This window comes from Lolium rigidum, chromosome 6 (assembly GCF_022539505.1).
Source record: "Lolium rigidum isolate FL_2022 chromosome 6, APGP_CSIRO_Lrig_0.1, whole genome shotgun sequence".
NCBI classification, from domain to species: domain Eukaryota; kingdom Viridiplantae; phylum Streptophyta; class Magnoliopsida; order Poales; family Poaceae; genus Lolium; species Lolium rigidum.
Genome location: NC_061513.1, coordinates 145,341,743 through 145,404,143, shown reverse-complemented (window position 1 = coordinate 145,404,143; position 62,401 = coordinate 145,341,743). Strand labels below are relative to the sequence as shown.

At 45.9% G+C, this 62,401-nt stretch overlaps 3 protein-coding genes and 1 long non-coding RNA gene across 4 annotated transcripts; 3 read left to right on the top strand and 1 right to left on the bottom strand.

Annotated features, from left to right (window-relative positions):
- Positions 1–7,063: 7,063 nt before the first annotated feature.
- LOC124666250 (protein VACUOLELESS1) lies at positions 7,064–24,474 on the top strand. Its single transcript, XM_047203597.1, has 14 exons — positions 7,064–7,951; positions 8,118–8,408; positions 11,455–11,594; positions 20,326–20,431; positions 20,516–20,608; positions 21,020–21,109; positions 21,220–21,333; positions 22,237–22,359; positions 22,572–22,645; positions 22,726–22,780; positions 23,289–23,467; positions 23,887–24,016; positions 24,100–24,202; positions 24,371–24,474. Exons 1-14 carry the CDS (start codon positions 7,088–7,090, stop codon positions 24,472–24,474), a joined length of 2,466 nt encoding a protein of 821 aa, XP_047059553.1. The 5' UTR covers positions 7,064–7,087.
- Positions 11,601–19,483, top strand: LOC124666252. Its single transcript, XR_006990840.1, has 2 exons — positions 11,601–12,154; positions 18,803–19,483. It is a non-coding gene; the product is annotated as an uncharacterized LOC124666252 (long non-coding RNA).
- A 2,081-nt stretch (positions 24,475–26,555) lies between the features above and the next one.
- On the top strand, positions 26,556–27,542 carry LOC124663383 (putative cyclin-dependent kinase F-2). Its single transcript, XM_047201091.1, has one exon. The coding sequence runs from the start codon at positions 26,556–26,558 to the stop codon at positions 27,540–27,542; it is 987 nt and encodes a 328-aa protein (XP_047057047.1).
- A 653-nt stretch (positions 27,543–28,195) lies between these two features.
- On the bottom strand, positions 28,196–29,656 carry LOC124666251 (BTB/POZ and MATH domain-containing protein 2-like). Its single transcript, XM_047203598.1, has one exon. It carries the CDS (start codon positions 29,499–29,501, stop codon positions 28,335–28,337), a length of 1,167 nt encoding a protein of 388 aa, XP_047059554.1. The 5' UTR covers positions 29,502–29,656; the 3' UTR covers positions 28,196–28,334.
- Positions 29,657–62,401: the final 32,745 nt, after the last annotated feature.

The window sequence follows — 62,401 nt, the reverse complement described above, 5'->3', positions numbered from 1 at the left end:
ACACATAGATCTAAATGTGGCGGATCCGTTGACTAAAGCTCTCCCTAGAGCAAAACATGACCTACACCAGAATGCCATGGGTGTTAGGTACCTTACCATGTAATCTAGATTATTGACTCTAGTGCAAGTGGGAGACTGTTGGAGATATGCCCAAGAGGCAATAATAAAGTGGTTATTATTATATTTGTGTTTATGATAAATGTTTGCATCCCATGCTATAATTGTATTAACCAGAAACATTAATACTTGTGTGTTATGTAAACAGAAAAGAGCCCCCAGCAAGCCTCTTGTTAAACTAGCTTGTTGATTAATAGATGATCATGGTTTCCTGATCATGAACATTGGATGTTGTTAATAACAATGTTATGTCATTGGGTGAATGATATAATGGACACACACCCATAATAAGCGTAGCATAAGATCAAGTCATTAAGTTCATCTTGCTATAAGCTTTCGATACATAGTAACCTAGTGCTTCGACCATGAGATAATGTAAATCACTTGCACTGTATGGGTACTTTGATTACATCAAATTCCACTGCGTAAATGGGTGGTTATAAAGATGGGATTGAGTATTCGGAAAGTATGAGTTGAGGCATGTGGATCAAGAGTGGGATTTGTCCATCCCGATGACGGATAGATATACTCTGGACCCTCTCGGTGGAATGTCGTCTAATTAGCTTGCAAGCATGTTACAAGGTCACAAGAGATGACATACCACGGTACGAGTAAAGAGTACTTGTCGGTAACAAGGTTGAACTAGGTATGGAGATACCGATGATCAAACCTCGGACAAGTAAAGTATCGCGCGACAAAGGGAATCAACATCGTATCTTAATGGTTCAATTGATCACTAAGTTATCGCTGAATGTGTGGGAGCCATTATGGATCTCCAGGTCCCGTTGGTTATTGATCGGAGAGGAGTCGATCATGTCCGCATAGTTCACGAATCGTAGGGTGACGCGCTTATGGTTCGATGTCGTATAAGTAGATTCGGAATATAAGATGGAGACCGAATGTTTTTTGGAGTCTCGGATGGGATCCAGGACATCACGAGGAGGTCTGGAATGGTCCGGAGAATAAGATTCATATAAGGGAAGTTAATTTCTAGGGTTCGGAAAAGTTTGGGATTTTTCCGGTGGAAGACGGAGAAGGTTCTAGAATGTTCCGGAGGGTCCACCAGTGGGCCCACGACCCCTATGAGGGGCCACATGGGCCGAGGGGGTGCTGCCTAGCCCTAATGGGCCAGGCGCACAAGCCCCTCAAGGCCCAGGGCGGCCACCCCTTTAGGATTTCCCCAAAACCCTAAGAGGGGAAGACTTGGGGGGAAGAAATCTCCCCCCTCTTTGGCCGCCGGACCTAGGCTTGGAGGAGGCGCCAAGGCAAACTCTGGCCGGCCTTCCCCCAATATAAAGAGGGGAGATGGCAGGGGCGCATCCCTCCTTCATCCCCAACCCTAGCCGCCCTCTCGTCCTCCACCATACCTCCTGCTCCGGCTTAGGCGAAGCCCTGCAAGAATTCTCCTCCACCACCACCACCACGCCGTCGTGCTGCTGGGATTCCGATGAGATCTAACACACCTCCGATGCCCGCTGGAACGGGGAGAGGAAGGACTTCATCAACACCGTACGCACGACCGAGTACGGAAGTGCTGCCGGATTGCAGCACCGGAACGATTGACTACATCAACCACAGGATCTGATCTCGTAAGGCTTTGGATCTTCGAGGGTTAGTCTCTCATCTCTCTCACTGCTCCGATCTTCATAGATTAGATCTTGGCTCTTGGTTTTGTTCTTGTTCACGGTAGATTTTTTTTGTTTTCCATGCAACGAATCCATCAATAAGTATTTCAAGCACGAAGGCTATCACAAGGAAGTAAACTTGGGTATAGAGATAACCAAGACACACAGAGATGGACATGTATTCCCGGGTTCCCTCACACGAAGTGAGGCAAGTCACGTTGGAGAGATGCGGGTAACCACAAAGGTATCTGGAACGCCACAAAGTCTCAACTTCTTCTCCAAGACAATTCCATGAAGGAAAATAGACCATTTCCTTATGGCTAGCTTTTACTCCACTTCGGAGATGGCAATATCCACAAAGGAGAAGCCCGAGACTCTTCACAATCTTCCACGAAGAGGTCACTTAGAGCACCATCCGCCAAGCCAACTAGGGGGTCACCTCCAAGAGTAAAAAGCTCACTGTTTCGCACTCAGACAAATTGTAATGGAGAGTTTAACATTACGCAAGGATGCGAAGCAAGAAAACCAAAGGTGTTCAGATCCTTCACACTTAAATTCCACCAAAGAAACATGTGCTACAGAGGAATTAGAGAGGAAGAACAATATTGGAGGTCAACCAAAGATCTAGATCCCAAGGATTCCCCTCACTTAGAGGAGAAATGCATTGATGGAGGTTGTAGATCTAGATCTTCTCTTTCAAAGCCCTCAACAAGATGAAAGAATCATAGGAGGAAAGGGAGAGGAAGCAAGATCAAGGTGTTCAAAAGTGGTGGTAAAAAACATACTCAGGAACCCTAGATAAACAATGTAGAATAAAACCCTATTATAGGAAAAGAACATATGATCATGTGGCCAAAAACCAGGCAGTCCAGTCAAGATTGGTCAAAATTCCGGTAGCCGGTTTCCATGATGGAACGATTGGCGTACAAATCGGCGGTGTTGGTTTCCATGTCGGGATGTCCAGGGAGACACCGATCTAGAGCCAAAATGCCTTATTGTATAGTTCTTCGTGTATATTGGAATAAACCGGCAACCAGGAGTGCACGGCGGTTCCGGTTTGCACTCCCGTTTCGCTGAGGCTAACAAAAACTATGATAACTTTTGCATCCGAACTCTAACTTTTGCAAAGTTGCGATTTTTGAAAAGCTAAGAACAATATATATCTAATAGAGGCTATTAGACCCAAGAAAGATCAAGAGGTACAATATAGAATAAGGAGAGGTATGAAACCTCCCTCAAAGTAGAAATGGTAAAACCTTCAAACTCGAAAACGCAAAGAACGATGCATACAAATTTCGTTTTTGATGAATTGTTGAACAGATAGCAACAAGCTCAAGAACCTCACATAGAGAAACACCAAGAAGCAACAAGAATAAGTGGATGCAAAGTATGCAAAGGATTGAAATCCCTAAGACGATGTGATCAAGTTACCCAACCAAAATCCCCTCTTGATAGTGCATATATCTATCATATAACCTGCTCTCCCAACAACCACCATGAGACCGGTTAAAAGACAACCTAGCAAGGCCATACATTTTCCTTGCGCATCCCGCTTGAGCTTGACGATGACGCTTCATGCTTCATTCAATACGAAATGCTTCACTTGATCATTGTTGCTTCGTGGAGACCCATAGTTTGCTCCCCCATTCACCATTTTGGGATAGCTTCATTAAGGCACATCTTCACGTGTCCATTATCACCAAATGGAAGGCAATATTCAAGCATGGTATTCTTGATATGCTCATCTTGAGCTTGCCCTTCTCAGCCTTGATGACGATCACCACTTGCTGCTATCCTCGCATGGGCTATATGAGATATTGCTTTTATGCATGCACATGGAAAGATATCTAACCCGCATAGAGAACACAAATACACATATATGATGGGTTAGTTCACAAAGCATAATTGATAAGGCTTACCATACCTCAAGATCGCATAATCTCATGTGGTACATTCTTTATGCTTCATGTGTTGACCAACTTGAATTAAATTTTTACTCTTAGTCTTAATAAACCCTGTATATCACCATGCTCTATCATAATATCTTGAGGCATATAATGAACACTTCATTTGATTGCATGCTCTAAATTTTGGTCAACCATATCTCAACTGATGAGTCTATCATGATGTCGACTTAGAGTCATATCTTGAATTCTACTCTTGAAATCAAAATCTCAAGATCTTGATCATCCATTGCTTAACACATAAGCTAGAGCATGACTAAATTTAGTTCCACATAAAAACCCCATCTTCATTTTTTCTTCTTGATCATATCATTGGTTTTCTTCAGATCGATGAGTTTGATGCCAAGACTCAAGGTATATCTTTATCTTCATGGCATCCACACTTGAATCCAACACATGGACTACAAGAATTACCTATAGGGTATCCCTTCATATAAACTCAACAAAATATTACTCCATGGGAATTATCATTAGTTACCAAAAACACATATAGGGACAATGTACACTTACATTTAGTGGACCTCTCCGATTCGAAATCCTTAGTCCACCACTGTGTACAACGAGTAATGGTATCAATTGCTCCATAAATGGATAGACTTAAATGACGTAAACTATATAGTGATCAATATTTTACCAAACAAATACAACCAATAATATGGGAAATTAGCTAATTATTGCTCAAGTGCATATCTCATCTCAAAATTTAATTAGTATGTATATGCTATTGTATGGGTTTCCTTATAAGCATATCATATTTGTGAGACACATTATATTAAAATGGAAGCCATTAATAAAGTATATGTGAGTGTATGATTTATATCGACTAGATGCCACATCCTCAGTGGCAGAGACATGTGTCCAGCACCCCCCAACACCATTGTACTGCCTCCACCGGTCCACCCCAGATCCCCCGTATCTATAAAAAGGCTACACTGTAGAACCCAAGATCTGTGCCGCCTCCCCCTTACTCTTTGCCCCTCGCCTCAATGTAACTAAATGAGAACCCATAACTAAATAAGAGTTGTTAGAATTTAAATCTAATTTTCTCTCTGTTTTTGCAATGTAATTAACTTTCATCTCCTCACTGAGGTGTTGTTTAATCATGCGGTCACAGAGTTGTTGTTCAATCATGCGACATTGCACAATGGTGGTGGTGCTACTGCTCTGCGCGGCCACCAGCGAGTTGGGGAGTGGAGAATGCTGAAGCCAGAGCACCGATGCAGTAGGAACATGACCTCAAGGCAACATGACAGGAGCAAAACGAGGCGTGTTTGGCTGGCTGACATCATGCGGGCGCAGCGTAGGAGGGGGTGTGCAATATGGAGGGTGCATATTGCTGCAGCGGCCTTCACTTCAAAACTCTATCCATCAGCCTTTGCAGCTCCCGCGTTCACCCTTGTTGCAAAAGCCGATCATCGCTGCTACAAGGGTGATTGGAACTACAACGAGTTTCCTCGGCAACAACAGTCGCAACTCTGATGACCGGTTGTCGTGACTACGTCTGGCAGTTTGGCCCCGCCATCAAGGCATGTGGGATGTGTTCCTAGGAAGGGGAGGGGGCATGTGATTTATTTCACATTTTTTTAGCAACAAGCGTTCTCGTGAGGGAAACATGGTGAAACACACAAGGGAATTAGATGATCACAAACGTTTAATCGAAGTGTAATTGAACGATGTGGAATATGAAGGATTGATGTTTCTGATCCTCTGGGGCGCTCAATGCGCCCCTGTTTGCAACTAGTATTGCCTATTTGTCGCCTTATCGTCCAATTATTCATGTTGCCCCCCCTAGAATTTTAGTTGAGCATAACATTTCCAATCCTGATGAACCTACAATATAAGAACATAACATATCGTTCCCACCTCCACTCTAGTAAATCATGTATCTGGATGGGGCTATGTTATGAGAGATATCAATTGTGCTTTGACTGAACGAGGTGCATTCGACGTAACTCTGTTGAGGACCCTTTTGTTCATGAGCTTTGAGCATGCAGGGGATTTGAGATGGCTTGGATGCATCAAAACGTCAACTGTCATATGTTATTCGGCAAACGGATTGCAGTTCCGAGTCACAATAGATAATTGAATCAAAATAGTTCAACCCTGGCAAAATGCTGGTAAAAGATAAGCATGGTAATATGCCTAATGAAGTGGAATATACTTTGTTAGCCTTTTTTTAACCTAGAGCAAAGTTATCAATGCAGCAATAAGCCGGATGCAATTATCTCACAATACATAGATGTGAAGAAAGCAAAAGTGAGTAAAGTTTATACCCAACATCAGAGAATACGATGACAAAAACGACGAACTTTACTAGAACTAAAGGGAAACCAGCCACAACCGAGCTGAATCGGGTTATTCATGTCTTCTAGAGGCAAATCCACGTGGTCTACCTCATCTCCCTGCAACCTTCTCCTTTTCTCCTTCCCTTTTTTTGCGGGGACAAGGATATCTTGTGTGAGAGAGGGATATGGAGGGAGACAGAGAGAGATACAACACGCAAAGACTCATCCCAGCAGCCCGCGCTCCTCCCGATGGCCACCAGCCGCTCCTCCTCCGACGGTACGTCGTGAGGAGCCTCATCCTAGCGACCTGGACTGCTCCTACCAGCCCCCAGACGCTCCTCTGGCAATGACACAAGCTACGCTTCTTGGGGGGGGGGCACGATGCGAGGATGACGATGGATGTGCCATGGTGAGAGATGAGAAGGCGCACAGAGGAGAGAGGGTGTAAGAGAAGGACGTTGCTAGATGTGGTGGCGGCGACGCGAGGAGGAAGCAAATTGGGGGATTGGAGGAGCCGCAACAAGAAAGGCCATTGGAGGCTGGTAGCTAGAGTTTCAGCGCGGGAGCTGTGTAAAAAAATAAACGGTTGAATGGAGTCTCTAGATTCAACATCTAGCAAGATCCAGCGGACGCGAGGCTCAAATAACTATGAGAGCTCCATGATAGTGCATCAATTACTCCTTGGATGACATGCTATTTTTTGTTCGTCCAAACATCGCAAACTTCCCACAATATTGGTTATTTTGTGTGCTGAAGTTCTTAGTTCAAGGTCAGTTTCGTAAATTTGGCAGGAGCAGAACTTTTTTTTTTTGTTTTGGAGAAGGCGGATCATAAAAATGGCCAGTGGATTCTAAAAATAGCCCATGTGCTGTGTTTGTCACCATCCTGTTTTCCTGGACCGAGCTCTGGGAAAAAGAAAGCCCATGGCCTGTGTGTCCCGTGCACGAGCCGAATCACGGGAAGTCCGAACGAAGAAGATGAAGCCTGGCTGGGTCCTCACATGTCAGCGGCCAATCCGTCCTAACCCGGACAGTTGAGCTCCAACCCCCTTCCTCCCCGCCTCGCGCGCGATCCGACCTCGCCGCCGGCGCCGGGGATGTCCTCCTCCGTCTCCGTCGCGGCGGAGTGGGACCTCCTCTCCGACCGCTTCTACCGCCGCATCACCATCTACTCCCCCCTCCCCTGGTCCTCCCCGCCCACCACCACCGCCTCCTCCTCCTCCGCTGCCGCCACTGCCGGCACCGGCCGCCTCGACCTCTCCACCCACATCGTCGCCGCCGCGCCCTTCGGCGGCCCGATCGCCGCCGTCCGCGACGACTCCAAGATCGTGCAGCTCCACTCCGAGCCCTCGCGCCGCCGCCTCCTCCTCTTCTCCTCCTCGGGCCACCCGCTCGCCTCCTCCCCCTGGACGCCCCACCTGCCCCGCCTCCACTCGCTCGCCTTCTCCAGCTCCCTCAACCTCCTCGCCCTCCTATCCGACGGTTCCCTCCTCCGCTTCCGCCTCCCCGATCTGAAACCAATCCCTACCTCCACCCCCGCGCCCCTGCTCCCGCCCGCCTCCGGTGGCGTCGCCGACGCCGTCTTCTGGGGAGGCGGCGTGGCCATCCTCACAGAGGACAACCGGGTCGTGGTCACCGCCGACATCGAGGCAGACGACCCGCACCCGCGGGAGCTCGCCGACCCGGGCGTCGGCGAGGACGAGCAGGTGCTGTGCATGGCCGTGGTGGAGCCGCAGTTCGTCATGTCCGGGAGCCCCGAGGTTCTGCTTGCAGTGGGCGATCGGGTAGTGGCAGTTGACGAGGATGGCGTGCAGCTTCTAGGGGAGGCCCTGGAGATCGGACCCGTGCAGAAAATGGCGGTCTCACCCAACGGGAAGCTGCTTGCGGCGTTTGCACATGATGGCCGCCTGCTTGTAATCCCCACGGATTTCTCCAGGATCATTTTCGAGTACGAGTGCGATGTAAGCGTCTCTGCTCTAGTACACCATTTATTTAGTCTGTAAAATCTGTATCTGGTTCTACTAGCATACATTGGTGCTTTCGACCATTGTCTATGCATATCAAATTGGCAGTAGCACTCTTGTGCACAAATATTCACTATTATTATTTATTTTTGAAATATTGTAGTCTGCATTACCACCGGATCAAATAGCTTGGTGCGGGTTGGATAGCGTGCTCCTTTACTGGCCTGAAGTGCTTTTGATGGTCGGCCCCAATGGAGATCCGGTGCAGTACAATTATGATGAACCCATAATGCTCATTCCAGAGTGTGATGGCGTAAGAATCCTCTCTAATTCAAGCATGGAATTTCTACACCGAGTTCCAGATTGTACTACATCAATTTTTGGCATTGGAAGCATGTCTCCAGCAGCATTACTCTATGATGCTAGAGACCACTACGACAAGCAAAGTGCTAAGGTACCCCGTTTAATTCCCTTTCTTATGTACATAACCTGTGCCATTAATGGTATAGCACATGTGTCTTTTACTGCTGCCATCCTCTTGTTGCTAGCTTAGTGCTTATGCGTAGCGTAGTCGCTTTGAGATGATGTGAACAGTCCTTGATTCACACCTTGATAACTACTCCCTCCGTTCCATAGTAGTTGTCGGTGATTCAGTATAACTACGTGAGATATAGTAAATAGCGGATATAATTATTTCTTCTTGCTTGGTGGCTGTACTAAGATACTAGGACCCTTCAAAGGGTTAGCGACTAGGACTCCAAGTAAACCCAAATACTTATTAAATCTGACCCAAGCTCTCTCCTACTTCCGATAATTAGTATCCTCTAGTGTTTTACCCTTAGTGGACTAACCTCCTGTCTTACTCTTCCAAGACTGGATGCATACCACAATACTGTCCTGAACTTTGAACAAATGCTACCACACAAAGGTAAAAACTGGCAAGTCTAGTCTAGGTATAGTTAGAAACTTCGACAGAGTCTGCCTTTTTTTTTTATAAAGACATCGGCAACAACCAAATAAGAATGTATCTGTCCACATGCTTATAGTGTTCAGTATAACTCAGATTAAGCATTATACCAATAAAACTCCGTATGAACTAACTATAGTGCTAAGTAACATATGACAAGTCTCAGCGGTGTAGAATAATAAGCATCTAGCAACTTATAATGGGCAAGATTAAAGTACAGTACATGATGTGTACTAAGTCTACATATGTGTGAGAGTAGTGTGTATCCAGCCATGTTGAGGTGCTGCTCCCAGTCCCATGCGTGCCACTATGACTTGTTACCTGAAAACCAAATAGAACACAAGACAAAAGTGACAAAGCATACTCGGCAAGTATAATTATGAGACATACAAACAATAAGCAGTATTTGACAATAAACTCAGGTCAGCTCTTGCAAAACTACATCACTTTAAATTGCTGGAACACATGCATGCGGACCTGTATTGTTGGATGAACATGTGTGTGCATTTCCTGGCTGACCTGGATTCTTGAACAAACACATGCATGATAGGCTTGATGGACTCCTGCCGCTGCATGAACTGTATGCACTTGCTTTAGTTACTGTACATACTATGCTAGGTCATTGTGCTGCTGGCATTGTCCCTTGTATGTACACATTAGGTGAGCTAGATCATGGTCCAGTGCTGAGTTCTGGAATGTATGTGCACAGGTTGAGAAAGTGTCACCTGTGTACTAACATGGTGATAAGTTGTGGACTCTTTGGAGGGGGTACCCAGTGCTGAAAGCTCCCACACATTTTGGGGTCTGTGGAAGGGTATTTCTAGGCAGCCTTTCCCTTGCTTTTTACTGTGCAAGGAGGCTGATTCGAATCCAGGACACAAGTGGAGATACTCTACCACTGCGCCAGGCCCGCCCTTCTGGTTTAGGCTGTATACCAGCTCATTTAGTTGATGAGTCCTCATACTATCCTGATTACATAGCAGTATTAGATAAGTCCACTCCATGTAATCTTGTTTTTTCGCGAAAACGCAAAAGCCTTGCGTTTCGATGCATTGATAGATAAAGAAGAGTTTATGTACAAGTCCGAGGACGGACACAACACGCCGTACAACTCAACCCAAGAAAAAGAAAAACTAATCTAGGGGAGCAGCTGGTGCACACCCCGGGCTCCCGCGTCCGCCCATTCCCGCGCCTCGGCCATGATGTCGTTGAACAAGGATGCCACCGAAGGCCGCGTGTTGTCAAAGACTGCCGCATTCCGGTGCTTCCAAATCCACCATGCCGTAAGCATGATCACCGACGAAGTGCCCTTGCGTTGCTGGCGAGGGGTGGTCCGCACCACCAGCGACCACCACTCCGCGAAGTCACCCTCAGCCATGGGAGGGCCTGCGGTGGATCGAATCCACGACAGAACCTCAAACCAAACCGTCCTGGAGAAGGAGCATCCTGTGAGTAGGTGGCTCATGGTCTCGACAGATTGGTCGCAGAGCGGGCACCTAGGCGCATGCGGAAGGCCGCGCCGTGCCAGTCTCTCCCCCGTCCAGCATCTGTCGAGGCAGGCCAACCAGATAAAGAACTTCACCCTTGGCGGCGCCCAGGATTTCCAGTTAAGCTTCCATGAACTCCATGTAATCTTGTTGAAACAATAAGAATGTATTCAGAAGATTATATGGGTCTCTTGCAGCGGATGGGGACAAGCTCCATCGGCAAGCAGATCGGTTATTCGCCTCCACATTACTATTTGCTCTCCAACCGTAGCTCTAAAGACCATCTTCTGCATTCGGCCCCTCTCATACTCCCGCAAGTTAAGCCATTAATTAATTTACAAAGATAAGAGTTACATGGTCCATGTGTGGTTTACTCAGTGCAATACTCTCTTGCAAACTAATTCATTTTGCCACACAGAGTATTAGTGTGTCAATTAGGGTTCTGAATGATGTGCATTCTTTTTGTTGTGGTGCCTACCTCACTACTACCTCCATTCCAATGTTGGTGTTGTTTCAAATAGTTGGTTTGGTTGGAATACTTGTCATTTGTTTTTTGGAGGCAACATTTTCCATCAAGTACTCCTGTTTATTGCTTATTGAGTTATTGGTGATGGTGATGCTAGAGAGATGACTATTCGGTTAATAGTGGAGAATTATACCAAAATTAAAACTTAAATTTCGTCCTTTTTTGTATGTGTTAGGAGCTATAGCTACAAGTAAATTTTGACTAGAGGGAGTACCATGCAACATATACTACTTATAGTTAACCATACCACCCCTCATTTTTATGTGCAATATTACAGATGCATGGCAAGATACCGCATCTTGGGCTCTTTGCTTATTTCACACTTTATTGACATTTTGTAATTGGCATTATTTAGAGTGCACTTTATGGCATTCACCATGTGCAACTTTTGAATTATATCAGCACTGTTTGATGTCTAAATTTTAATAATTTCAGAAATTGTTCTTACGTCATCTCATAAATAGGCCCCCTTTCCCGTGAAAACCAAAGATGGGGCATTAACAATGATCTACACTTGCAGGCTTACGATAACTATCAGCTAATATCGTCTTCCTTGCCCGAGGCGATTGAGGCTTGTATTGATGCTGCTGGATATGAGTTCGATGTTTCACGCCAACATGCATTACTTAATGCCGCTACTTATGGCTTACCGTTCTGCAGGTTTTATTTTTTGCATGTCTTTGGGATGCTGGTTTTTTACATAATTTTTTTCCGTTATTGCAAGAAATCACATGCTTATCTTTCAACCTTATTGTCGTGGAACCAGTACATATTAGTTATCAGTTTATTACCTACTGTGTGTGCCCTGCAAAACGAAAAATCCTGCTCAAATTGAAATGTCTTGCAAAATGTAAAGGTGGGAGTCTATAATAATGTTGTATATCAATATTTTTTTATGGGAATGAGGTCCATTGGTTGTTTTGCACTCAATTTGTACTTTTTCATGTCTAATATAAGCCCTTAAGCTGTAGTGCATTTTTAAAAAGATATTCCCCTGTGAAACGCTCAGATGGATTGTTCCCTAGTTTCCAGCCAGTGCCTCGATAGTATGTGTGACATCATTTTTCCTCCAGAAAATTCTTCTTTACCCTGCTGCATACAGATGAACACAGCCAACTAAATATGTGCACGATGTTGGATTGCTTAGAGTGCTGATCATTGACCAAACTGATCAACAGAGCTAATATGCTTAGATCTGCCATAATAACAGCATACTGAAGGTAAACTGTAGATTTTTTTCTCGAACGCATGCCAAAGCATGCGTCATAATATATTAGAAGAAAACCGTCGAGAAGACGGGAGCATACAGGGAGTAGCAGAGCTACAAAGGAATTTCAGAGAAAAAGAAAAGAAGAAAGAAATAAAACTGTACAGGGCTAACTTTGTTAGTCCTAGGGACTTTAAGGGGGTTCTGCATCGGGAGGTCTAGCGTGTAAGGGGAGCCGGCGCAGGGCTTTTGCGCCGGCTATCATCCACAACTTAGCTTCCTCCAGGATCGAGACGACCAGGTCCTGCCTGTTAGGTGCAGTGTTTTTGAAGACTGCATCATTCCGAGTTTTCCAGAGTCTCCATATGATTAGGATAATAATCGACTTGGCACCCTTCCGAACTGAGCTCTGTGCATTCATCGTGGCGGTCTGAAACCAGGTGCTGAACTCGCTGTTGCAGTCTGGTATGCATGTCTGGAGGTTTAGCCTGCTACATACGTCAAACCAGATTTGTTGCGAAAAGGAGCACCTTAACAGGAGATGTGTTATGGACTCGGAGTCTTGATCACAGAGCGCACAAGTGTCGCTGTTGGTCAGGCCGTGGCGTAGGCGTCGCTCATTGGTCCAGCATCGATCTAGGGAGGCAAGCCAGGCAAAGACTTTGCACTTAAGAGGCGCCCAACACTCCCAAATAGCGTTGTGGTGAGGTGAAGTCACAGTCCCTGCGAAGAGGGCTCTGTAGGCAGATTGGGAGGAGTATTCACCAGAGGCCGATAGGTGCCAAATGATCTCATCTTCGGCTTCAGGGTTTGTCTGTTGTGTATCAAGGATCTCGACCAAGTTGAGGAATTGGACAATACCATCCATAGATAGAGCAGCAGTGATGTCTTGTATCCAGGCATTTCCAGGGAGAGCTGTAGCCACTTTCTGGGTTCTGGAAGTGCGGGCACTGACAGCGGAGAAGACCTGTGGTGCCAAGTCAGAGATGCTCTGCCCCTGGATCCAACGATCAGTCCAGAACAGAGCTTTGCTGCCATTGCCAAGTTTGACGACGGTTGCAGCATGGAGCAGAGAGGTGATGTTTTTGTTGATCTTGATAGGGAAATTGGCCCAAGGTCTTGTGTTATCTGTACGACCCAGCCAAGGCCATCTAGCCCGAAGTGCCCAGCTCATCCGTTTGATGTCAAGGACGCCCAGTCCACCAAGATCAGTTGGGCGGCAGACGTTCTTCCAAGCAACAGCGCAACTACGACCGCCGTCGTCCCGCCCATTGGCCCAGAAGAAGTTCCTCTGGCATTTGATAATGGCATCCTTGATGAGCTTGGGAATATCGGTGGCGAGCATGATATGGATGGGGGTTGCAGCAAGCACAGATTTGACAAGCACTAGTCTATCTCCTTTGGACAACAAGCCAGCACGCCAGCCAGAGAGTTTGTTGTGGAGATTGTCGATTAGCGGCTGCAAGTCCTGCACACGAAGTTTCCAGATAGATAAGGGGACCCCTAGATAGGGAATAGGGAAATCCTTGACTGGGCAGAGCAAGTGTTGGGCGATGATTCCTCGCTCTTCTTCACTGCAACGAATCGGGGTGGCGGAGCTTTTGAGGATGTTGGTGTGTAAGCCACTGGCCACCCCAAACAGCTGAAGCAAATCCTTGAGAGTTTCGCAGTCAGAGATGGTAGGCTTGATGAAAACGACTGTGTCGTCGGCGTAGAGGGAAGTACGACATGCCCCACGGCTCCCAGGCAAGACAGCCAGCAGACCCAGGCGGGCGGCAAAGTCGATGAGGAGGTGGAATACTTCCATGGCCAGGACAAAAAGCATCGGTGACAGGGGGTCGCCTTGTCGCACGCCACGATGGTGAAATATTTCGTCCCCAGGGACACTGTTAACAAGGATGCGAGTCGATGCCGTGGATAGCAGTAAGCAGACGATGTTGATCCAAATATGGCCAAAACCCAAATGTTGGAGCAGCTCAATGATGAAGGGCCAGGAGACAGTGTCGAAAGCACGGGCAATGTCAAGCTTGAGTAGCACTGTAGGTGTGTTGGCGTTGTGAAAGGACTTAGCCATTTGCTGTACTAGCATGAAGTTGTCATGGATTGCCCTTCCTTTGATGAAAGCTGACTGATTTGGGGAGACCAGAGTTGGGAGGACGGGTGCTAAGCGCAGAGACATGACTTTGGCGATAAGCTTGGCAATGCAGTGTACCAGGCTGATTGGACGGTAGTCTCGGACCGTGGATGCATCTTGTTTCTTAGGCAGTAAGGTGATCAGCGCCTTGTTGAGCTTAGCAAACCCGTGTGTGCGACCAAGGTAGACAGCTTGGAAAACTGCCATGATATCTCCCTTGATTGTTTGCCAGCAGGCCCTTAAGAATGTGCCAGTGAATCCGTCAGGCCCGGGGGATCTATCCCCGGGAGTGTCTTTGACTGCAGCCCAAACTTCCTCCTCGGTGAATTCTGTGTCTAGGAGAGTAAGGTTGTGTCGTGGAACCCCGATAGCATCAAGGTCAATACTGAAGTCACGGTCAGGAGGGGTACTGAATAATTGCTCGTAGTGCTCAGCAAAAGCATCCTCAATCTGGGTTTGCTCCACCAGAATGGTGTCATTGTGAGTGATTTGGGGTATGTAGTTTTTGCGACGACGATGGCTGGTGTGAATGTGGAAGTATTTTGTGTTGGCCTCTCCCTGCCGGAGCCAGTTGATGCGGGATCGCTGCCGAGCGATGGTGCGTTGTAGCGAGCACAGCCCCAGATATTTCCTCTTCAGCTCCCGTCTGAGCCATGCTTCCAATGGGCTCAATTGCCTGTCTTCCTGGGCTACATCAAGACGGAGAATGAGTTCCTTGGCCCATTCAATCTGGAGCCTTATGTTGCCGACTCTTTTGTCACTCCAGGACTTCAGCCGTCTACTAAGCGTCCTGAGCTTTCGATCAAGGACGGTAATAGGATTGCCAAAGGCAGGTTCAGCCCAGGCTGCCTGGACTGTTTCCTGGAAACCCGGGATCTGCGGCCAGAAGGATTCAAAGTGAAACCGTCGGTGCTGCGGAGACGAGAGCTCCGTATGTAGCAGCAAGGGGCAGTGATCACTCATAAGTGTGGCCACACGGAGTCGGGAAGCGATTAGGATGTCCAGCCTCCCAATCAACCGAGCAAAAGATGCGGTCTAGACGTTCTAGAGTTGGGGTTTCGCGCTCATTCGACCAAGTATAGCGACGACCATGCAGCGGGAGCTCCCGGAGCTCAAGATCATCGATGGCTCGACGGAAGCGTCCCATAGATCTGCGGGAGACATTGGGGTTGTTCTTATCGCACGCCTGATAAATCATGTTGAAGTCGCCCATGACGATCCAGCCCCCATTGTGAGTCGCTCGAATGTCACGCAGCTCGTTGAGGAATTCCACCTGTTCATCATCAGTGTGGGGGCCATAGACAGTAGTTAGCCACCAAGAGTTGGCGCCATGGGCGAAGCGTGTAGTGACCGAGAAACGACGGATGTCATGGTCCGAGCCAGTGATATAATCGGGCTTCCAAGCAACAAGGATACCACCACGGGTGCCATTAGCCGACAGGTAAGCAAAATCCAAAAATTCATTTCCAAGGGTTTGCATTACAATTGTAAGGGAAATGTGAGCTAGCTTGGTCTCCCGGAGGCATACGATTGATGCACCAGAGGATTGAACCATGTTTCGAACACCAGAGCGACGACCAGGGGCGTTTAGTCCCCTCGGGTTCCAGTTGACGACCATGATTGGCTGGGCTACCATCTAATTATGTGGACGACCTGTAACGACCAAGGGTGTGTCAGCAGCTGCAGCATGAGATTGCAACTCCTCGTCAGACGGCACCTCCCATCCGTAGAGGGAAGCAAGGGCAACAATCTGGTTGCGCCCTATCACTTTCCTGAACATACGCTCATAGCGCTCCATGGCGGCAGGGGTGGGCGCCTCGCGATCATCCTCATCAACGCAGATCCCAAGCTTCTTGAGGATGGCCTTGGTGCAGTCGCGTGTTGGGCCTCCAGAGCGTCCTCCACCACGAGCTTGTACCCTTTTACTTCGGCGAGGGACGAAGTTTTCAGGAATAACTTTCCTTCGTGGTTTCTGAACTGCAGGGCGTGGCAGGAGATGCCTGGCTGGGGATGCCAGGGCCTTGAGAGGTCTAGGTGATGGTGGATCAGGGAGTGAGACCGCTTTGGGCCGACGACTATAGACGGCCCAGGAGCTGCCCTCGAAGTCCAGGTGGCGCCTGGTGTTTGTTGGTGCAGGGGTGGGAGGATTCCTCTCTATTGGTTGAGCAGGAGACTGCTGTTGGAGGGAGTCAGCAACTGGTGGTGGTGGTGGTGGGGTTAGAGGATCAGGGGTAGACAGGACCAAGTCCAAGATTGGGCTGTGGCCAGTCAAGGTTTCTGGAGAGGTGTCCCAGAGAGGACAAGGGAGCAAATCTGCAGTAGCTTCCATAGTGGGCCCTTCAGGTGCAGAAAGCAGGAAGCTGCCAACCATGAATTGTAGCGGCGGAGCAATGGTGTCGTGGACCATTGGGAGAGCATTGCTGGGTGGAGGTGGGGCTGCTTCGTCGTTGCTTTGCAGGGGCACGGTCCGGGCCAGGATGGCATCGTCGACGTGGCCCAACGGCGTCGCCTCATATGAAATCGGAGCAGCTTCCTTGCATGCAAGTGTGGCAGGCGCGGTCAGGAAAGTCCCCTTGACCACCCATCTTTGCAGAGGCTTGTCCGGTGGTGGGCAGGTTGGTGCTGTCGGTGTCGTGCCTGCGTCGGGGTTTCGGCCGCGTCTACCACGGCGGCGCCGCCGCGCAGCATATGCCGGAGCAGTGGAGGCTGTAGAACTTGGCGGTGATGGCGACGTGGGACTTGACAGCGATGAGGAGGATGAGACGTCGATGACCTCGAGATGGCGTTGTCGGTCATGAACCCGATCTGGAGGAGCGCCACCATTGGCGTGAGGGCCAGAGCGACCAGAACGACCATAGTTATCTGAACGACCATGGAACTCGCGATCCTCGCGAGGTAGATGACGGTCCTCACGGCGTGGGTGTGAGCGGTCTCTATCCCCATAGCCATCAAAGGGCGGTGGGTGGCGGCGGGGGTGGCGGTGGCGGTGGCGGGCCATCAACCCGGGTAACCTGGCGGACCTTGACAGAGATGTTGTAACTGAGCATGTGGAGCTGGGTGTCGTCGCCGGCGGCGTTGTCAGAGGGCTCCTCAACGAACAGGACGCTGGAGAAGGGGATGGTCGTCGGATCTAGCGTCCAGGCCGTGACGCGGAATTTGGACCTGTCCGACCGGTCGGTGAGGACACGCTCGAAGACGGAGCACGGCGCCAGGATGGAGCTCGCCGTGCCGAGGCAGGAGGCATTGGCAGGAATGCCGAAGATATCGATGGTGACTCTGTAGTGGCAGGTGCTGGCTCTGGCATGGGCTTGGCGGGTCCAAGGCTTGATGGTGCATTTGAAGGAAGGCGCAGATAGGATGCCGGGGGCGGCAAGGGCACGGTTCCGATCGGCATTGCTGGAGAAGTGCACGAGGAAATCTTCCGGGGCAAAGTCGTAGACGTCGAACGAATCCGGGTCAAGGCCGAACCTGGCGGTGAAGAATGTGGCGAGTTGCACGCGAGTTACCGGTGGCCTGGATCCGACGATCATGACGGTCACCGCATCCGCCAGGGCAGCCTCGGCTTCGGTGATGGTCGGCGAGCGCCGGACATAGCACAGAGTGCGGTCAGGCCTGTGCTGCATCAGTTCTTCAAGGCTGGGTGGCGCGTGCTGCACAGCAACGTTCATGTCGGAGAAGGAGACGACCTGGTCGGCGGCGCTGCGCAGGTCTGGTATCGTCCATGGCTGGTGGGGATCGGCCACGCAAGCACACAGCAACATCTGCCGCGCGATGATCTTCTCCGTGGCATCGTAGACATCGACTGGGATACCAGCAATCAATCGCCTTGTGGCCTGGACGGCAGCAGTTGAAGCAGAGTCCCCAGAGATCTGCCGGGACAGGCCTGGCCGGGGGAGCGGGAGGCGGCGGCGGCGACGGTGGGGTGGTGGAGCGTCGGCTGCGACGACGATAGTAACGACCATGGGGCTCCTCGAAGCCATCGGCGTCCACGCGGGAAGCGGCCCCGGAGGTGGGGGCGGCGGGAGTGGGTGCAGGAGCCGGGCGGCGTGTCGGCGCTTGCCTTGAGGATCCAGGGGCGTCGACGGCGGTTGCAGAAGGGCTCGGAAACCGCACCTGGGAGGCGGCGGCGGGGCGGCGACGACGGGGCGACGACGGCGGTGATGGAGGCCCTGGGTAGCGGACGGGAGATGCGACGAAGCGGCGGCGGCGCCGTTGTCGAGGTCGAGGCGCCGCCGCGGCGGCAGGTGGCGCGCCGGTGCGCGCACGCTCGATGGCGTCGGCGAAGGAGCCCTCGGAGGAGGAGAGCGGGCTTTCCAGGTCCCCAAGCCAGCGCCTTTCCTCCGTTCCTTGGGTCTGAGGTGTGCCGGCCGGCGTGGCGGAGACGTGGGAGGGGGTTGGGGAGGCCATCGGAGAGAGGGGAGGATTTACCGGAGCACGGCGGCGCTGGGCTAGTCTAGAGGTTGGTGGGGAGGTGGGAGCGGAGCGGGGGAGCGGGGTGGAGCCATGGGCGGAGCGGAGCGGGGGAAGGTAAACTGTAGATTGTATGAGTTTTTATGCACCAACCAGTAGAACCAAAAGTCAGAACTGATGGAGAAGGTTGGGCAATCCACATATACTCCACCAACACACCTCTCACGTGTGGATCGATAAGGCCTAAACATGGACAAAAAGAGGGCAAACATTTTCTTTTACTTAAGTTAACAAAGTCTCACGGGAAACATAAGGACATTCGCCGAAGAGATCAACAGCGACCGGGGGAGCCCGGACAGTCGAGGCGACAGAGTAGTGGGAAGGCAGAGGAGACAGTGGCCAGGTGGAGGAGCTGTGAGGCGGCGCTGGTTGCGGCAGGTGTTTGCCTCAATCTTGCGGCAACTCGTGGATCCCTTCAAGATAGCAGGAGAAGAAACCCTCAGCCCGGCGCAGCGGGAATCTTGACGATGCTGATGAATAAGTCATTGTATTCTGGTGTTTGTGGAGTTGCTGCTGCACATGGTTCTTGTGAAGGACTGCAGCACACACATGGTCCTTTGTGAAGGACAGGTGGTTAGGATAGGATAGCATCCCTGATCTTTGACTGCTTTTAGAGGCATGAAGGACTGGTAGTTAGCAACTTTAGACTAGCATCTTAGACTAGCAGCATATTCTGGCTGGCTAGCAGCTATAAATCTGTAGCCCCGTGCCCTCAGTTTGGCATGGCATTGTGTGAGATGTGTGAGAAATAAACCAACGAAAATTGCCCCAACTCTCCTAGTGTCATCCTCTTCTTCATGAAAGTGAGGCTAGAGATACTATCAGATGCCACGTGAGCTTGGAAGCGCGGGCTCTGGGTTGAGCAGCTTCCGAACATGGTGTTGTGGAAGGAGCGCCCGATTCCGCCGGTGGAGGTGTCCCGATCTGGTGGTTTAGGTCCCTTGCGGCGGCAGAACTTTCTGGCGAATGGTGTTATCATTGCTAAAACTTCTGGACTAACTTGACTAATATCGATAACATTTCCAGTTCTAAACCATGGACAAGGTGCTGGGCTAGGAGTTCTTAGACACACTGATGCTCAATGATTTTTCTTTTCTACTTTCCATTATTCTAGTCGAAGAACTCATATGTTTGATTTGAGCCAAGCTCCTTGCTTTTCCACTACAATTAAAGCTTAAGGTTTTTTAGGAGGCTGCCCAAAAGTTTTCTTAGTTTCTCCAAATTGTCAACCAAAAGCATCTTTGGAAAATTAGGCCAAATATGTTGCTTATTGTATGACTTCCTTTGATAACACTTGCGGACAACACCACATGCTATGCCTTATGTTTTAACTTTTTTTTTTTTTGCCTTATGTTTTAACTTGGGCAATAGTATATGACCCACTGCTGCTACTGTCACATTTTGAAGATTGTAATGTTATTGTTTGCTATTTTTGTTATACAACACTTAGAACATTTTATTAAAATCGGCATATGATCATTACTTTATTTCTAACACTTTTGGGTACCAGCATTTCTTTGTATAGAATAATTTATTGCTGATATTTGAAATTGGTATTGATACCCAGTTGGCTTTGGCAGTCAATTTCCACAAGGACGCATTCAAGAAATGTGCAAAATGTTGCGGGTTCTAAATGCTGTTCGTGACCCGGAGATTGGAATGCCACTTACCATTCAGCAGTACAAGGTTTGTATTGCTTTCAGATTCTGTATTGAACATTTCCTTTATCTTTGTTAGCTTATTATCGTATTTTTTTTTCCTGTTCTGTAGCTGCTTACTGCAACTGTGCTCGTTGGACGTCTAATTAATGCTAATCAGCATCTTTTGGCACTTCGCATCTCTGAGTACCTTAGCCTGAATCCGGTAACTACCTTCTTCTTCTCCTTCCCTTTTTCCCTGTCGTAAGTTTGTTTGATATGCGTAAATATTGTGTTAACCGTTACATAATCTTGTTCTTAATAACTCACCATATGCACAATGAAGTTCCCTTCACAATTCAATTTTAATTTTTTTGGACGAAGATAATACCAAACACTGAACTTATTCTTTTATTACTTGTTGGAGTTTTAATAGTCATTAGTAGAACATCATAGTTTTGAACTATAGGCTGGTCTGAACTAGCTATTTTGCAAAGTAAGTGGTAATCGTGGGTGGTCTTAATCGTACCACCCTTGCACTAAGTACAATAAATCTTTTCTTATTTTTTTTAAGAAGTACAATAAATCTTTTTGGTTAAGTAATACCAGTTTCATTTGTGCCTTAAATATTTTATAGGAGGTTGTGATCATGCATTGGGCATGTGAGAAGATAGCAGCCTCAACTGCAATTCCAGATATAGTCCTTCTTGAAGGTTTGCTTGACAAGGTCTGTGCTTCTTATAGTCAGAGTGTCAGACTCGATGCTTGATGATATTACCTGTCAATGCTTATTTAAGTGTATTTTTTCCTCTGCTTTACATTTCCTTCCTATTGCAGCTCAGGTTATGTAAAGGTATATCATATGCTGCAGTGGCAGCTCATGCAGATAACAGTGGCCGGCGAAAGTTGGCTGCCATGCTCGTTGACCATGAGTCCCAATCCTCGAAGCAGGCAAGTTTTCTTTTGGCTTGTGAGCAAGATGGAAATCTTTTTTGGGGGGCTTGTGAGTAACGTGGATAGATGTAACTTAGCCTTTCAGTACTTTCTTGGGCTTTGCACATTTTAGGGAACAGCTTTGATGGTTCATGTAACATGTCTTCATTATCATATTTTGCACCAACCTTCCTCTCTTCCTAAATATGATAATATAGCTTTTGTAATGTTTCTAAAATCATTGTTCAGCTCAACATTAACATCTTAGCTTGAATGAGTAATGTTTCAAGAGCCATATACTAATGTCTCAATAAGTAAGTGTCTCAACTTTTTCTAAATACGAATGTATCTAGAACTAAAGTGTGTCTAGATACATCCGTATGTAGACAAAACTAAAACACTTATTTTTGGACAGAGGTAGTAGGTGGTACAGGGATAAGAATCTTATTATTTATTACACATCATGATTTTCAGTATATATGAATCAGATTAAGAACATGAACATGGCAGCTTCCTAGAAGCATACAGGAAAAAAAAGAATGTCCAAAGAACATAGGGAACAAAGTAAACTCTACCCTATAATTTTAGGCTGTCAGGGCTCAAGGCTTCAGGTATGCTAAATGTGATATTGTGTATAACCAAATAAATTGGTTGCTTAGACTAACTTTTGAACAGAAGTAGAGGAGGTGGGTTGGATATAATAACTGCATCAAGAGTTTTGCTGATAAAATGTGTACATTTTTGGTGCAATCAATATCCATTTTAGATGATAGTTTCATTATGTGGGCTGCCCTAGGGCTGCAGCTGGTCCTGTACCTTACAAGCTGCTAATATGCTGTAAGAATGTGTATGAAATAGGAGAGATTTGTAAGTAACTGAGCATTACATGCCATCCTCTGAATTGTTTCTTTACCTTTGCAGATTCCTCTGTTGCTAAGTATCGATGAACAAGACAAGGCATTACAGAAGTCAATTGAGAGCGGTGATACTGATCTTGTGTACCTTGTGCTTTTCCATATCTGGCAGAAGGTAGCTGTAGAAAAGGTAAATTAAATCTCCCTCACTCTGAGAATGGTACGCCGGAATAAGGCACTACTGCTGGGAATCGATAGGAGCCAACTATGAGCATGATGTAGTTATGGACTTATGGGCATTGCCACCTTTGATCTTCTTACTAGTTTTTAAGAAATGGAACGAAAGTGGCTTCCACTCATAAATTCTTGGTGATTTTCGTTGACGTAATTTCTATTTTACAGAACGCTCCGTTGGATTTTTTTGGTATAATCAACGCAAGGCCCTTGGCTAGAGATTTGTTTATGACCTATGCAAGGTGATGCATTTATCCTGTTTCTGGTTCTTGTGTTAAATGTGTAGCTTTCTTGACCATTCAATGTCTAATTATGCACACAGACACTCTAAGCATGAAGCTTTGAAGGACTTCTTTTTATCAACAGGGAGACTCCAAGTAGGTTGCATGTGTTAACGTGTTGATTACTGTCTATTGTTCTAATGTGTCATACATACTATCTTCCACATTAGTTCAGTTGAATAACTTTTTACTAAGCTCAGTGAATATTTTGCTTTCCATAACTAAGCAATCAGCTCATCTATATACTACCTCCGGTCGGAATTAATCGACGTGGGACCAAGGATTAAGAGTCGCTCGACTAGTCTATGAGTTGGTACTTGTTCCAACCAAAAACATGGACTAGTCATGAATAGTTGTGACTAGTCCACATTGGTACCCTAGCGGACTTGGCTCGACTCATCGACTCGTAATCCTTGCACGGGACACTACCAGGCTCTGTGCACTTCATGCATGAGTCCGTGTCAATTTATTCCGAACGGAGGGAGTAGTTAGTACGATATGCTGGAAAGGATGCACGGTTAATTTAACATGCTTCAGTCAGCAGTATCATGACTTGTATTTACATTGTAAATCTCCTTCCCTTAACTATTGAGAGCAATTGCAGGATGCTGCCTTTCTTTTGTTGAAAGAGTCGAGAGAATTGGAGAGGAATCCAGTGGCAAGCAAGGGTTCTATCCATGTTCCACAAGTGAGGCTCATTGACCAGGCCTACAGGCTTTTTGCTGAGACCAAGGAACATCTTTTTGAATCCAAATCTTCTGAAGAGCATGCCAAATTGCTAAGGTATACGATGATTTGTCAGAATATCTTGTGATTTGAGGATGCTAGCACATCATTATTAGGACAAAGTTATGGCAATTTGGTCATTAGCATCATGTGATATCCAGAAATGAGCCCTAGACTCTGCTTGGCGCCCAGTTTGTGTGAAAAGATTCATCAAATGAATTAAAGCTTTGGGACAGCAAGGAAAACAAGGCATAACCGCATAACTAAATCGGCTATTTTACCTTTAGAGGTACTTACATATCACGTATCCAGTCAAGCATCATGAAACCACTATTTGCTTCCCAGCTTGTAGGATAGGTTCACACTTCACACGTCTTTTAGCTCACAAACCTCCATCTGCTTCCTGCTTCCATGATGTTACCAATTAACTCTGGTTCTACTTTGACCATTTCTGATTCTTTTTCCTTAACTCTCAGAGTGCAACATAACCTAGAAGTTTCCACAAAGCAAGCAATATTTCTGGGCTCTAGTGTCAGTGATACAATAAAAACTTGTATTGCAATGGGAAATGAGCGAGCTGCAGTGAAAGTAAAATCAGAGTTCAAGGTATTGAAAATCGTCTTTAACCATTTTTCTTTCGCTGATGATTATTCTAATGCTGACTTTGTAATGCCCATGATGCTGCTTAGGTTCCTGATAAAAGGTGGTACTGGCTGAAAGCGTGTGCTTTAGCAACAGTTGGTAATTGGGATGCTTTGGAAGCTTTCTCAAAAGAGAAGAAACCACCTGGAGGTAGGTTTATGTATCTGATTTGCATCTTCATGAGGAAAGTTCTTGTTTCTTGTTTCTTTCATGTAAAATATACTTTTCATTATAAAAATATTGGTTCCCTGTAATAATGCTTCATGGTCATATTATATCTTTGAATATGTTATTATTGTTCTTATATTTTTTTTTCAGGCTATAAACCTTTCGTGGAAGCATGTATTGATGCTGGCCAAAAAATTGAAGCTGCCAAATATATCCTGAAATTAACAAATAGTGTTGAAAAATCTGAGGTATGATTATGTATAGCCAAAATCAACAGGTCTTCTAAGAAATGAGGGAGCATATTAGTAAGCTTCATGCATATCAGAGAAACGCTTGTCCTTTTCAATTAGAGCACATTCCACTTTATACCTCATGTTTGTACATTTGCGATAGGTTTTACCCCATTTAATTTTTTTTTGGCACATTTTACCCTCTAGTTGTTACATCGTGTCAAATTTTACTGCGTTTACCACCTTTTCTGATTATGACCGGATGGGTCCACATGTCAGGTCCATGGCTCGTGACTGAATGCCAAACGGGAAGTGTAAAATTCCTCGGGCAAGACCACAAAACTAATGCATCAGACCCACTCTCGCTCGTGCTCGCCGTCGCTCTAGCCCGAGCATGCAAGCATGATAGGAGAGACAAGTTTGGGGCAATTTAGACATGCCTAGAGATTTTAGCGTTTTCCATTTGGCATCCATTCACAAGCCAGGTGGACCTCACATAGTCAACATGTGGGGTCAGCCGGTTGAAATCGAGGAAACATGTTAAATGGGTAAAAAGTGACACAACGTGACAACTAGAGGATAAAATGTCGAAGAAAATCTTAAATTGGGTAAAACCTGTACATATGTCCAAACAGTGTAAAAACTGGAATTCACTCTTTCAGTTACTTCTGATTCATTTAGCTTGGCAGATCAAGGTTTTAGTTACTGGTAAAGAGGATTTTGTTTTTGAACTGAAACATTTGGAAGATATAGCTTGTTGAGGATGCAAATAGATAAGGTGAAACATGGGTAAAACATATACTCCATATCAACCCTGGTTTTTACATGATTGACTGCTAGAACTCCTTGGTAGTTTGTATGTTTATAGCAATATCACATCCGTTTTAATATAGCATTGCATCAGCATAACATATACGAGACGGCAGTTGGCAGAACATTGAACAGTTCAGGTTTAAAGTTTGTACAAGAAGAAAATCGAAGGAAACACTGTGCATAGTCACTTCTTTGTTTTTCTCCTATGTGAACGCACACCTAATGATCTTGCTATCATTCTCCAGGCATATGAACGTATCGGTATGCACGAAGAGGCTAAAGCAGCAGCATTACAGGCCGATAACAATGGCGATGAGCTATTTAGCCGTCTAAAGTTTACTCTGGGACAGAATGCTCTTATCGATACATTACGGGATCGATTTTCATCTCAAGGAACATACTGAGATATGTGCAAGCTCATGTCACCGTGCCTTCTTTTTGTGTTTGACTTTCATTGTGTGTATCAACCCCCACTCTGTGAATATCCCATCTGTAGAAATTGAGGATCACCACATCGATGGAAAATGTGTAGATGATGGTGGGACATGTTGGAAGTTTTGAAATAAAAATGAGGAATATAGAGATCCTGATTTTTTTGTGAGAGGAGATCCTGATGGTTTTTTCGTCAATTTTGTATGTATACACTGCAGTTTTGCTGGAAGCTTGACTATATTTTTCAAAAGATAGTATACCAGACTACAGAAGACTATTTCAGGGAGCGACGGTGGATTTGTACTATGGTAAGGCATAGATGGTCGTCCTTTGACAACATGAGTGCCAGATGCAGTGCGAGGTTCGATAATACCTGAATGTTGGCTCATGTGTACAATTTTTGCACAACGTCCATGTATAATGGAAGTGTTTTTTTGGAGCGAAGCCATACAACAAAACATTCATGAAACCAACTTGGCGTCGACGTACGAATCATCAGGCTTCGCTCTTGTACTTGTACGGAGTGTTGCCGGGCCTTGCAATGGACTGTCGCGAACTCGCGATGCTGCCTTCCAAAGCCGAAGCAACCAACACCGTGTCTGTCTGTCTGTTGCAATCCGATGCCGCGTTTTTTCCCAATTAATTCCTTCGTTCTGGACGAGGAATCCGATAAGGGCTCCAACTCGCTTGTTTGTTCGGTATCCTTATATATACTCTGAGCGCACCCTTCGCTCCAAATATTCTCCCTGGTCGATATACAGTTCGCTCTTTCATCAATCCTACAATACTTTACTAAACCACGAGCGATCTCGGCTGCAAAGTGAACTCGTGTGTTTGGATCTCCTCTCCACCTTTTCTCGATGGCCGTCGTTGGAGTCCTACCCGCCGCCGTCGACTCCCGGTCAAGGAGCTACAACGGGAGACCCATCTGGAGCCTAGACGACTACGGCGAGACGGGCGTGCTCGGCTACGGGTCCTTCGGCACGGTCATCAAGGCGCGCTACTACGGCACGGGCGAGAGCGTGGCCATCAAGATCCTCACCTCGACCAGCAGCCAAGACGCGGCGCTACGGGAGGCCGGCCTCCTCGCGGCGTGCGGCGGCCACCGCTCCATCGTGCAGCTGCGCGCCATGTCCTTCGACCCCGCCACCGACGCGCTCTCCCTCGTGATGGAGTACGTCGGGCCGAGCCTGGGCGACGTCCTCCGCTGGCGCCACGGCCGCCCGTTCCCGGAGGCCGACGTGCGCAGCGTCATGCGGCAGCTCCTGGCCGGCGCAGAGCACATGCACCGGCGCCGCGTCGTGCACCGGGACATCAAGCCCGAGAACGTGCTCGTGGGCGGCGACCGCATGAGCGTCAAGATATGCGACCTCGGGCTCGCCATGTCCATGGCCGAGTCCCCGCCGTACGGCCGCTGCGGCACTCGCCGCTACACCGCGCCGGAGATCCTCCTGGGGAAGCCCGACTACGACGCGACGGTGGACGCCTGGTCGCTCGGCTGCGTCATGGCCGAGCTCCTACGAGGCGAGCCGATCTTCGGCGTTGCGGCGGCGGACGACGGCGACCAGCTCCTGAAGATCTTCGAGATACTTGGCGTGCCGGACAGGTGGTCCTGGCCGGCGTACGAGTCCATGCCGCTCGCCGGGGAGCTGGTGACGCTGCCGAGCATCCCTCGCTGCAACAGGCTGCGCCAGATGTTCCCTGAGCACCGCCTGTCCGGAGAAGGGTTCCAAGTGCTGAGCGGCCTCCTCTGCTGCGACGCCGACAGGAGGCTGTCGGCGACCGCCGCCCTCGGGCATCCATGGTTCACCAACAACGTGGACGACGCTCCGGAATGTTTGATCTGAAACAATCCTACTGTCTCTTCTTGTTATAGGCATACGACTGCAATATTTGTTTAGCTCTTTTGCCTGTTTTTTTGTCAGCAAGTTCATTTGTAAGCAATTGTCTGTTTATCTTCAGACAACTCTGCATAAATTAATGTTGTTGTATAATTAAATGATCTTCCACGAGTGGAAGTTGCGTGCCATGGAGCTGAATTTTGTGTCGGTTTCAGGTTACAGACATCATTTTTTAAAGTTGATATTTGATTGATAAACCATTGAGTCGTAAATGATCTATTTTGTTCAGGATGAAATGTTGATTGATTTTTCACTATACCCTTCTGCCAGCGAAGTGCTTTAACTCTCTGACATCTCTTGAAATCAAGTATCGAGAGAACATAGCAGAGCCTTTTGAGGTATGGTCATGAACTGGACCGACCTACATCCAGCATACTAATCAAATACAGTGACCAGATTTGCATGAAGAGTTTGGCATCAGACCATCATTTTTTCCCTCCTAAGATAAACACATTTGCTAATTAACATAGAAAACAAACCGGGACAGAGTTGTCTGCCAACCTATATAAATGGTGCTTACTAGTGCTCAACGCAGACGACACGATGAAACAAAAGAAAGGCACACAGACTACCATCTATCTAGAGGATCCCATCCCATATATGTATAATACTGTTACTTAAAGGCTTGGGAACCATTGCAGCCGCATTACATCCTTTGAGCTGATTTGGTTGACATTGGTATATAGTCTATGTTATACTGTTAAATAACAAGCCTTCTATTATCTATATTATTTATAGTTAATATGTGTGCTTGGGAGTCCGCTTCCTCTTCTCGTCCATCTTCTGATTGGACGACACAAGCTTGGCAAGGAGCTCGTTCAAAACAGAGGGATGTGTCGAAATTATATGCTCCCAGCCATCAGTCGCCATTACTTCATCCAAACACTTGGGAGATTGGACTTGGATAAACTTGAAGCACGCCTCCTTCAGTCTGTGGCAGTGGTGCTTCTCAGCTAGAGCAAGAGTCGGCGCCACCAAGCTCACATTTATGTGCTCAGACAACTGCTTTTCACATAAGAACTTGAGTCGCCGGATGTCGTATTTGTCTGCTGCCACAAGCAAGTCTTGCAGCCACATTACATCCTCATCTTGTCCTTCTTCCTCATCTTCTCCATCCTCCTCCATGTTGTTGTCCTTTTCCATCTCAGGGAATGAATCTGTGTAGATGAACCTAAGCAAAGCCGCAAACACTTTTGCTTCCATGTCTTTGATCTGTATGACACTGGATGTAGTGCCCTCCGTCATGGGGCCAAAGAGCTGCGCCATGAAGACTTTTGATCGGGCAGCAAGCACACACCGGTGTGCAGCAAACGTCTCGCCGCAGACTTCAAATGTCACATCAGCACCCACCTTATTCTGAAGGAGATAGTCGAAATGCTCGTTTATCTTAGACAGGGTGCCATCGGCATCGTGGGTGTTGCAAACCATAATGTCACACCGGATGGTGAAACAATCACCCTTGAGATTAGCTGATCGCTCAAGGGCATCCCTTCTCACAAACTTGCTGCTTCCCCCAAAAGGATCTTTGTTGGGAAAGTTGGATGTTTCAGTTAGACGAATGTGCATCGACTTTCGATACTCGACCTGGTCGATGAAACTAAACTGGAACATCACCTTCACAACCTCTTCCATATCGTCATCGTCGTCATCACGGCACAGGTAGAGAGAGATGAAGTCAGCACAAGTTGGGTCGTCGCCGTTAGGATAAAACCAGATCTCCCAGTTATGGCCTCCTACCATGAAAGACCCAGATCTGATTACCTCTTCGTTGGGCACCTCTTGTATGATACAAGAGTAGTTTTTCACCACAAGCAGGTGGTACCCGCTGTCCGTGTCGACGTCGATAGCCGATGTGGTGCAGTGCTCTCCGTTGGTGATGACTGATACACCGGCGAATGACGACATGACAAAATCTGCAATTCAATCCAAAATATACCCAGTCACTGTGCGAAGGGGGCAAACCAGGTCACCTCCCGCTACTTGAGTGATGCACCGCTCGCTGTGCTGCACACGCCGGTGTCACTACTCTCGGGAAATAGAGTGTGTGGCGGCAGCAACTCGTTGGTCGTTCGGCCTGCGCATTTCGCTGAGAGTTAGGGTTCGGTTCTCTATAAAAATGCATGTCAATTTTGTTTGTAATAGTTGCTCTCGTAAGAAAATTCTATCAACATTTCTTTGTAATTGGATGATCTGATTTTGAGAGAATGGTCTAATTTACTGAAAATAAAGTTGTTCCAACCCGGATTCTAACTTACTGTTAAACTTGTGAAACTATAAGTTCCTATACTAGGTTTTAAGTTTAAACTATCGGTCCATGTCCATGACCATCATTATTCATTAGTGCTGCCTCTTGAGTTTTGGCAACTCGATTCAGGGCTGCTTTTAGATGGTGCTATGGGAAATTACAAATAAACGAGTTTAAGCATGCAGTTATTTGCATCTATGAACTCATGCTTGATACTAATAACTTTGATAAAATGCTAAACATAAACTCAGCTGGAAAACAAGTTTCAGGTAACAGAGTTGCATTTGTTTCAGTTAAGAATCACCTGTCATACTACCACTGGCTAGCTTCTACTGTTCTACAGGTAGACAGGTAGAAAGACTGAAGTGGATACATAGAAGAAAACAAACACGCAATTTGGGAGGTGAGCAGCTCACTGATGGAAAGCGGCGAGCTCGGGCTACAGGAGGCGCTCGGGGTGGACAAGCTCGTCGCGCGGTAGGAAGTGCTTGGGCTGGAGGCGGAGCTCGCTGCCGACGATTCAGGCTTGGAGGCGGCGGCGTCGGAGTAGTGCAGAGGGGCGGCGGCGGGCGCAGGGGAATCCGGCTGGAGCTGGAGGAGGCGGAGCTCGGTCCAGGCGGCGAGGATCTTGCGGGTAGCTAGGGATCGATGTGGGGTACCTCTTTGATGATTTGCCCCATCTTTCTTTGACATTTTGAATAGAGTACTTTTTTTTATTTCTTCATATTACATTTAGGCCTAGTTCCGTTAATTCCACCAAAGTGGATGATATGTTTTGGAGAGTATTAGGAAAATTTTAACTTAATTGGATCTGGTATCTCTCAATACACTTCAAACCGGGTGGATTTGCCTGAAACCGAACAAGGTCTTAGGCAAAATCCAAAGACCAAAGTACCCTTTGCTATTGCATCTGATCGAAGCTAACTCCTTACGGCGGTATGTACATCATTGTACAAACCTAAAATTTAGAATTGTATGACCGGTTTGGCAATTCAAAATTTAGGAAGACTCCTGGAAATGCTAAAAGTCCGGCATTCGTTTTTTTGGAAAATGATTCATTCTAACGCGTTGGCTGCCTCCGTGTCGCGCGACATCTGTTTGAGTCCATGTTTGGTCCTGGTGAAGCCACGTTACTTTCGGTTGGCCGATGGACATCGTGGCTAGGGCCCATAACCACCGTTCCCTACTCTCCATGTGTCTTCTTTACACCAAATCCACATGGGAGCTCGACCCAGAAATCGCTGCCGGCCCTAACTCCCTCTCCCCCGCGGCGACTACTGGCTCCGCCGTTTTCCCCGACTTCTTCCTACCTGGGCATCCATTCATGCCGCCAGTGTGTGATTTCTCTGGCCCGCCTCTTCTATGAAAGTCGTCGGCCGAGCTCCGGCATGCACAAGGAAAGGTGAGGGCTTTGCTGGAAGGAATTTCTTCACCAGCGGTGTTTCATCGCGGTGCTGGAAATATCTACCGCGGGAGATGCATGCACGGCGTAATTGCAATCGGCCATAGCCCATGCTACAATTCTCGTGGCGGTGTGCCGCTGGAGTTGCAAAGGTGTTTCACCAAAGCTGCAAAAGTGCTCCGCCGGAGCTACAAAGGTGTGTCGTTGGGGTTGCAATGGTCATTAATATAATTTAGTTGCTTCAGTGTAGTTCTACTTTAGTATAATATTTTTGCTACGAAGTCTCCAGCGAGATCTCCGGCAATGTATTCGACGAGGTTAATTTTTTTGCTACAATAGCATGAATGTTGAGATGCTACAATAGTGTATTGTTTTTGCTACAATTGGTTGCATGTTTTGCTACTTTAGTACAAAAAATTGCTGCTAGGTCTCCAATGAGGTACGGTTCTCCGGCGATGGTCTCCGGTGAGGTACGGTGCTCTGGCGAGGTCTCCGGCGAAGTACGATGCTCCGACGAGTCTTCGGCAAGGTCCGCGTCTAATGGGTCTATTTCTTTTTGTTTTTAATCAAACAGTGTTTTTTTGCTTCGATGAAGCAAAGCGGAGACTTTTTTCCTACGACAAAGGGAAAGGAGGAGGCTGGAAAATTTTGTGCCTTCGAAGGATCCCTAGCACTGCCTCTTTTTCTTTCTAACATCGGCTAATATGTTACTAATAACAAAGTGACTTCAGTTGTTGCAACAAAATCCGGTATAAACAAAGGTGTTGCAACTAAAACATGGATGATACTAGCTACATCCACATCTGCCTCAAGTCAAGTCAACAGTAAGAGCAACATCATCCAAATTAAATAAATCATCATGTGTCGATCTGCCTATTCTTAGCTGACGCTGCCCTCATCTCCTCGAGGACCTTGGCTGGCGACACGAACTCCTTGACCATTGGCAGATCGTACAATTCGTCGAACGTCAACCACATAACGACGGGTCGGTCCCTGATGTTAGCGACGGGCTTGGGAGGTGCGACGCGCCGGCAGTAGTCCATAACGCATTCCCAGACGTCCGGACCTGTGTAGCGGTAGAAGTCTTCCTTGCTGATGCCCATCTCCTCCCTGAACTTGTCCTTGTTCCGCAGCCACCAGTAGAAGTCGTCCCGATCCTCGACCTCTGGCTCGTCCGGCGGCGAGCTCTCCTCGACGACGACGACAGGCTCCTCTTGCTTGGCAGCCTTGGCGTGGTGGTGGTCTTCTTTCGACGTCTTTCGGCGGCGGCATTGGTGCGCCGTGGCCGGATAAGCGTCCGCCTTCCTCTTGGCCGCGGCGGCGGGTTTCTTGTGGTTCCTGGCGGCGGCGCGCGGGCTGTAGTACACCTTGCAGAGGGTCATCTCGTCCTGCCCGTCCTCGCGCAGGCCGAGCTCCGCCATGAGCCACCCCGACCGGACGCGCGCGCCGTCCTCCTTGGTGACGAACGAGAAGGTCTGGCGATAGCCTAGGCCGTGCTGGTGCGCGGAGTCCACGGGCTTGGACCCGGCCTCGGAGTGCCAGCAGCCCTCCCCCGAGTCCACCGTGCGCGACTTGCGGCCGCCGCCTCTGGCTCGCACGGCCGTGAAGAAGTACCACGCCTCGTCGCCGTTGCTCGAGACGGCCGGGGCGTAGTCCCGGGTGAGGTCGGCGGGGTGGGCGGCGTAGACGTCGCCCTCGTGGATGAACTTGCTGGACCTGTCGCCGGAGACGACGCGCGGGCTGAGGTAGGACACGATGAGCTCCTGCTCGGAAGGGTGGGCGTCCAGCGCGAAGTCCATGGCGCGCGCGCGGGAGATTGGTGGAATTCCTCGCTCAATGGGAGGAGGTTACGACGGAATTGCTGTGGATTCTGAATTCAGCTCGCGTACGCTGTGATTAATGGACCGCTACGGAGATATATAGCGAGTTTGGACTTTGGAGACGGAGTTCGTGTCGGAGCGAAATCGAACCCTTGAGTTCCAAGTTTCCATATTTGAGTTCCAAGTTTCCATATTTGAGCTCCAGGTTTCTAAATTTCAGAAAACTACGCGGTTTTCAGTTTTTCACTTTCCTTGCGGAGTTCGTAGTCAATATGGAAAGTTCAGTAAGGCAGTAACCAGTAGACTCAACTAGCGCTCCCAAGAGCCAAACTGAATTTCCTTTTTTTTTTTTTGCGAATAACCAAACCAAACTGAATTTCCACGGCGTCCGTCCTTGCAGAAAAAGAGAACTACTCCGTAGTAGACTACGCTGCTCTCCCTCGTTACGTGAGCTGCAATGGTCCGGCTCACCAAGTCTCAAAGCTTAAATTTAAACAAGGAAAGTGCTGAGGATCCTCCGGAGGCTGCAAACCCCCCAGCCTCCGGGTCTTCCACCGTTGGATCAAATCAATTTGAACCGTTAGATCAACTTCTGTGTTCAGTTTTGTCTCAAAATTCCGCTTTTGCTTCATTGAAGCAAAAATAGCCCCGCTTTTGCTTCATTGAAGCAAAAAAACGGTTCGACTAAAAAATAGAAGAAGAGCTCAGTTTTGTCTCAAAATCCCACTTTTGCTTCATTGAAGCAAAAAAAGCCCCGCTTTTGCTTAATTGAAGCAAAAAACGGTTCGACTAAAATAGAAGAAGAACTGCGATGATTCTTCAGACTTTATTTTGTCGAAGCAAAAAAGTCCCGCTTTTGCTTCATTGAAGCAAAAAAATGGTTCATCTAGAAATAAATAAAATGGTTCATCTAGCAAAAGAACTCGTCGGAGACGCGTCAACTCCGGCCGGCAGCACCACCGCAGCATCAACGCCCTCTCCTTGCAATACCGCCTCCACCCGATGGTAGGGCCGTCACCTGCGGTCTGCCGACCCTGTCGCTATGCGCTAGCGACGGCGTCCAGCTCCGGCGGTGCTCCTTTGCTGGTCCGCCGACGCGGGTTGCAGCAGCGCTGCCGCCGGTCAACGGTCCTTTGCAGCTCCCATCGATGTCGATTGCAGGTCAGCCGGAGCCCGTTTGCAGCTTCGGTGGAGGCCGTTTGCAGCTCCGGTGCGGCGGCCGCTTACAACCCGGGCGGAGGCCGTCTGCAGCTCCCGTCAATGCCTATTGAAGCTCCGGCGGACGCCAGTTGCAGCTCGGGCAAAGTCCATTTGCAGCTCCCGGCCATGCCGATTGCAGCCCGGTCGGAGGCCGTTTGCAGCTCCGGTGGTGGCCGCTTGCAGCCCGGGCGGAGGCTGTTTGCAGCTCCCATCGATGCCTATTGAAGCTCCAGCGGAGGCCAGTTGCAGCTCCTGGCCATGCCGAAGGCAGCTCACCCGGATGCCATTTGCAGCTCCTGGGCGCGCTGCGCTTGCGCGTGCCCTCCGACTGGTTAAACTTCCGCCGTTCCGCCTCAGTGTGGAACACGGGGGGGCGCGGCGGCGAGTTCCCGCCACCCAAACCTATGCCACCCCGTGCAGAGCTATCACGCGAAGCCATGGGGTCGCGGAGCTGGGGCGAAGCAGCGCTTCAGCGTGGTGGATTCCTCGTCAGAGAGGTGGGTGGTGGCGGCGGAGTGGGTGGCAGCGGCAGAGGGGAGAAGGGTTTGGAAACCGAATGCCCCTTTGCGGCCCGTTTTAATACGGGGCAGCCGTCGAGTTTCTAGGGCCCCAAACTCTGTTTACGGACCAGGCCGCGAATTCGGGCTCCGTTCTGGGCCTCTTTCAGCCCGAACACGAAATAATACGGTTCCGACTCGTTTATCAGTTATTGTTAGAGTTGCTCTAACTCTAAGACCCTCCCGCATCACGGGCAGCATCTCAAAACCTTAACTCTACATTCATACGCCATGCCTCTCCTTGGCCACGGCAAGAGGGGAGGGGAGGCGAGGAGTTGCTCGCCATCGTCGTTGACTGGATGATTAGCAGAGCACTCGTCACTCACACCAGGAGCCAAGCTTCACATGCCTGATATTTGCAGCGATAAGAGCATTTCAAACCGATCCCCAATACGGCAGTAGAGAAGAAAATTTGCCCTGCTAGAGGTCGAAGCTGACTCTAACCAAAGCCCAAAAACGGTTAGAGGAGAAAAATAAGAGAGTGGCCCCTACAAAGAGAGGCGTCTCTCCCATATTTCCTCCACCCAACTCGTTCAAAAAAACTTGAGCTCCCGCCCAAATTCGTCACCCATCGTCGCTGGTGCACCAATCTCCCCCTCCCTCCCCCCTCCGGCCAAGGAGTCGCCGACATCCCCGACGACCACATCTTCTCCTTCGGCCCTGGCCGTGGCGCAGCCCACCCCCCGAGTCGCCGCCCGCGACATGGTCGACGAAATGCCCGAGTATCAAGCAACATTTTGCTTTGTTTGTGGCCACAAACCTTTTGCTTTGTTTCATTTCTACAAGGAACTAGAGGGCAATGAGAAGTTTCTTAGAAGAAACTATGAGACTACACCAAAGAGAGCAAGAATCACCACGACCATTGATGTTGATGATGACGAAAAAGACCTCAACAAGAGGCCCGGAGGTGCCAAGATAGCACTAGATGAAGAAAGAATGGTGAAGGAGAACATAGAAGAGCAAAGGCTTGCATTTGAGGCGGAGAAGTTGACCAAGGAGAGGGAGGATGCCGATCGCACCATCATGTTCGTGTTGAATTGGGTCCATATATAGTGGCCCAAATTAGATTTCAGATTTTCATATAAATCTCAAAGCCCACATTGTGGCAGCCCATGTGAATTTGGCCCAAGTTGGTGGCAGCTCGCTAGGGAGTGGCAAGAGGTGGGAAGTTTAGTCCCACATGAAAAATTGGGAGGAAGTTAGACCACCTTATAAGGTGGGTTGTTCCACCACTAGTAAGTGAGTGAGAAGAGAAGTGGTACACGCGCGCTCCTCCTCCTCCTCCTCCTCGCCTCGACACAGTTAGTCGGTTCGGGTCGCTCGCGGACCGTGGGCTATTTGTAACAGGAACCGCTCGCCTCCTGTATGGGAGAGGGCGAATTAGATTTTTGGGAAGCGCTCTGTACGACTGCTCAAACTCTTCATCACGGGTCTTCTTCCGTCCAAGTCGGGCGGTGCTGCCTACCGTCGTCTTCAACGCCATCTACTTCGACCCGTCGTCAACAATGTTACTGCTGCGGCAACAACTGCTACACCTCCACCACCACCGTCACCAGATCGGTACGTGCGACTTATCCTGATCAGTTCAGTGATGGTTGTTGTATCGTTTGCTCTGTTACTGTTCATGTTGATTAATGCATCTAGTATGTTCGAGTTTCACATGTTAGTAGTTTCTCTTGTCATGTTTAATATTATGGAATTAATCATGGAAATTATGCCTAATTATCCAACAGTTCGTGGACCCTAGCTCATTGGATGATAAAGCTAGGACATATTGGGAGATCACATCACGAAGATCTTGGCCCGAGAGAGTGGTAGTGGTTGGTGGTGGTGTTTGAGGTGGCCGAGGTGGTGGTGGCGTTGACAACTTGATCAAACTTGATCAAGTTGTTGTTTTTTGGATCAAACTTGATCAACTTGTTATTTTTTGGATAATATATGTGCTATGTTGTGCTTTTGAATCAAACTTGATCAACTTGTTGTTTTTTTGGATAATATGATGCATGTTTGAACTTTATATGTTTGAGATGTTTGCAAAATGATCTCAAAAAAAAATTAGTCCCTTAAATTTAGGGGATCGGAAAAAGGAGCAAATATTTGCTCCTCTATTTTGCTCTGTCGTTTGCTTCTCTAAATTTTAGGGGATCGATTAAAGATGCCCTAATATCCATGGGTTTTGTAGGTTTGGGTTTTTTCGAATAGGTTTTGGGTTTCTCTGGCTCATTCGATGAGAGGAGCTACTCTAGCCTTCGGATGCATCCCTTGTAGCTCAGTAAATGTGATGTAAACGAGCTTGCAGACTTCCAGTTTCCCATTCCCGTTCTGCAACGAGCCGATGAGAAGTCTTGCATGCGGATGATAAAAACAATGGGAAGGTAAAACCACGGTAGAACCCAAACTTTTTGGTCAATGTCCTTGACACGTTCAAAACGTATCTACTTTCCCGAACACTTTTGCTATTGTTTTGCCTCTAATTTGTGTGTTTTGGATGCAACTAACGCGGACTAACGCTGTTTTCAGCAGAACTGTTCTGGTGTCTCGTTTTTGTGCAGAAATCCAACTTTCAGGAAAATCCTCGGAATTTATGCAGAAGGTCCTATTTTCCCAGCAATATTGGCGGAGCCGAAGGGCGAGCCGGTGGGGGCTCGAGGGCCCCACACACTAGGCCGGCGCGGCCCAGGAGGGGCCCGCGCGGCCCTAGTGTGTGGCGGCCTCGGCTGGCCCCCGACGCCCTCTTTCGGACTACTTATTGCCTTCGACCTAAAAACGCACGGGAAGAGGTCGAAGTCGCCAGAAATCCTCCAGAACGCCGCCACATCGCGAAACTCCGTCTCGGGAGCCGAAGTCTCCGTTTCGGCACTCCGCCGGACGGGGAATTGGAGGAGATCATCGCCACCATCACCACCGACGCCTCTCCATCGACCAGCCATGTTTCCCCCATCCATGTGTGAGTAATTCCCCCGCTATAGGCTGAAGGGGATGGTAGGGATTGGATGAGATTGGTCATGTAATAGTATAAGATTGTTAGGGCATAGTGCCTAGTGTCCGTAATTGGTACTTTGATGATATTGTTGCAACTTGTTATGCTTAATGCTTGTCACTAGGGCCCGAGTGCCATGATCTCAGATCTGAACATGTTATTATTTCATCATGATATTCATTGTTTATGGTCTTACCCGCAAGTTGTATACACATGTCGCCGTCCGGAACCAATGGCCCCGAAGTGACGAAATCGGGACAACCGGAGGGGATGGTAGTGATGTGAGGATCACATGTGTTCACGGAGTGTTAATGCTTTGCTCGGTACTCTATTAAAAGGAGTACCTTAATATCCAGAGAGATTCCCTTGAGGCCCGGCTGCCACCGGCTGGTAGGACAAAAGATGTTGTGCAAGTTTCTCATTGCGAGCACGTACGACTATAATTGGAACACATGCCTATTGATTGCTTTGTACTTGGACACCATTTTATTATTATCCGCAAATGCCCCGCTTGATTGTTACATGAGTTTCTCTCATCCATGCAACGCCCGTTATCCGTCCCCGTGCCTACAGTATTTTAATCCTCGCTGTTTACTAAAATCACTACCGCTGTCTCTGTTACTCGCTGTCGTTATTTCACTACCGCTATCGCTATAAAATCGTTACTATCGATAAACTCTTGCGAGCAAGTCTCGTTTCCAGGTGCAGCTAAATTGACAACTCCGCTGTTAAGGCTTTCAAGTATTCTTTGTCTCCCCTTGTGTCGAATTAATAAATTGGGTTTTACTACCCGCGAAGACTCGCTGCGATCCCCTATACTTGTGGGTTATCAAGATCTGTTTTCCGGCGCCGTTGCCGGGGAGCATAGCTTTATTTGGAAGTTCACTTGGATTGATATTGTTCGCTGCAAATTCTCCATCATGGGTAAAACTCGCGATCCTAAAGTCGCCATATTACCATCCACTACAAGAAAAGGTACAACTCGAGTACCTCTCGCTACTCTTGATTCACCATCTCGTGATAAGTCGACTTGTTTCACCACCACATGCTTCACTTGTCGGTACTTCTGCTGAATCTGAAAACTCTCATAATATTGATAATGTTTCTGCCGTGCTTGATGATAGTGGTTCATTGGGATCCTTTCTAGATGCTACAATTGCTAGGTCTAGACAAATTGAAAATACTGAAACTCCTAATGCTACTACACTCGTTAATTCACCCGAACTTGATTATTCTAGTGATGATCCCGATGAAGATTATGTGGAGCTTAATGATGATTTTATTAATAGATGCAATGCTACTCGCCGATGCAAGTAAAATTAAAAAGTTTCTCACACAATATACTCGTTAGACATAAGTTATCTCCTCGATCCTAAATTTGCCACATCTCCTATATGCATTAAGGATAAATATTATGATTTTTCTCTTGATCTATCTCATATAGCTATTGTAGAGAAAGCACCCTTTTGTGGTACTGAAAAAGAAAGTGCTGTAGAACACATGATTGAACTTTCTTCTATGAGTAGCTTGTTTTCTGATGATGTCAAGATGCGTACTTATTTTGTCGCTAAATTTTTTCCTTTCTCATTAAAGGATGATGCTAAAACTTGGTATAATAATTTGCCTCCTGGTTCTATTAAAAGTCCAACTGATTTGCGTGATGTTTTCTTTCGAAAATACTTTCCTGCTAGTGCTCAACATGTTGCTTTACAAAAAATTTATAGATTTGACCAGGGAGATGAAGAGAAATTGCCTGAGGCTTGGGCAAGATTTTGTTCTCTTATCAGAGCTCGACCTGGACATGATTTAGAAAAGAATGATCTACTTGATATATTTTATAGTGGACTAACCATTGAGTCTAGGGCATATTTGGATAGTTGTGCTGGTTGTGTTTTCAGGAAAAGAACTCCGGACGTAAGTCGAAGAATTATTGGCTAAAATAGGCCGGAATCATGATGATCGGACTACGCCCGAACCAATTCCAATGCCAATATTGAAGAAGAGGGGTTTAATTAAATTGAATGATGAAGATATGAGGGAAGCCAAGAAGTCTCTCAAGGAGAAAGGTATTAAATCGAAGATGTGAAGAATCTACCTCCCATAGAAGATATATGTGAGATAATTCCCCCTTCATCCATGATTGACGTAAACTCCCTTCGCGCTTTACTAGGGAAGATATTCCGTATTCAAAACCTCCTGCGCAATGCTTAGATGAGTTTGATAATTATATTGTTAAGCAAGAAAACTTTAATATGAGAGTAGAGAATCATCTAATGGAAAATTCTCAAGCTATTAGCAATTTGCGTGATATTGTGGAGAGAACCTCCAATGATGTTAAGATGCTTGTTAAACATTTTCAAATGGTTCAAACTCAAATTGATCAGCTTACTAAAGTGCAAAATGACTTATTAAAAAATAATTCTAAAGAGAAACATGCTTATGAAGTAACAACTAGAGGTGGTGTCTCTACCCGGATCCTCTATATCCCGAAGGGCATCCCAAAAGAATTGAACAAGATTCTCAACGCATTGAACCTAGTGCTCCTTCTAAGAAAAAGAAGAAGAAACATAAAAATGTTGTAGAATCCTCTGAACCTGTTAATGATCCTAATAGTATTTCTATTTCCGATGCTGAAACTAAAAGTGGTAATGAACATGATAATAATAATGGTAATGATAAGAATGATGTTTCTGATAAAGAAGAAGTTGAAGATGAACCTGAAAAGCAAGATAAAAATAAAAAGTATACTAAAGAAGATTTTATTGCTAAGAAACATGGTAATGAAATGGAACTTTGGGTGCAAAAGCAAATGTCTTTTCCTGCTAAGAAACTAAAATCAAAGGAAGAATTACACTATAATAAATTTTGTGATTGGATGAAACCTTTATTCTTGCAAATCCCTTTGACTGATGCTATTAAATTGCCTCCTTATTCAAAGTATATGAAAGATATTGTTACTAACAAAAGGAAAATCCCCAATGAGGAAATTTCCACTATGCTTGCTAATTACTCTTTCAATGGCAAAGTTCCAATGAAGTTGGGCGACCCAGGTATACCTACTATTCCTTGTTCTATTAAGAATAATTATGTTAAAACTGCTCTATGTGACTTGGGAGCTGGTGTTAGTGTTATGCCTTTTTCTCTTTATAAGAGACTTTACTTAGATAAGTTGATACCTACTGATATATCTTTGCAAATGGCTGATAAATCTACCGCTATCCCTGTTGGTATATGTGAGGATGTTCCTGTTTAAGTTACTAATAACCGCTTGATATTAACTCGATTTTGTTGTGTTGCAAATGCCCGAAGATGATAATATGTCTATTATTCTTGGGAGACCTTTTCTTAACACCGCGAGGCTGTTATTGATTGCAATAAAGGAAAGGTTACTTTCAATGTTGATGATAGGGAGCACACCGTCTATTTCCCCAAGAGGATTGATAAAGTATGTGGAGTTAATACTATTTCTAATGTGAGAACTATCAAAGTTGGAACTATCGATTGTCCTATATATGAGCCTAAAGAAGGATATCAAAATCTTATGATTGGATCCATATCAATACAATTCAAGGTAACATGATTGATTTGAGGTTTATTTCTTCTTATGCTATGTAAAATTTATTTGGTGGCAAGACTTGACCAACCTTGTTAACAAATACTTTTTATATGCATAGAGGAGGTAAACAACATCTCTTTCTTCCTCCACTTGTTCTACTTGCTCTAGCACTTTTGTTTTGTAAAGTTCCTTAGTTAATTAGAGATTTCAAAAAATTTCGTGGCCAGTAATAATAAACTTAATACCCAGAAATGTGCATTTTTCAAAGTTTTCAAAAATTCACAAAAATTATACCGTTGGTCCTATTTTTCGAAAATGCACTCGGGAGCACCTGGGATGACCAGTGGGGCACCCCGGGTGGCACCCCACAGTGCCGGCGCGGCCAGCAAGGGGGCGCGCCACCCCGGTGTGTGGGTCCCCCTTGCCCCACTTCAGCATCTCTTCCTCCCACACTCTTCTCTCTCCCGAAAAAATCGACACCAGCCTTCCTCTCACTCGTGTTTTTGCTCAAGAGTTCCAGATTTCTCGATCTCTTTGCTCAGCCCGCATTTCTGTTTGAAATTTGGCACATTTGCTCTTCGGTATGTGACTCCTTCGATTATCCAAGTAGAATTTTGTTTGGTGGAGTATATCTTGAATATTTTGCTGCTGTAGGTAACATGTTTAGTGAGCTTGCATGCTTGTTCTAAGTGGTACAAACTAGTTTTGATGCATGATTAGTACTCTAGCAAGTTCCTATGGTAGTTTCCCTCAATTATATGTCACCAAATCAAATTTTATAATGTTTGTTGAAAAATTTCAGAAAAGGAAGATGGATAATTGTAACTTTGGAGAAGTGTTTGAAAGAGAGACAACAAGCACGGGGAGGCCCTCGAGGTCATCCACCCGATTCAGGCAATCCTATAATGAGGACCTCATCGCACCAAGCTTCGCACCCAAAGAGGACAATGGAGTCCCTAAGGCTGCATCATTCCCATGTTATGACTTTTTGAGTAATGCAGGGTTGTTGGATGATTTCTTGACCCTCGTCGATAAGGCAGGTTTAACCACCTATGTGGGAGATGAGAGTGAGCAATACTATACGCTCACTAAAATCTTTGTGGAGAGCTTCAAATTCAACAATAAGCACTTTCGCCCGACCGTAGAATTTAAGATCTATGGTAAACCTATTACTATGAAGTTGGAATTTTTTGTGCCGCATTGGGTATTGCCCCAGTAGGTACAAAGAAGGAAGATCGAGGACAACCCCAAGGAATTGCTGGAGCTCTATCGAGGGATCACCAATGATGATTGTCGCACCATTCAGCGTGGCAAGATAAGAAACATTCAACTCCCCGCCATTAAGTAATTTGCTTATTACATTGGTACTAGCATTCTTGGTAGGGAGAACACTAGTAACATATCTAGCTATCACCTTGGTTTCTTAATTGATGCACTCACTGGAGACACGCCTTATAATCTTGGTGCTCTTGTTGCTCGCCGCTTGTCTAACAAGGGGCCTATATTTGGAGGAATTATTGCTTCGCGTGTTTTAGCATATTTAGAGCTTCCTCTTGACCCTAATGATGTAAAAATAACTCCTATGAGGCTCGATATTGCTGCTATGAAGAGTCATCAATTTGTTACAATCGAATCTAGTTTAGATAAGATTGTCTATAGAATATTGTTTGCTGACGGGGAAGAGAGGTAAATCCTTTTGCCGCAGCCGCATTTGTTCAGCATTGACAGGAAACCATGGTCGCGCACTAAGGAGGAGGTGGATGAGCAATTGAAGATACAAGGCTTCCACCAACAGCATGACTCCGAGGACGCCGAGCCCTCCTACGACTACACCGTCACGTATCCGGGTGCTTCTTCTAGCACATACCCGAATATGATCCATCTTCGTACTACAGATGTGCTTCTTCATGGGCACCATGGGATTGAACTCCACTTAGGCCAAAAGCCTAAGCTTGGGGGGAGGTATACCGGCATCACTCATTCTTTGCATATTATGGTTGCTGGATACTTGTACATATTTGTTTAGTTTCTTTGAGTGGTTTTCTAATGAGAGGGAGATGATATTTGGGGAAGTGCTGCCGGAAAACAGATTCTGGACTGTTACTAAAAAAAATCGTGCGCACAGCCAGAACGTTATTTTGAGCTGCCATTTTTTGTGCATGTTCCCCAGGTTGTTATCTAACTTTTATTAGTTGACCACTTTTCGAGCTGAGCAGCTTAAGAATTTCTTTAAAATCGATTACTATACTGTTGTCAAGTTTTGGCAGATTTCTGCCATCTTGCTTTTCTGTGTTTCTTTTAGTTTTCATTTTATTATTCTTACTTTGTTTCTTTCCCAAAACACAAAAAGACCAAAAATATTTCTGTTGTTTCTCTTCACCATTTGTTTATTTTGGTTTCTTGCATTTTTTTCGCTTTATTTGCTATTGCTAGTTTGCTATAAGAAAACCCAAAAAGATTTTGTTTTGTTCGCTTGCTTCTTTTTATTCTTGTTCTCAAATTCGAAAACACCAAAAATATTTGATGTTCTTCTTTGGTTTGTAAAGTTCATTATGAGTTCAATGGTCTTCGGTGGCTGGAGCGTGGTTTTCATTTCATATTATCCAAGCTACACAAGTGAAAGGCAATAATGACGATATTCGACGATCTGATTGTGGTGAGAGGCTGGTATGAACTATATTTGTTTTCATTTTTGTACATATACTCATCCATGTGAGCATGCTTAGTTGGTTCATGTGAGGTATATGTCATTTAAGAAAGTCTAGTAGTTCATGATCTCTCATGTTTAGCTCCAATTTATTAATATGAGTAGCATGTCATGGATGTTTGCTTGCATTGTTTTATTCATAAATAGGTATGATATTGTGGTATCCTCCTCTCGAATAATTCGTTTGAATTAACTTGGCACATGCTCACGCATGCATATGACCGAACAAAAGTCAATTAAGCCTCGATGATTTACATTGCTTCAGAGTTCTTGTATCACTTTTATGCCTCAGCTTAATTTATTTTGCCGCAAGCATGATTATGACAAGTCATCGCTCTCTTGATTTGTCGCTCCCTAGTCTTTTGCTAGCCTTCACTTGTACCGAGCGGGAACACCGCTCGTGCTTCCAAACCCCTGAAAACCAAGTTGTTCCAAAGTGTCCACCATAAATACCTATGCATGGCATTTCAAACCATTCCAAGTAAATTCTCATGCGCTACCTTTAAACCTTCAAAATGCTTCTCAATTTGTGTTAATGTTTCATAGCTCATGAGGAAGTATGTGGTGTTTAACTTTCAACCTTGTCATTTACTCTTGACGGACTTTCATATGGACTAGTGGCACATCCGCTTATCCAATAATTTTGCAAAAAGAGCCGGCAATGGGGTTCCCACCCCGATTAATCAAACTTTACTAATAATTCTCTTCACATGTTTTGCTCTGATTCATCAGTAAGCAACTTAATTTTGCAAATAGATACTCCTCCATGGTATGTGATTGATGGAAGGCACCCGAGGATTCGGTTAGCCATGGCTTGTGTAAGCAAAGGTTGGGGGAGTGTCACCCATAATAAAACTAAAATACGTGTGTAAACAAAAGAGAAGAGGGATGATCTACCTTGCTGGTAGAGATAACGTCCTTCATGGGAGCCGCTCTTGAAAGTCCGGTTGGCGAGGTAGTTGGTGTACCCATTACCATTCGTTGACAACAACAAACACCTCTACAAAAAAATTTACTCCTGTTTTAAAAATGAAAAGCTCTAGCGCATGTTAATCTCTGCTTCCCTCTGCGAAGGGTCAATCTTTTACTTTTATGTTGTGTCTCCATCCCTTCTTTGAGCACTTTCTTGAGAGCACAACTCGTCATTCTTAGTGTAATATGCTTGTCTCAAAATATGATTGATTGTGGTATAACTTTGATGCTTTTATCTTTGACAATCACTATTTCTAGTCTTTCTATGAACTTCAGAGGTGCCTGAGCATTTATGTTTTGCTGATCAAATATGGGCAAGCGAGATATCACTCTATCATACTCTTTTATGAACATTGCAATCCTGCTTATATACATGATTCATGATGCTTATTATTAATTGTTGGTACCTTTCCATGATTGACATAGCTATTAGATGATTTTATTTGCATGTATCTTATTATGAACTGGCCTAAGTGTTAGCCATAGCATGAGAATATTTACATCATATGAACAAATGTGTTCGTGAAAGTTCTTTTATCGCTCGGTTGTTAACTGAATTGCTTGAGGACAAGCAATAAGCTAAGCTTGGGGGGAGTTGATACGTTCAAAACGTATCTACTTTCCCGAACACTTTTGCTATTGTTTTGCCTCTAATTTGTGTGTTTTGGATGCAACTAACGCAGACTAACGCTGTTTTCAGCAGAACTGTTCTGGTGTCTCGTTTTTGTGCAGAAATCCAACTTTCAGGAAAATCCTCGGAATTTATGCAGAAGGTCCTATTTTCCCAGAATATTGGCGGAGCCAGAAGGGCGAGCCAGGTGGGGGCACGAGGGCCCCACACACTAGGCTGGCGCGGCCCAGGAGGGGCCCGCACGGCCCTAGTGTGTGGCGGCCTCGGCTGTCCCCCGACGCCCTCTTTCGGACTACTTATTGCCTTCGACCTAAAAACGCACGGGAAGAGGTCGAAGTCGCCAGAAATCCTCCAGAACGCCGCCACATCGCGAAACTCCGTCTCGGGAGCCAGAAGTCTCCGTTCTGGCACTCCGCCGGGACGGGGAATTGGAGGAGATCATCGCCACCATCACCACCGACGCCTCTCCATCGACCAGCCATGTTTCCCGCATCCATGTGTGAGTAATCTCCCGCCGTAGGCTGATGGGGATGGTAGGGATTGGATGAGATTGGTCATGTAATAGTATAAGATTGTTAGGGCATAGTGCCTAGTGTCCGTAATTGGTACTTTGATGATATTGTTGCAACTTGTTATTCTTAATGCTTGTCACTAGGGCCCGAGTGCCATGATCTCAGATCTGAACATGTTATTATTTAATCATGATATTCATTGTTTATGGTCTTACCCGCAAGTTGTATACACATGTCGCCGTCCGGAACCAATGGCCCCGAAGTGACGAAATCGGGACAACCGGAGGGGATGGTAGTGATGTGAGGATCACATGTGTTCACGGAGTGTTAATGCTTTGCTCCGGTACTCTATTAAAAGGAGTACCTTAATATCCAGTAGATTCCCTTGAGGCCCGGCTGCCACCGGCTGGTAGGACAAAAGATGTTGTGCAAGTTTCTCATTGCGAGCACGTACGACTATAATTGGAACACATGCCTATTGATTGCTTTGTACTTGGACACCGTTTTATTATTATCTGCAAATGCCCTGCTTGATTGTTATATGAGTTTCTCTCATCCATGCAACGCCCGTAATCCGTCCCCGTGCCTACAGTATTTTAATCCCGCTGTTTACTAAAATCACTACTGCTGTCTCTCGTTACTCGTCGCTCGTTATTTCACTACCGCTATCGCTATAAAACCGTTACTATCGATAAACTCTTGCGAGCAAGTCTGTTTCCAGGTGCAGCTGAATTGACAACTCCGCTGTTAAGGCTTTCAAGTATTCTTTGTCTCCCGTTGTGTCGAATCAATAAATTGGGTTTTACTACCCGCGAAGACTGTTGCGATCCCCTATACTTGTGGGTTATCAGTCCTCACTATTGTTTCTCCAAATAATGCACAAGTTCCCCATCTCTTGTCATATTATACTAGTTGAAATAGAACTTGTAATCAAAAACGAGGTACATAATATATATCTACTAGTACATCAAACACAAACTGAAATATGCAATCCCAAATATCAATCACATAAAAAACCAAAGTTCTACCACAAAAGGGTTACAAATAGGTGGCCATAATCATGAGGGCATCTCATGTAGCTCTAGAACATTGAAAAAATGAGAGAGAGAGAGATCAAACTACTTATACAAACCCATACTCCGGGGTGGACTACCCCTCTTCATCATGGAGACGAAGGAGACCTTGTTGGAGAGGTTGGAGATGCGAGCTGGCGGTGCTCTAGCAGCGTTTGCCTCTCCAATTTTTGCAGGTTTAGCCTCCGTTTCGTGTTTTTGTTTCCATGGTTCACCGTGCTACAAGATCATGGAAGACGAACGTATATATAGGAGGTTTTAGGTCAAGACGAGTCCAAGGGCACGAAGATCGATGGCATCGGAGCCACGAGGTGCCAGGTGGGCCCCATGGCATAGCTAGGGTATCAGGCCACGCCATGTGCTTCATCTTGGCCCTCCAGCTGGCCCAAGTGCGGTCCAAGCGCTCCAGGTCTTGATTTTCCATAAAAACTTCCACATGAAAAATCACATGTCCTTTTGAGTTCGTGAAGGTCCACGAAAGTCAAAAATGTGCAAAACAGGGTTTTTTGCCTACATAGTTATAATACAAATAAAAGGGATATTTTAGGGAAATTCCCCAAATCATTCTAAATTATAATTATAACCCCTTATATGAATCAATTATGATAGAATATGACACAATAAACTACAAAGAACATAGATGAATTTTAGATGCAGCACCTGCCTTGTTAAGATCTAACAACTGGGCTCTACCTTGCTAAAATATAGATGAGTATTAAGGGAGGGGTTATTCGGGAGCTATTGCAAATGAAAACGTTACCAAAGGAGGATTCCATACATGGACACATAGGGGAGAAAATGTAGGGTAGCTCCTAGACTTGCTCTTTTTATGGGGCGGCGGCACCCTCCGCGTGGGGGTCTTCGTCCACGGCTACGACGACTTCATTAGCTGCTAGGAGGGCTTCTTTGGCGACTCTGGCACCCAATTTCTCCACGGTAAGTCCTCTAACTCGCAGAATATAAAAGCGGTTTGGGTTTTTTAACGACAGTTATTGTTGGAGATAGTGCTCTAGAAACAAATAATAATGGATATATTATATGTCCAAATGTTCACAATTAGTTTTGCGCCATACTATAACTATACTATGAGGAAAACACTCATAGACATGTGGTTTTGTAAACACCCAGTTGTCCCTGGTTAGCTGATACGTCTCAAACGTATCTATAATTTCTTATGTTCCATGCTAGTTTTATGACAATACTCACATGTTTTATATACACTTTATATCATTTTTATGCATTTTCCGGACTAACCTATTAACAAGATGCCGAAGCGCCAGTTCCTATTTTCTGCTGTTCTTGGTTTCAAAAATTCTACACAGGAAATATTCTCGGAATTGGATCCCACGAAGACAGAAGTCGATATTTTACCGAGACGGACCCAGAGAGCCAGAGAGGGGCCAGAGGGGGGCCGAGGGGCCCCCACACCATACCTGGGCGCGGGCCCACCCCTGGCCGCGCCACCAGGTGGGGAGGGCACCCTGGTGCCCCTCCGAGGCTGCCCTTCCGCCTATATATTCCTCCGTCTCCGAAAACCCTAGCACAATCGACGATATTCCACGAAGAGTTCCGTAGCCGCCGCCATCGCGAAGACAAGTTTCAGGGGACAGAATCTCTGTTCCGGCACGCCGCCGGGACGGGGAATTGCCCCGGAGTCATCTCCATCGACACCACCGCCATCTTCATCGCCGTTGCTGTCTCCCATGATGAGGGGGGAGTAGTTCTCCCCCGAGGCTGAGGGCTCTACCGGTAGCTATGTGGTTCATCTCTCTCTCCCATGGTGTGATCTTTATGTGATCATGAGCTTTGTATCACTATTAATCTATGTGCTACTCTAGTGATGTTATTAAAGTAGTTTATTCCTCCTCCATGATGTAAAGAGGACAAGTGTGTGCATCATGTAGTACTTGGCATAGGCTATGATTGTAATCTCTTGTGGATTATGAAGTTAACTATTACTATGATAGTATTGATGTGATCTATTCCCCCTTTCATAGCTATTGTTGACAGTGTGTATGCTATGTTAGTACTCGGTCTAAATTGCAATGGTATTATCTTGGATTATGATTTGATGAGGATATCCCTATGAGTGGTGTTTGTCAAGTACTTGATGAACTTTGAGTGGAGATTTTGTAGCCGCTACGTGATGATTAGTGATTCCAATAGGAGAGTAATTCAGAGTAGCACAAGTGAAGAGAAGTTATTTATTTATTCAATTATGTGATTATTATTGAGAGTGTCCACTAGTGAAAGTATGATCCCTAGGCCTTGTTTCTAAGCATTGAAACACCGTTTCCAACAAGTTCTGCTACATGTTCGCTTGCTGCCATTTTTATTTCAGATTGCAATTACTACTTATAATCATCCATATTACTTGTATTTCACTATCTCTTCGCCGAACTAGTGCACCTATACACCTGACAAGTGTATTAGGTGTGTTGGGGACACAAGAGACTTCTTGTATCTTAATTGCAGGGTTGCTTGAGAGGGATATCTTTGACCTCTACCTCCCTGAGTTCGATAAACCTTGGGTGATTCACTTAAGGGAAACTTGCTGCTGTTCTACAAACCTCTGCTCTTGGAGGCCCAACACTGTCTACAGGAATAGAAGCGTGCGTAGACATCAAGCTATTTTCTGGCGCCGTTGCCGGGGAGGTAAGGTAAAAGGTATTCACATCCTCTGACTACTAAGATATTTCCTAGCACTGTTGCCGGTGTGTGAGTGCTCGAAGCCATTTCCTTTAGATCCTGCAATTATATCTTTTTGTTTCTGGTTTTTATTTTCACTAATTAGGCTTAATGGAAAACAACAAAATAATTAGAGATCTTTATGAACTTTATATTGAATTAGGACATGATGTGTTTGAAGAGAGAATTAAAAAACCCATGGAACTTTGTTTGCAAAATAGTTGTAGCAATGTTATTAGCATGAACTCTTTGAACACTATTATTGCTAATGCTATGGAAGAATTTAAGCTTGGGGAAGCTGGTTGTGATATTTTTAGTCCCCCAAGTTTTGAGAAGAAAATTTTCTTTGATGATACTTTGCCTCACATTTATGATGATTATAATGATAGTGGTATTTTGGTGCCACCTACTATGGAGGATAAAGTTTATTATGATTATACCATGCCTGCAATTTATGATGATTACAATGATGGTTGTGATAGTTTTACTCCCACTATTACTAATAAAATTGATTATGCTTATGTGGAGAGTAATGATACTTTTATGCATGTGAATAAGAATGCTTTATGTGATAGTTATATTGTTGAGTTTGTTCATGATGCTACTGAAAGTTATTATGAGAGAGGGAAACATGGTTATATGCATCTTAATAATATTAAGTTTCCCCTCTTTATGTTGAGAATCTTGAAGTTGCGCTTGTGTTGCCTTTCTATGCTTATTGCATTATGCTTACATGACTTGTTTATTTACAAGATTCCTTTTCATAGGAAGTGGGTTAGACTTAAAAGTGTTTCTTATTTTCTTTTAATGCTCTCTTTTGCTTCAACTCTTATTTCTTGCGAGAGCATCATTAAAATTACTGAGCCCATCTTAATGGCTATAAAGAAAGCACTTCTTGCGAGATAACCCATATTTTTATTTTGCTACTGTTTTGTTGTGTCTTGGAAGTTGTTACTACTGTAGCAACCTCTCCTTATCATGTTTATTTCGTTTTTGTGCCAAGTAAAGTCTTTGATAGAAGGTTGATACTAGATTTGGATTTCTGCGCAGAAACAGATTTTTAGCTGTCACGAATTTGGGCTGTTCTCTCTGTAGGAGAATCTAAAAATTCTGTAAAAATTCACGAGTAATCCTCATATATGTACGCAACTTTCATTAAATTTTAGATTCTTCATCTGAGCATGTTAAGTGCCTCGAAAAAAATCGTCTTTACGGACTGTTCTGTTTTGACAGATTCTGCCTTTTATTTCACATTGCCTCTTTTACTGTGTTTGAGTGGATTTCTTTGCTCCATTAACTTTCAGTAGCCTTGGGTAATGTACGGAAGTGTTGGGAATGATTGTGTCCTCTATGAACATGTGAATTTTTGATTATGCACTAACCCTCTAATGAGATTGTTTTGAGTCTGGTGTGAAGGAAGTTTTTAAGGATCAAGAGAGGAGGATGATATAATATGATCAAGAAGAGTGAAAAGTCTAAGCTTGGGGATGCCCCCGTGGATCATCCCTGCATATTTCAAGAAAACTCAAGCATCTAAGCTTGGGGATGCCCAAGGCATCCCCTTCTTCATCAACAACTTATCAGGTCACCTCTACTGAAACTATATTTTTATTCCGTTACATCTCATGTGCTTTACTTGGAGCGTCTGTGTGTTTTTATTTTTGTTTGTTTTTTAATAAAATCGGATCCTAGCATTCCTTGTGTGGGAGAAATACACGCTCCGCTTTTTCATATTGAACACTGGTGTTCTTAGTTTTACTTTTAATGTTCATGGCGAAGTTGAAAACTGCTTCGTTTATTGCTATATTGGTTGGAAACAGAAAATGCTTCATGTGGTAATTGGTATATTATCTTGAATAATTTGATACTTGGCAATTGTTTTGAGCTTAAGTAGATCATGTTTAAGCTCTTGCATCATGTAGTTTAAACTTATTAATGGGGAACTACCGTAGAGCTTGATGAAATTTGGTTTGCATGATTGGTCTCTCTAAAGTCTAGATATTTTCTGGTAAAAGTGTTTGAACAACAAGGAAGACAGTGTAGAGTCTTATAATGCTTGCAATATGTTCTTATGTAAGTTTTGTCTGTACCGGTTCATACTTGTGTTTGCTTCAAACAACCTTGCTAGCCAAAGCCTTATACCGAGAGGGAATGCTTCTCGTGCATCCAAAACCTTGAGCCAAAACTTATGCCATTTGTGTCCACCATAACTACCTACTATGTGGTATTTTTCTGCCATTCCAAAGTAAATTGCTTGCGTGCTACCTTTAAAAATTTCATTCCTTGTCTTTGCAATACATAGCTCATGGGAAAGTAGCCTAAAAAACTATTGCGGTAAAGAATATGTCGTTTATGTATCTTATTTCTTATAAGTTGCTTGTTGAGCGGTAACCATGTTTCTGGGGACGCCATCAACCTGTTACACCTTTGTTGAATATCATGTGAGTTGCTATGCATGTTCGTCTTATCTGAAGTAAGAGAGATTTGCCATGAGTTGAATGGTTTGAGTATGCATATTGTTAGAGAAGAACATTGGGCCGCCAACCAAAGCCATGTATCATGGTGGAAGTTTCAGCTTGGACATTAATCCTCAAATCTCTTATGAGAATATTATCTGTTGTTGAATGCTTAAAGCATTAAAGAGGAGTCCATCATCTGTTTTCTATGTTGTCCCAGTATGGATGTCCTAATGTTGAGATCTATCAAAATCGAGAAATCAAATGCGATTTATCTCCTTGGACCTTTGTACAGGTGGCATAGAGGTACCCCTTTGTGACACTTGGGTGAAACATATGTAATGCAATGATAATCCATGAAAGTCTGAGCTAATTAGGACAAGGAATATTCCCGAAAATATTTTTCCCGTCAAGCCCCCGAGTGTTTCGGTGGCGATTTTATTTATTTGTGTATGCGAGGTTGAACCAAGGCAAAATAAATTATATTGAGTATAGTATATTTGCGGGTGTTAGCCCCCAAGCCTTTTTTGTTGATCACTATTTTGTATCTTCATTTATTTTGCGAGGTGCTTTACACCAAGGCGAAATATTTTCGGGAATATATATTGTAACTTCTGGGCGCAAGCCCCCGAGCCTGTCGAAGAAAAAGATGTATATCTCCACTATCTTTATTATATTGCAGTACCGCGAGTCCGCCTCATTAAAAACCTTTTTCAGCCCCACTCGGTGCCCCGAAAAAGGAAAAGAGTGCGTCTGAAAACTCGCGGGCGTTTCAGTACATTGTATTTTTACAAGGAGGACTATATTTCGACGTCAAGCATAAAAACGCCTTAGCTGCGCCACGTTCCAGGGATTTTGCTCGGGAACCCCTGTCTTCTTATCTTTTATCCTGTACGCTCCTCCTTCGATTACTTCGGTGACGATGTAAGGGCCAAGCCACGGCGACTCGAGTTTTTCATGGCTTTTTTGATTGAGCCGTAGAACTAAGTCGCCGACCTGAAAGGATCTTGGTCGTAAACGTCGACTGTGGTAGTTTTTCAAGTCTTGCTGGTACTTAGTGACCCGTGATAATACTTCGTCTCGAGCTTCGTCAAGTGCATCGACATCGTCTTCCAATGCTTTTCTGGAAGCTTCTTCATCGTATTCCGTGACTCTTGGAGAATCATGCTCTATTTCGATCGGCAGTACTGCCTCAGCTCAATGGACCAGAAAAAACGGAGTATCCTGTGTCACTGTATTTGGTGTTGTTCGGATACTCCACAACACACTCGGCAACGCCTCTGGCCAAGTATGTCGAGCTTTTTTCCAATGGTCCTAACAAGCGCTTCTTAATACCGTTGCAGATGATACCATTGGCTTTCTCGACTTGACCGTTGGTCTGCGGGTGCGCAACTGATGCGAAGTGCAATTTGATGCCTACCTCTGCACAGTATGCCTTGAATTCCTTGGATGTGAAATTACTGCCATTGTCTGTGACGATGCTATGAGGTACTCCAAACCGAAAGACAATGCTTTTCACGAACTTGATTGCAGATGCTCTATCTGGTGAATTTATCGGCTTTGCTTCTATGCACTTCGTGAATTTGTCGACATCGACGAGCATGTACTCATATCCTCCTGGCGAGGCCTTGTGTAATTTTCCCACCATATCGAGACCCCATTGAGCAAAGGGCCAAGACAATGGTATTGGCATCAATTCTGCTGCCGGAGAGTGAGGTTTTGCGGCAAATCTCTGGCACGCGTCACAAGTACGAACGATTTCCTTCGCGTCTTCGATTGCTGTCAACCAATAAAATCCTGCTATGAAAACCTTGGCTGCTATAGCTCGGCTGCTTGCATGATGACCACATATTCCTTCGTGTACATCCTTCATGATTATCCTTCCTTCTTCGGGTGTGACGCACCGTTGCAACACTCCCGAAATACTTCGCTTGTATAGTTCCCCTTTGACCACAGTGAAGGCTTTGGATCGTCTAATAACTCGCCTTGCTTCAACTGGGTCGTCGGGTATTTCTTTCCTTAGGATGTATGAAATGTACGCTTGCATCCATGGAATCTGCACCATCATTACTAGGTCCTGTTCCTCTTCTTCTTCTAGTACTTCTTTTGGAGCCCCCGAGGGTTTCTCGTCTTTCTCCTTCTTTTTTGGTTTCTTTGACTTAGTAGATCTCTCTGCTATCTCCTCCCAGAACACGCCTGGTGGAATCGCGAGACACTGCGACCCAATGTTTGCAAGAACATCGGCTTCATCATTACTTAGCCTACTGATGTGATTTACCTCGCATCCATCAAACAGCTTCTCCAACTCGTTATATACTTCCTTGTATGCTATCATACTTTCATTGACTACATCACATTGATTCATGACCTGCTGAGCCACCAATTGTGAGTCGCCAAATATTTTTAATCGGGTTGCACCACAAGCCTTTGCCATCTTCATCCCGTGTATGAGAGCTTCGTACTCTGCCTCATTGTTAGACGCGTTGGGAAACGTCATCCGTAAGACATACTTTAATTTGTCGCCTTCAGGTGATACTAATATCACGCCTGCTCCAGCTCCCTCTAATCTCTTGGACCCGTCGAAGTTCATAGTTCAGGTCGTCGACAAATCTGGGGGTCCCGTATTTTGTAGCTCCATCCACTCTGCGATGAAGTCCGGTAAAATTTGCGACTTTATTGCTTTTCTTTTTTCGTACGTGATGTCCCGAGGGGAAAGTTCTATTCCCCAAAGGGAGACACGACCCGTAGCTTCTGGATTGTTTAATATATTGGATAAAGGCGCCTCGTTTACCACTATTATCGGATGTGCCGAAAAATAGTGTCGCAACTTTCTTGCTGTTGTGAACACTCCATATGCTAGCTTCTGGTATTGCGGGTACCGCTGTTTTGAAGGCGATAATACTTCACTGATGAAATATACTGGCCTCTGTACTCCATGAAGTTTTTCTTCTTCCTCTCTTTCGACTACGAGTGCTGTGCTAACCACCTGGGGTGTGGCTGCAATGTATAGCAAGAGGGGTTCCTTCTCCTTAGGCGCCACCAAGATTGGTGGTGTCGAGATTGTGCGTTTGAGATCCTCAAAAGCTCTGTCCGCTTCTTCGTTTCACTGAAACTTCTCTCCTTGCTTAATCAAAACATAAAATGGTAACGCCTTTTCTCCCAACCTGGCGACGAATCTGCTTAAACCTGCGAGTCGCCCAGTTAATTGCTGTATTTCTTTTAACTTTGTTGGCTTCCTCGTTGTTACAATAGCTTGGATTTTTTCTGGATTGGCCTCGATTCCTCTTGCTGAGACTAGGAACCCGAGAAGTTCTCCTGCAGGGACGCCGAAAGAACACTTCGTCGGATTCAGTTTGAGGCAAAACTTGTCAAGGTTGTCGAAAGTTTCCTTTAGATCCTCGATCAAAGTTGTCCCCTTTTTTGATGTTATGACGACATCGTCAATGTATACTTGTACGTTTTTTCCAATCTGTGTTGCCAAGCACTTCTGCATCATCCGCTGATATGTTGCTCCCGCGTTTTTCAAACCAAAAGGCATTGTTTTGTAGCAAAACACGCCATAAGGTGTTATGAACGCTGTCTTGACTTCATCATCTTCTTTCAATCTGATCTGGTTATAACCAGAATAGGCATCCAGGAAGGAAAGACGTTCACATCCTGCCGTGGAGTCGATGATTTGATCAATCCTTGGGAGGGGAAAGTGATCCTTTGGACAGTGTTTATTGAGACACGTAAAGTCGACACACATGCGAAGGACTTTCGTGTTTTTCTTCGGGACCAGTACTGGGTTAGCTACCCACGTGGCCTCCGTATGTAGCTCTTTGATAAAACCAGCCTCTCCGAGTCGATCTATCTCTCGACGAGCATGGCTTTGCGGTTTGGTTCCGAAAAACGCCGCAAAGGTTGTTTGATTGGTCTCGCTAATGGATCCAAATTTAGGTGGTGCTCGGCAAGTTCCCTGGGTACTCCTGGCATGTCAGCTGGACACCATGCGAAGATTTTCCAGTGCTCACGGAGGAACTCGACGAGCGCGCTTTCCTATGCGAGGTCCATGTCTATTGCGATGGACGTCGTTTTCTTTGGATCTGTCGGGTGAATCTGCACCTCCTTGGAATATTTCGTAGTGTTAAAGGTTGTCTCCCTGAGAGGCCTTCCTACATCTGGCAACACATCATAATCAGTTGTAAGCCTTGACGCCATATATTCTGCTTGCATCCCGAAAGTTTCTGACAGTCGATGAAAATCCTTGTCGCATTTATCAGCTAGTGCAAAACTGCCTTTGACTGTGATTGGTCCCTTAGGTCCTGGTAACCTCCATAACAGGTACGTGTAATGTGGTACCGCCATAAACCTGGCATATGCTGGTCGTCCCAACAAAGCGTGATATTGCGACGGGAAATCCACGACTTCGAACTCCAGCCTTTCGATCCTGTAATTTTGTCGGGTTCCGAACCGAACGTCGAGATTGATCTTTCCCAGCGGATAACTTGGCTTCTCTGGCGTGATTCCATTGAAACGTGTGTCAGTTGGTTTTAGATTTGCCAAAGATATGTTCATCTTCCTTAGTGTATCTGCATACATAAGGTTTAGGCTGCTGCCTCCGTCGATGAATACTCGAGATACGTCGAATCCTGCGATCACCACTGGCAAGATAAGTGCTTACTGCCCTGGTCGAGGAACTTGCTGCGGGTGATCCGCAATTGTGAAACCAATGTCCTGTCCCGACCAATTTAGGTACTCAACCGTTGGTGGAGGCATCTTCTCTGCCATGAACACTTGTCGCGAGATTACTTTCTGAGCCCTATTGGACGACCTAGCTTTCTGAATCATCGAGACCGCTCCGTTAGAGTTAGGATCAACGTATGGAGGTGGGTGTGGTGCCGCCGCTATTCTGAGCTGGTGTCGATTTTCATCCGTAATTGCGGGAGGAGGTGGCAAGTGAATCTCGCTCCTGGGCCCTTGGGGGTTTCTATTTGTTGCTTGAGCATTGGCTAGCCCTGCGACCCTCAACATCACTTGAAAATTTCGACAGTCATTCTGCAGATGTCCTGACGGCCTCTTCCCATTATTGTCGAGATAGAAATGCTGACATGGCCCGTTCATCATATCCTCGGGTGTTACAAAGGGTCTTTGAAACCTTGGTCCACTATTTTGCCTGTTATTCCGAGAATCATCTCTATTGTCGCCTCGCTGCTCGTTACTCCTTTGATAATCATCTCGACTATTTCCCCCAGTATTTCCTCGGAAACCAGCCGATATTTGGCCAGGAGCGTCATAACTCGAAAACTGCCGAGAGAATCGTCGTCTATTTTGGAAGTTTCGACTGCGGTCCTCCTCTGGTGACCTATGTTATTGTGGACATCATCTTCTCCATTCGCCCATCTGTTTGCTATCTCCATTAATGCTGAGACTGTCCTTGGGTTTGTTCTCCCCAAGTCCTCGACAAGATCTCCTCGTCGAATTCCTGCCACGAACGCATCTATTGCCCTCTCATCAAATATGTTCTCTGCCGAGTTTTTGATAATGTTCCACCTCTGGATGTATTTCCTCATTGACTCATCATGCTTTTGCCGACATGATCTCAACTCTTCTAGTGATGCAAGTTTTTTGCAGGTGGATCGGAAATTCTTGACGAACACATCCTCAAAACTGTCCCAGCTATCGATGGAACCTGGAGGAAGCTTCTTGATCCAAGATCTTCCGGCTCCACTTAGGTGTACTTGAATGCTCTGCATGGCTGTTGCTCTGGTTCCACCTATCAATTTCACCGTTTCGAGGTAATCGACTAACCAATCCTCGGGATCTTGCAGGCCGTCGAATTTTTTGAAATTATCGGGTAACTTAAATCCTGAAGGAACTCGAGTTTTCCGGACCCTTCTTGTAAAGCACGGTAGCCCACACATATCCTCGTCATCTATCTCTGGGGAATGCCGATATTCCCTTCTATTTTGTCGTGCTCTGTCCACCCGTGCTTGTGCTGCTGTGTCTCTTGCTCCACTTGTTCTTTCTGGTGCTGCTGCAGTGGGTCGTGGACTATTTTGCATTGCTGATCCTTCGGGAGGTGTAGTTGCGAATGCTGCTCCCATGGCTCCACACCCTGCCATGGCCATGTTATACAGCGCTTCTCTTGGATCTCCGGGAGGTGGTCTGGACGCTAGGATGAAAGCTTGCGTTGCCATGTATCCCGCTTCCGGTGTTTTGGGAATAATATTCCCCCTCGTGTCGATTGACATAAAAGACATGTCGAGGTTTTGAACTAAGTTTTCTCTCTCTGCTTCAGGTATATTTTGCAGCCGAGATCTTGCTCGCATTCGAGCTTCTCTATGACTATCTCCCGAAGTTCCTGAATGTCGGCTTAGCTCTGCCCTTCGCCTGCTTGATGCGGAGGCTGCTTCCTGCCTCCTGTCCAACTCGATTTTCTGCTTCTCGAGCTCCCTCCTGGTACGTGCAAGCCTATATTGATACGTTTGTAACTCCTCAGGTGTTGCCGTAATGGTCATTGGTTCTGTACCATCAAAGCTCTTGCGACTCGATCCCACACTGCCTGCGGAAATCGCACCATCTCTCGTGTACCTGGTCCGATATATTTTGTTCCCAAACCTCGCGTGAGATCTGCAGGATCGACATACGGATTTCCCGCATCGTCGAAAGCCTCTGACGTCGCCGGTTCTGGCCGGCTTGTTTCTCCAATTGCGTAGATCTGATGATATTTTGGATTCTGAACTTTGTCGGGTTTGGTGACACCATCATAGAGATTGGTGAAGACCTTTCCAACAGTGATGGATCTGTCGATGAAGTTGAAGCTGTCGATGTCGCTCGAGTCATCGCTTATATAGGAGTCCGCAGATGACTCGAAAGACATGTCGCTGAAGATCTTGGCGAGTTTTTCACTTGCCCTGGTGCTGATGAAGCGTGGCGACGAAGTTTCCTCATCGTCTGACTCGATTGATGATGCTGAACTCGAAAAATCGGGATCGATCGCTGCTAATCCCGACGAGATTGGAATTTCGAGACGATACGCTCCTTCTTTCTTGACGCGGAAGTGGAACTTCCCGAACGTCATCTCCATGGGCTCCTCCAGATACGCATATGCATCCAAATGGGAGGGCGGGTGAGGAACAAAATCAACTAGACCAGTTTCGATCTGTTTACCTCTGTCCATTGCGTTGCTTCCAGTTGATGAAGTCGACGATCTTGAACGTGCCATCGAGATCAGATCCTTGACACCTCTAATTCCCACAGACGGTGCCAATTGAAAAGGGATTAACTTATCAATGCCTATAGATTGTAGACTAGGGTTTTAGTCGGAAGTAGAGGGCAAGTAGATCTCGAAGGTTTCAGCCGAAAAGTACTCGACGATGTAAGAACTAGGGTTGTGTGGAACAATGAATCGATCCTCTCTTTGTCCCTCGACTCCCCCTTATATAGGAGGCGGAGCCGAGGGATTCGTAATACACAGGTTACAGAGTCCGGGAGGGTTTCTAACCCATCCCGTAAAATTACAAGTCTATATTTCCTAATACAACTCTAGCTTTCCTTAATAATAACTTGGGCTTCCGAATCTTCTTATTCTTCAAGTCATGGGCCTTTAGTAGACTCCGGGTACCATCTTCGGCACGCCCATTGGGGATGCCTATGTCAGCGGGCACTATTAGTATTCGATGCATGAGGCTTGCAACTTATATGAGGTTTTATGCATAACACATATGAATTATTACTACCGTTGACTGATGACCCACAAGTATAGGGGGTGTATCGTAGTATCTTCGATAAGTAAGAATGTCGATCCCAACGAGGAGCAGAAGGTGTTGACAAGCGGTTTCGATGAAGGATTCACTCGTAAATGCTCACAGACAAGTATTCATGGGGTTTTGATGTAACAGATGAATAAAGTACAAGTAAGTAAAATGCGAGAGAAATAATTGCAGCGAGTGGCCCAATCCTTTTTAGCACAAAGGACAAGCCGGTTTGTTTACTTATAATGACCAAACGTTCTTGAGGACACACGGGATTTTAGTCTAGTGCTTTCGCTACATACGGCTAATTAATCTTCATTGTTTTGATAAGTGTTGTGTGGGTGAACCTATGCTAATGTACCGCCCTTCCTAGGACTAATACATACTTGTGATTATACCCCTTGCAAGCATCCGCAACTACAAGAAAGTAATTAAGATAAATCTAACCACAGCCTTAAACTCCGAGATCCTGCGATCCCTCCCGCATCGATATACCAACGGGGGCTCGAGGTTTCGTCACTCCGGCAACCCCGCAATTGGCAAACGAGTACAAGATGTATTCCCCTAGGCCCATAAATGGTGAAGTATCGTGTAGTCGACGTTCACACGACATCACTAGAAGAATGACACCACAACTTAAATATCATAACATTGAATATTACTCAACCATAATTCACTACTAACATTTAGACTTCATCCATGTCCTCAAGAACTAAGCGAACTACTCACGAGACATCATATGGAACATGATCAGAGGTGATATGATAATGAATAACAATCTGAACATAAACCTTGGTTCAACGGTTTCACTCAATAGCATCAATAACAAGTAGAAATCAACACCGGGAGAGTTTCCCCTATCAAACAATCAAGATCAAACCCAAATTGCTACAGCGGTGATGAGGTGCTGCGGTGGAGATGGCGGTGATGATGATGAAGATGATGGTGATGGTGATGGAGATGATGTCCAGCTCGATGGCGGTGACGATGGCGTCGATTTCCCCCTCCGGGAGGGAATTTCTCCGGCGGATTCCTGCCCGCCGGAGAGCTCTTTTCTCTCCGGTGTTCTCCGCCCCGCGAGGCGGGCCGTGGCTCTTCGCGACGTACCCTCCGGAGCTTAGGTTTTCGGGACGAAGGGTTTCGCGAAGAAAAGGAGGCGAAAGGGGCTGTGGGGCCCCCACACCACATGGTGGCGCGGCCGGGCCATGGGCCGCGCCGGCCCGTGGTCCGGCCCCACCTTGGGTCTTCTCGGCTCCCCTTCCGGCTTTCTCCGTCATCCGGAAAAATAGGATTTTTGGTGTAATTTCCTTCCACGGTTGATCTTCCGAAATATTGCGTTCTGACGGTGCTTTTTCCAGCAGAATCCTGGCTCCGGTGCTCAATCCTCCAATAATGATGAAACATGCAAAATAGATGAAATAACATAAGTATTGTGTCCCAATATGAAATATATCAATGAATAACAGCAAATTATGATACAAAATAGTGATGCAAATTGGACGTATCAACTCCCCCAAGCTTAGACTTCGCTTGTCCCCAAGCGAAACTGAACTCGGTAAACAGGACCACATGTTTATGGAGTGAAGAGTCTATAAATAAAATACGGACAAGAAGCATCATATTCATTCACACAAGACATTATAGTAAACAACTTCCTCATATAACTCAACTTGAAACAAGTATAAGGTAATCACAAATAAAGGTGCATAAGAAATCATAATTGGTGATGGCAAACTTTGTTCTTGGTCAGAGAACAGTTAACACATTATACTTATCTATTGAGCAGCGCTCTCATATTAAAGCTTATGGTAAACTTGCATACTCAATCATAGTAATCATTGATGACTTTCAAAGCTATATTCATTCAGGTAAAACTTGTACTAAACAAGGAAGAGTAAAGACATGATGAAGCAAATCACAATATAATAGTTTGATCACAACAACTCAAATGCTTGCTTGAGATGGAAGGAAATAGGTTTACTGACTCAACATAAAGTAAAAGACAGGCCCTTCGCAGAGGGAAGCAGGGATTAAATCATGTGCTAGAGCTTTTTCAGTTTTGAAATCATATAAAGAGAATAAAACTAAAGTTTTGAGAGGTGTTTGTCGTTGTCAACGACTGGTAGCGGGTACTCTAACCCCCTTGCCAAACAGACCTCCAAAGAGCGGCTCCCATGAAGGACGTTATCTCTACGAGCAAGGTAGATCATCCCTCTTCTCTTTTGTTTACACATGTATTTTAGTTTATTTAAGGATGACACTCCCCCCAA

Excerpts from the sequence above, each read along its gene's own strand:
- LOC124663383 (XM_047201091.1), top strand. The coding sequence starts at position 26,556 with ATGGCCGTCGTTGGAGTCCTACCCGCCGCCGTCGACTCCCGGTCAAGG.
- LOC124666251 (XM_047203598.1), bottom strand. The coding sequence starts at position 29,501 with ATGTCGTCATTCGCCGGTGTATCAGTCATCACCAACGGAGAGCACTGC.
- LOC124666250 (XM_047203597.1), top strand. The coding sequence starts at position 7,088 with ATGTCCTCCTCCGTCTCCGTCGCGGCGGAGTGGGACCTCCTCTCCGAC. Across the intron at positions 22,781-23,288 it reads TATCAACAGGGAGACTCCAA|GATGCTGCCTTTCTTTTGTT; the intron begins GTAGGTTGCATG and ends GAGCAATTGCAG. Across the intron at positions 24,017-24,099 it reads AAGTAAAATCAGAGTTCAAG|GTTCCTGATAAAAGGTGGTA; the intron begins GTATTGAAAATC and ends GATGCTGCTTAG.